General features: G+C 55.6%; 2 protein-coding genes across 2 annotated transcripts in view; both read right to left on the bottom strand.

The window, feature by feature from the left end:
- Window positions 1–13319: 13319 nt before the first annotated feature.
- MICALL2 (MICAL like 2) lies at window positions 13320–41451 on the bottom strand. Its single transcript, XM_044433852.1, has 17 exons — window positions 41309–41451; window positions 33872–33920; window positions 30520–30661; window positions 26530–26699; window positions 25331–25452; window positions 23777–24475; window positions 23282–23535; window positions 22699–22777; window positions 21814–21953; window positions 21096–21248; window positions 20109–20173; window positions 19607–19730; window positions 18946–19036; window positions 18145–18218; window positions 16760–16874; window positions 15525–15571; window positions 13320–15054 (listed from the first exon to the last, which is right to left on the bottom strand). Exons 1-17 carry the CDS (start codon window positions 41449–41451, stop codon window positions 14975–14977), a joined length of 2547 nt encoding a protein of 848 aa, XP_044289787.1. The 3' UTR covers window positions 13320–14974.
- Window positions 41452–54413: 12962 nt separating this feature from the next.
- Window positions 54414–68709, bottom strand: part of INTS1 (integrator complex subunit 1) — a 35652-nt gene continuing 21356 nt past the window's right edge. The window contains exons 31-47 of the mRNA XM_044433762.1: window positions 67649–67808; window positions 67260–67406; window positions 66308–66488; window positions 66089–66212; window positions 65754–65884; window positions 64718–64805; window positions 63998–64224; window positions 63757–63880; window positions 62641–62774; window positions 61303–61495; window positions 60463–60590; window positions 60242–60354; window positions 59776–59889; window positions 59513–59583; window positions 58396–58487; window positions 57605–57714; window positions 54414–55087 (exon numbers count right to left, since the gene is read on the bottom strand). Of these exons, the coding sequence (XP_044289697.1) occupies window positions 54972–55087; window positions 57605–57714; window positions 58396–58487; window positions 59513–59583; window positions 59776–59889; window positions 60242–60354; window positions 60463–60590; window positions 61303–61495; window positions 62641–62774; window positions 63757–63880; window positions 63998–64224; window positions 64718–64805; window positions 65754–65884; window positions 66089–66212; window positions 66308–66488; window positions 67260–67406; window positions 67649–67808 (2253 nt within the window). The 3' untranslated portion in view covers window positions 54414–54971. The remainder of the gene's footprint in view (window positions 55088–57604; window positions 57715–58395; window positions 58488–59512; window positions 59584–59775; window positions 59890–60241; window positions 60355–60462; window positions 60591–61302; window positions 61496–62640; window positions 62775–63756; window positions 63881–63997; window positions 64225–64717; window positions 64806–65753; window positions 65885–66088; window positions 66213–66307; window positions 66489–67259; window positions 67407–67648; window positions 67809–68709) is intronic.

A 68709-nucleotide genomic window follows, 5' to 3' on the forward strand; every position in this document is an offset into this window, starting at 1 on the left:
CCTGGGACCCACCGCCTATTTTCCACCTTGCCACCTTGAGAGCATCAACCCACTTTACAGATAGTTCCGGGGATAACTGAGACTCGGGGCCGTGTGACATCCATCTTCGTTACCGGCCTGCCTTGTCACCAGGCTATGCAGCCTTTGATGAAAGATGGTTCTCCGCCGTGCATTCCTCTATTTTACTGCAGGACTATCCTGCTCAATCGCTGAAACTCTCACGACAATAAAAACCATGCAACACAACTAAACACACAATAAATGTTTTAAAGCACAGTATAACACAGAGATAACAGCTGAAGCAAGGGCTGGCAGATGCAAAGCTAAGCAGCAGAGAGAGCGCCCGATTTCGTGCAAGGAATTTGGAGGACGATCTTGCCCACATGTGACTAGTGCTAAACCTCTGGGCGTCAGGCAAGGGTTGTGTGTAGTCCACAACCCCTTCCAGGATGAAGGGGGCAAGTGCGTCATCCCAGCCAGCCACCTGGGCCAGCCAACACCTGAGTCCTTCCAAGGAAGCCTTACTGGCCGTCCCACAGCCAGCAAATTGCTACCAGGTAACGATGCCTCGATGGCCTTTTGAGTGGTGGCACCTCCCTGTGCAACCTGCTCTTGTGTGATGTGAGAGGCAGAAACCTTTACGGACTATTTCTGGGACCTGTGAAGGATGTGGTTACATCCCTGTTCTCGACATTATAGTAACACGGCATTTTTATCGTTTTTATGATGGTCTTTGGGCTGTGCTGCATGGTACAGTGAACCGCTTCGGGATTGCAAAGTCCTAAGCAGCATGGAAGCATTTTTAAAGAGATCGGCGACCCGTGAGCAGAGCCATGGTCAGTCATGACCTGCCGTCCTAGCTGGGCAGCCGCAGCGTCACGGCGCCCCAAACACCGAGCAGCTGCATGATACGGATCGGATCGACAACAAACCGGTTCCAGCAGTTTCCATCTCGAGCAGGAGCTGAGTCCTTTGTGAAGCTGAGAAAGGATCTTTGCTGCCTATTCAAGACAGACCAGCCCCAAATGCACGGCATTCAGACAGGGAACAATACACCGTTGCTGGGAAAACTCATTTCCCTCTGGTTATTTCTGCCTTTTTGTTTTGGTTGGGGGGGTTTTGGTTACTATGAGCATTGCAAATAATTGCAGAAAGAACAAGGGAGTCGGGGGGGGGGGTGAAGCGGCAGATGATGTCACTTTCCCTGCTAATAATAATGATGCTAATAATACAAAATATGCATACTTTGCTCCCTGTAACATTTGTCGTGGCTTCACTAGAACACTATTCGCATCATGGACGACCCTTCCCGTCTCCATGTCTGCTGCCCTCGTGGGCTTGTGTCACTGTCTGGATCGACATCAAGGCTATGAGCTCAGGGTCGACACAGGAAGTCCATGGAAGAGCTGCAGAAGGACCCGCAGGGATAGAGCCAACCGACATGCAGTTTGCCTGGTGGCCAAGCAAAAGGGAACCCAGAGGCAGCCCATGAAAATGTTTTAGCAGCCTCTTGCTAGCGCTCCGCGCACAACGCTGAGGACTAGCAGCCCTTGAGCAGCCTTCTCTTCCTTGGATGCGTCCACTGCCTTTTCAAAGCCGGCCACGTCAGGCGTCATCGCTACATCCTGTGAGGGCAAATTCTGCCTCGCTGGAAGAAGGGCTTCCTTGGGTCTTTTCCCGAATCTTCCACCACTTGGCTTCATAGGGTAATCTGGAATCTCCATACCGAAATAGAGAGTGGAATATATATTTTCTGAGGAGGAAGAAACTCCGACACTTTGAACTGGGACCAGAAGCGACTCAGAATCTGGTGCCGTGGACATGAGAGGCTGCAGAAGTGAAGCGATCCGCTGCTTTTTAACTGTGATCCACCCTGAAGGCGTGAGTTATCGGGCGGGTAGAAAGGTATCAAACAAATAAGGTGACCCCCCCCCAAGTCGTATTCCTGCTGGCTGAGATTGATGGGAGTTGTAGGACTATTTTCGCTCTATTGGGCAGGGCAACTGGGGCTGATGGGTGCTGAAGGCCAGCTCATCTGGGGGGCACTGGGCCAGCTGAGACCACTGAAAGGGCAAAGTGGATTGTGAGAAGTAATGTCTTCCGTGAATTGTTGCTGGACAGGTGGACTTGAGCAAAGCCTCCAACTGTCCGGCACCCTTCTGCGCTCTCCCGACAGAAAGTGGCAGGGAAGTTTTGCCTCAGTTCACCGTTGGCCACCTGGGCTGATGGCAGTCGCGGGCCAGAGCCATCGGAGAGCCTGCATTGCTCACCCGACGTTAATTCATAATTTTGAGGTTGCAGGCCGACGGCTCGGTTTGCACGAAGCTTGAGCCATTTCAGGCCTCCGGCCACGTTCGCTGAAACCTCCTTTGTGGCGATCTGGTTCCGGTGTGGTTTGGCCTTGGTGCTTTGCTCTTTGCGGCTCTGCTCTTCTAGCAAGAAGGAAAGCTTGAAATACTCTGAATGAAGCATGTAAGCAGAAGTTTTCCAGCACGCAGTTTTGCAGTGGCTCCGTTTGCAGCGGTCCACCCACCTTTCACGGTGGCTACGAGGACCTCTCAAGTGCCATTCCGGAGATGCCATGTTCGATCCTGATGCCTGGCAGAGTACAATGCCCACCATCCCATCCCGGAGGAACCGAGAAGAGGGAGGGGACCCCGAGCACAGCTGAACGGGAGAGTGCCGTGTCCCGGCCACGTTCCCAATTTGGAAGACGGCACTGGGACCTGACCGGCCCGGTGGGCTGCAGGGCTGCTTCACGGGCTTCAAACAGTCTCTGTTGTGCGGCGAAGATCAGGTGGCGGAGGAGGACGGATGCGAAGCCACATGCCTGGGCGGCGCTGCCAATGATGTTGAAACAAGGGGAACCCCACTGAGGAATAATTAAGGCACTCCGGTTCCCCAGCTGGGCTCTGCCAGGGCTTGTCCTGTTCGTGCACCTCCAGAGCAACCTGCGACGGGCGAGCGGCAGGGAAGGGTTGGTGCGCCACTGGCAGGTTCCAGGCACGGAGAGGAGAGGCGGGAGCGGCCTTGTGTCCCCAGCCTGCTTCGAAAGGGGCGTGATGCACGAGGAAGGGTAGCTTTAGAGCCAGTGTCATTTAACCCCAGAAAGGAAACTCAGAACGGCAGCACCCCGTAATATTCCTCGAGGATGTTTTCCCAGAGGCCGTGCCAACGCTTCCAGAGTGGTCTTCAGCCAAAGGATGCGTGTGACTTCTACCAGATCCCTGCCTGAACAGATCGATCCGGCCTGTGTAAGCTGGTCCGGGTGGCCGTGTGGGTCAAAGCTGGACACAATCACTGGGAAGGATCTCACAACTGGACCAGCGCAACATGTGCGGCTTGGGCTGCCTGTGTGCCTGGCTCGGAAGGGGCGGCTGGCGCGACGGCCAGGATGGGCAAGGAGGCACCGAGCTGTGCCCGTGTCCAAAGACAGCCCCGGCTGCTGTTCCTTACTGCGCTGGGCTAAGGGAATTGTTGTTGGGGCACAAAGCCCTAGGGCAGTGTGGTATAGTGGTGAGAGTGCTGATGGGCCTTGGAAATCCAGGTCCTGGGCCCCCCTCAGCCAGGAAGTCACCCAGACTTTGGGTCAGTCGCTGCCTCTCAGCCTCCCCAACTTCGCAGGGCGGTTGCGAGAATAAAAGAGGGAGGACACGACCCTTGTGAGATGCCTTCGGGTCCCTTGCCACACGAAGAAGTTGTCATTATTTTATTCTAGAGGAAATGTTCTACAAACCAACAGCTGCTTGAGACCAGAGCACCGAGCAGTCCAGCGTCACCCTGTGGACTCCGGATGTGTTCCAAAGAGCCCTACGTTTATAGCGGACAGTCCTCCATTTGCCAGCATCTTGGCTTTGCCCAGGCCACAACTGGCTGGCTCAGACGGAGGACACACAGGGGCCTCGAAGTCGCTGCGCAAGCACCGGCGGCAGGCCGTGTGGTCACCCAGGCGCCCGGCTGGCCTCTCCCCAGCTGTGGGGCGAAGCACAGTGCTCCTGCTTAAGCGCTGGTCCTCAGCACACGCCTTCCAAGTTCACCCAGCGATGGTGAGGATTACGGCTGCACCCACCAGAGAGGGCAGGGACTTCCCGGGCAGGGAGGTGGCAGGTGAGGCCGAGGCCCCCTGCTGCTCCTGTGCCCTGTGCCCGCCAGCCATGGGGCTGCTACAGACCCCACAGACGGAAGGGACCGTGCAGGTTTCCTTGCACATGGAAACCTGACCTGCGCTGCCCGGGGACGAGAGGGCTGCCCCACCTTCAGCCCCGATCCGTCCTTGGCAGCTCCGTGGCAAGTTGTCCAACCTCTGTTTCTGAGCTTCCCCGTCCCTCAGTAACGGTATAATTACTTCTCAACATGCGTCAGGAATAGTTAGGGATATGGCTAAGGTGGGTACAACAAAACTGACATGGAAAACATTAATTTCTGGAGTTCTTTTAATTAATTCATCAGGAATCACGCTGTGTGGGATGATTACGTTAAAGTGTTTAATTACAAATTTATATGTAATGATGCACTTTAATTACTTTGGACTGGTACAGTATTATTGGGCCCCTTTCCCAAGAATTCTGGCACTGGAGCCGCACGCAAGCAAGAGGCGACCACATCGGTGCCTGCGTCTCTGAATTATTCACGTGGCACTGGGACTGATCCAGAGGTGAGTGATGAGCGGAAGCGTGTTTTTCCGAAGTCAGTGGCGCTCGTGCCTTGGGAAGCACAACGGAAAGAGAAGCCGAAATCAAACGTTACTGGGCAGAGAGAAGGTCATCTTCTTTGGGAGAATTAAAATGCTAGGGACAATTAAAAACACATTAGAGGAACTGATCTGGGAATTCCAATTGCCCAGCAAAGCAAGGCTTACTTAGCAGTGGCAGAAAACGCTGCCGATGTCTGTCCATCCGAGGGAACAAGCATTGTCTTTCTTCTTGCAGACAATACTTTTAATTAATCCATTTCTCCCTGGCCCCAGATATAGGGAAGACAAGAACAATGCCGCTAACAGACTGAAAGGATCGCATGACAATTCTCCTGCGTATCATATCCAGTGTCATGAGCGTCAGCATCTGGGTAAGTCTTTTTGCTCTGGGCAGAGGTGTGAATGACAGAGCGCCAAGCGGAGGGACGTGTAACACACAGAAGGTGCCTTCAAGAAAACCTAACATAATCCAGCATTTGGCAAAAGAATCGTAAAATGGTACACCGATTCATATTCCAGTCCCCGTTAGTTGGTCATCTTTAATTTGGTCTTGTGAAGTGGGTCATCTGTTCTCAGTGGGTCTCTGATCTCAAGGGATAAGGCCAGAAAGAGGCAGGTGGAAATGTTCATTTGAAGGGTTAAGTGGACATGAGCAAAACATTTCACGCGGAAAGGGTTCGGTGTGGCTCAGAAAGTTGGGGTTCATCTGAGTTGGGGCTAGGAAGCTGCACAGGATGGAATCTCAGTTTTGCTCCAGACATCTGCTCACCAACAGAGCAAGAAAGCGTAGGAGGGGGCGTCTTCCCCCTTCCCCAAGATAATGGGGAAGCATAAAGAATTGCAAGCACTGCACCGGAAACAGACGGGGGGAGAGAGTATTGGCCATCTCTTAACAGGAGACCTAACTAAATGCATCTAATTAATAAATAAATGAGGCGACCTCAGACCTGTCATGATCTCTCAGTTTAGCCTACCATGCAAGCTTTTTTTTTTTTTTAAGGACAGACGATGTAGGAGGGGCACCAAACTAGATTCCCAACCCTTGGAGGAAAGCTGGGTTAAGAAACAGATTAAACAATGGAGTGCACAACAACCCTGCGAGGTAGGGTAGACCAAGCAACAGCAAAGTGTTCAACTCGCGCCTGTGAATGTTACAACCAAGCAGGGGGGCAAACTCGGCCCCTTCCACTGGACCACACGGTCTCCATTATACCCACCCCCACCCCTCCTATAGGCCTAAATCATCTTTTCTTCCCCCCGCCCAAAAAACCCCTTCGGATGATCAGAAGGGCCTTCTTGAAACTTGGGAGCCAGGCAGGGGCTGCCTGCGCCTCCGTTGTAGCAGCCACGAGGCATCTGTCTGCCTGCCGGATAGATCGGGGTAATAGCGAAACTGGAGCCAGGCGTTCCAATGCCAGATGGTGTCCGTGAAATCTGCCAGTTCCCAGCTGAACGCTTCCCTGGGAGACCCTTGGAGAAGTTGCCTCTACGTTGAGCCTTGCCAATTGCAACGGCATATGTCAGTTTTGCCCCTGTACCTATCAGAGGGTAGAATTCACACATGACTCTGGCAGCCCCAGAGGAGAGGAGACGGAGCACCGTCCCCATCTGGAAACGGCTGAAAAAGCAGCAGAGAAAAGGAGGGTGTTCAAATGGCAGCGATTCGAGGGAGAAGGACATCGCATGCTTGAGAGCGAAGCAGCACAGAGGCTGGGTGTCCACATTCCCGGGGGTCTCACTGCGGTTCTCCTGGTGCCCTCCGATGCGGCACCAACCTGCACACGAGAAGTGGATCGCTCTCCCCGTGATCGCTCTCCGGCACACACAGAGTTTCCCATGTTTGTTCCTGGTGCCCCTCTTTGTCCCAAAACAATGGCCCAGTCTTGATGGTGCTCCGGCGGAAGGATGAAACTATGGATGCCAGTGGGTCTGGCAATTAAGCGGCTTGTGGGCTGGAACACGCCCTTCACGCAGCACATGGGGAGCGAGCGAAGTGGCCACCCTGGGCTCCCCCGGAGGGCTTTGAAGGGGGGCTGCTAAGGCCGTCGGTGGCCACTCATCTTGGTGGGTTGTGCTTCCTCCCATATCAGAGGCCTGGACACACCAGTAACTGGGAGGCGTGGATGGGAGGGCGCCGGCCCCCGTGTGCACAAGCCTTCGGTCCCGTCCAGCACTGCCTGATCTATCCTCACATGTTCATAATGCTCACCTTTGGGGCGTGCCGTGCCGGGATTAATGCCTTACGAACCCGTTGTGATGTTCGCAATTGATCGCAAGCTTCGAGCCATGCATGGGACAGCAGTGCATGGTGCTTCCCCAGTGGCCCTTCCTCCGAGATTCCCAGAAACTGCACTTCCCCCGATCAGGAGGGGGCCGAAGGCCATGCCCGCGGGCCTCTGTTTGGCACTGCGAAGGGGGTGGCGCCAGACCATCCACTGTGGCTTGGAAGGTCGCTCCTTCTCTCAGTCCGCTGCACCTGAGCCGCTGCATCCCAGCCAAGCTCAGCCGTTATCCATTTCCCTGCTCACTGACAGTGGAATGGGACAGCAATGGGGCCCATTACCTGGAGAAGTTGCAGAGTCTTTCAGACATTCAGAAAGTGTCTGGGCAGCTGTCTGAATGGGATTTAAAGCCCTGAATGGCTTGGGTCCCGGATACCTGAAGGATCTCCTTCTCCCCGATGTGCCCTCCCAGCCCTCGAGATCTGAGGCAAAAGTCCTCCTCCAGGAGCCGTCCTTGAAAGAGATCAGGAGGGTGGCTACCCAGAGGAGGGCCTTCTCTGTGGTGGCACCCCCACTGTGGCATACGCCCCCAAAGAGGTTCGCCTGGCAGTTACATTATAGTCTTTTCAGCGTCAAGCAAAACCCTTTTTATTTTCCCGCTATTTTAATGTTCCATTGTTTTTTAACTGGGATCTTAGTATATCAATTGCCGGATGCTGTGGGGATTGTTTTCTACCCATCCCGAGATGTTTGTAGTGGACAGTTAGAAAAGCTTTTAATAAACAAATAGATAGTTGCTCATTCCCAACATAGATCATGACTTGCTGACAAAACCAGAGAAGAGCTGCTGGCACCCCAAACGGCGACCTAACCAGAAGAAGCGGAGGCAGAGAAAACACCCTTTCGCACTCCCCAGCAAGATGTGCGTGCAAGAGAAATGCAGCCGTGTGCCGGCACACGACGCGTCGAAATGCACCTTCAGCCAAACGGGAATGTTTGCGCATTTAATTTATGGAAATGAAATAGCCTGGAAAACGGATCCATCTTATGACTAATTTCCCCCCATCATGCCGTAATCTGCCAGTGAAAGACAAGTGCTGCTTTTTCTGAAAAATTATTACTGTGTCCAGCTTGCTCACCTGAACTTGCTAGTGACATGCATGCTTTGCATATAGAAGGCCCCGAGTTCAATAATAATAACAATAATAATAATAAATATGATGATGATGAAGCATAGCTGGCTGGAGCATGCTGGGAGTTGTGGGCCTCTCTTCCGCATAGGATTGCAGCCCCTGCAACAATGCTCTATGCACTTTCTCAGGGGAAAGAAAGAACTGTGTGGAACTTACTTGTTCAAGAAAAATAAAATCCCCCCCTTACCTTGCAGAAAAATAGAGTTGCAAACAAACAGACAAAGAGTTTGTTTCTTGTTTGAAAACTGCCAGAGTAATGCCTCTGCCAGACTGAGGCCCCTGATGCAATGGACCACCACTCCCATCATCCCAGCCATTTTCCTGGGGAAGATAGATGTGCTAGTCCAGCAGATCTGGAGGGTGCCCGAATGGGAAAAGCCCACATCACGGTAGAGGGCCTGGGTTATGGAATGGGGCTTGTGAACCGAGGCTCGCTGTCATTCCGGACTTCAACAACCAGTTTCCAGCGGCGGAACACTAAATTTAGCTGGCACCTTTCCTCCCCCGCCCCATTGTCTCCCCTCCTCCTATACAGCATTCAATTAATTTTAATTCACCGAGTGCAGCTACTCTAGGGGGTAATTGCTTCTATCCTTGGAAATTGCATAAACTTCATAAGCATACACCACTTTTCCGTTAACACGCTTTCAAGAGAGAGTCCCTCATTTGAACTCTAGTCCTGCCTCATTTCATTTCTTTCTTTGTTGTTAATAATAATATTTAGTGTTTAAAGGAGCCCTTTGTGTCTTCAAAGAGCATTTGCAGACATTAAATAATGGAACGGCACAACCCGTTTTTGTGTATGCCTTCGGTGAGGAGGCTCAAGCCGAGGCCCGTGTGCAGGTGGTTCTAGGAGAAGCTAATCCGCATCGGAGCCGCATTCCCCCTGTGAATTTCGAACTGGATCAAGTCCGTTGTCCTCACTGCTGAGCAGAACTGTCAAGATCTCACATGGAAACGGAACTGCGGGCCTTGGGGAGATGTGCACCGCGGGTGCAGGAGCCACCAGAGATGAACAGAACACCTTCCGAATCGGGGAGAAAGCCTTTTTTTGAAGAACGCACCTAGGACAATGAGGACACCCAGCTTGGATTGGGCCAAAGAGGCATCTAGTCCAGGTGGGAGCAAGCTTCTTGCAACTCAAGAGCCAAAGCCAGCTTCAGAGAGTTTCAGGGCTGTGGGGGCCCTTCCCCCCCCCACTAATGATTGGCAGTGGCGGCCTCTTAACCAAGCAGGGCAGCAAAAGAGCAACTCTTCGACCCTTTCCGCAAAACACAAACCCTCGCCTTGCCAAGGCTGAGCACCACTAGGAAAAATTATCGGAGGACTTCTCCTGCCCTGGAGTAACCCCCCCTCCCATTTCTCTGCTCACCACTAGGCAGCAGAATGTCCCGATGCGGCTGAACACGGGGGACAAACGCACAAACATGCAGAGGCATCGCACACACACCAAAAATCACTCCGTGCTGACTTCCGCGGCCCTTGCCGTTCCGTACCTGTGCAGTCTCTCTTCCAGATCGCCAGCTTCTGAGGTTAGCAGCTTGGGTGCTTGCTGGATCCCAAGGCACAGCAGCCTGAGCGGACGGCCAGCGTCTGAAGGTTTATCCCAGGCCCGGACAGCTCTGCCCGCCAGCTGCAGAGCCCCTGGTGCAGGTCTCCCCGTCTTTCTGAGCCTCAAGAGAGCCAGCGCTCAGGCTGGGCCCGGCCTGGCCTTCTGCACCCTGGAGTCCCAAAAAGGCAGCCCGGGGGTTGCGCGTTGGAGCTGGACTCCCATCAGCCCCAGCCAGCACAGTCAAGGATCAGGCATGTTGGAAATTGTCCTGCACAGAACCTGGGCGGCTCCAGCAGCCTCCGTCCCTTTAGCACTGAACCAACCCAAAGCTCAGAGAGGTGCCGGACGTTTTCCACCAGGGGCAAATCCCATTTCAAAGAGGCCCCCGAGGGCCACATTCCAGGCAGGGTCAAAAACCCCAAGCAAACCCAGAATATTCACCTGCTTCAGCAGAATGATTGCCTTGCTCATCAATCACCTGCAGGAAACACCCTGCAGTATTTTGGAACTGGGAGGAACACACACAACTAGGCAGCCCCCAACAGATGGGGGGAGGAAGGGGGGTGTCTGCAAAACCCCAGAGGGCCAGATTGGGCTGGGTGAGGTGTGGAGCCTTAGCCAGGACCAAAGTACCTGGGGAGCTCACAGGTGCCGACGGGGGCCATGTCGCCTTCTCCCGTCGCCTGCATCCCACCCCAGTCCAAGAGCAAGCAGAGTTGCTTGGTGCTGCCGACTTCATCGCTTGCCACGAACTGGGCTTTTTCCACAGTGGCCTTGTGGAAGTCCAACCCCCCCCGCCCCCCTTGCTGCAAAAGTCTACCCAGCAGGGCTGTTGGCCAAGCGGCAATGCACCTTTTATGCAAAGCTCTCCTGCTGCTGCAAGTTATCCCAAGATGCAACGAATGTGGGACACCTGCCTCCACTTTCTCAGCTGCTAACTTTGCCCGGCTGCCTTTGGTACGCTTAATGCAATCCCTTTTCATTGAACAGTTTATGTCCACCTATCCATCATGAAAACAGCAGACCAATGGCTAAGAATTCGCAAGAACTCCAAAAAGCAGGTGGGTAAAAACGTGATGAATACTAAAAGCAATGAATAGCAAAAACACCCGAATGACGGAGTGGCCCTCGTGCAACAGAGCTGCTTTCATGCCGAAGGTCGGCTTGTGCGAAGTCTCTTTGCCCGCTAGCGGAAAGTCAGCGATCAAGCGTCCCTTGGTGGGGAGCCGCGACTAAGAAGACCCTCTTTGGTGGCGCCATCAAATTCACCTTTGGATGCGTCAGGACGAAAAGAAGCGCCCCCTCAAACCTGAATCCCTGGGCAGGCTTTTCCGGGAACAGAGGTCCCGCCCATTAAAGGGAAAGTTGCCTTGTTTTATTACAGCTTTACTGAATGGCTTTCTTGCATTGCATATCGGTTTTACTTGGCCAACCAGTTTGGGCTACACAATAAACACAAACAAATGGAACCCTGACAAAATCACAAATAGCCGAACGGGAAGTGGAAGAAAAAGTGGAAGAACCCATGGCCCCCAGGAGCCAGCGCAGCTTTAAAAAGTTTTCCCCTCTTCTGTTTAAAAGTTGTGTTGTTTGCAACAGTTGTGCCTCGCCTGAATGGCTCATAGCCGATCAATAAATGTCATTTGAGGGAGAGTCACCGAGAGAAAGGTCACCGATACCAAAGGGGAGCTCTGGTGACGAGCAGGAAGTGTGAGCACCTGCTCTTGTGAACCAGCAGTAATTTCCCCTGCACATGAGAAAAGGAGGTCCAGGGGGCGATCATGGGTCTCTTACCTTTTCTGCCCTTGCAAGCCACATCACGGGCGCCGCCTCCTCTCCTTTCGCTCCATTTTATCCTGACAACAGCCCTGCCAGGGGTCAGGCTGGGAGCCAGCAACCGGTCCAGAGTCCCCCTGTGAGCTTCCAAGTGGGGGCTAGAACCCGGAGCTGCGAAGTCCCAGACCGACGAAGCACCGACTGCACCGCTCCAACGCCAAGCCTCCCTTCTGCCGCCCCAGCGCTCTGCTTCCATTCCAAGCCGGCCAGGCAGCAACGTCTCTTCGAAGCGCACCATGGCGCCTGCAGAACCGAGCTGGGCATGGCCGGCTGAGGCACGCGGACCAATCCCGTTGCCCCAGCCCGCTTAAAGCCCTAGCGCTGCACGGAGTCCTGGGCTTCTTCTGAAGGCCCTCGCCTCCGGCCCAAGGAGGGCCCCCGGGGTTCAGCTCCCCGTCTCGAGTGCTGCCAGGGCACGTGGCCCCCTCTGCTTCTGGACCACCTGCTCCTTGGTCACCAGCCTGGCCCACCTCTCTCTGGGGAGGGGGAAACTGGACCCAGTTCCATCTTCCAGCATATACGGAAACCCTCCAGTCTGTATCTAGACTCTTTCTCCAGCGCCAGCTCCAAGGGAGGCCCAGAAAAAGGGAGCGGCGGTGGCCCCCCATTTTGGAACAACCCCCCCACTGAGGCCTACCTGGCACCAACGTTGTGGTCTCTCTTGCATCTCGTGAAAACCTCCTCCTGTTCGCAGGCATGAATGGCACACGAGGGGTTAACATTAGCTGTTTGAATTAGGTTTCATTTCCTTGACCTTATTGTAGATTTTTTCTTTCAGACTTTTTCGGATTAAAAATTGTTTCAGACTTTTGTATATTGGACGTTTAAACTGTTCTAAATGCACATACTGGAATGTTATATTGTTTTCACTCCAGTTGTATTTTCATCGTCTCTCAGCTGTATTTGGAGAACCTGCCGTGAACTGTGCAGGGAGCTTCAGCAATTGAGTGGTACAAACAGCAAATCCAGTATATTATTACATAAAGTTAAGATGCACCCCAGTCCCAGACCCCACCTGCCTGATTCTCCCTGTTCTAACGCAGGAATGTCACTGCTGAGCCTGGATCACATACCACCAGGGCTGAGAGGCAGAGGCAAAGCCAGACTTCAGTCTCTGCAGGATGGGAAAATTCCTGCAAAAACCCAGGAGAACCGTGGCTGCCGAAGTCGACGGTGCGGGGCTGGAAGGGCCACGGTCTGATCCACCTTCCTGTGCTCCTAAGAACCAGTTGGGGTCTGGCTAAGGGCTTCTCTTAGGCTGGAACCGGGGGTCAGACTAGATGGCCCGGGACCCCCTTCTGACCTGCTCTGTTTCTATGTTTCTCCCATCCCGATGCAGGTCCCATCCTGGCCAGGTGCGCAGCTGTCACTACAAGGGCTTTGCACAATTCCCACACCAGAGGCCACCAGTTTGATTTACTAAATTCAGACCATACTCTGCCTGGCATCAGCAGCTAGACCAAGCTGTCCACCACTGTGCCGAACCCCTGAGTAGACCTATTTGGAGAAACGACACTCCAGTGCTCCACGAAATAGCTTGCACCAGGGTCCCCACCTGGACAGCACCCTACCTCTCCGAACATGCGACAGTGTTGTTTAAATCAGAGCACACTGAAAGATCATCTGCACATCACACATCTTCTCCAAAGGCTCCCCTCCCTCCCCCGCTGCCCCACTGACCCTGCCAGGACAAGCCCTGGAGTTGGAGGGGGGGGGAAGGCCACCTTTCTCTGCTCGCCCCACTGCCCTCCAACCCGCAGCCACCCGATTCACAAGCAGGCCGCCGGTTAAATCATTCTCGATTTAATACAAACAAGTGCAAAACGAAGAGCCAGTCGCAATATCCAACCGGCTCACTGCAGAGCCGCACATTTGGATGCTGCTGCTTAAAAAACCCAGTAAAAACACACGTTTCCCCCATTATTATTTTTTCTGGTTTCACGACACGTCCTGAGGTTTCAAAAAAGAGAGAAGCCAGCTATTCCGGCACGGCGGGCCAGAAGTATCGAGAGCGATGCTCGCCATCTAGCGGACTGAAACGTCACACAGTGACTCATCTCCAAAGAGCGAGACCCACAGCTCATGGTGTGTGGGATTCCTCTGGGCCTCCGGTGTTTCCTGAGGGCAGCCCAGGGTCCCGGGTCAGACGCGGGGCAGCGTAGGACTGATCCCCAGGCTAAAAGGTGGCACCCCAAGGCTGGAGTTTCTCTCTCTCTCTCTCGGTGGAAAGGACTTGATGCGACTCTGTAGCCGGGCATTCTGACACCTTCCCACACCACGGTTGCCCGCATCTGTTCGTGTGGTGAATGCCTAAAAGCGACAGGTAGCCTCTGAGGTGCTGCAGGAGCCTTGGCAGAAAAGGGAAGCGGGGCGCTCTTCACCCCGAGCTCTCCTGCGGCTGTCGGAGGAGCGCTCGGCAACAGGAGAGCATCTTCCAAAACTGTTTGCCCGCCACACGGAATCAAGAAGTGCTGGCCGAATTTGAACAGTCCGTGTTCACACACACACACGACTCTCCCCATCAGGGAGAAGGCTTCCGATCCCGCTTGCTCCTTGGCCTGCTATTTTCTACTTGCAGGTCAGCGATTTTGAGGCAGGTGGGAGGGAAGACGCTGAAGAAAGATGGCTCTCCGGCTGCAGTGCAGATGGTCTGCCCTCTCCTTCCAGCTTGGCCTGGCCTGGCTGGCTGCTGAGGGGAGGGAAAAGGCCATGCCGACTTCGGGTTACGAGGAGGAGGTACCGTCTTCTGAATGCCGCTGCACGTGGGAAATGCCCTGCCAGCAGACACCTAACACACCAAGGAGAACAGACTCACTCCCTCTTTGCCGGCGTTCTCCTTTCGTGGGGTGTTGCAAAGAGGAGCACCATCTTCTCCAACCGGCGCTTTCCACTCTGCAGCATGTGGTGACCGGGCTGAGCTTCTTGCTATGGAAAGCGCTTCTCTTTGTTTTCTCCTGGTTTCCCTGTCCTCCTGCAAGTAGCTTCCATGAAACAGAACGGGGAGCTGGAGGAGTTCTGTCGTACTTGGACGGGACTCGCAGGAAGGGAGTACCCAGCCGCCATTTTGGGAGGCAACCGGGGCGCCTCCGTTCTCAGATCTATGATCCCAGTGATTCGTGGAGCAGCTGCCGGTGGATGGAGGAGGGAGGAGTCCCTAGCCGGGCTTGGGAGCTGCTGGACTCAAGTCGGACCGAGATTCCATGGAAAGACAAGCTCGCATCCAGCAATTCCAAGAGGATGGCTTTTGAGGAGTTTAATCTCCACCTTAAGATTCAGGAAGCTCCAGTTTTCCAAGTAGGCCATTTAACTTCAGACTCCTGGGCCAATGCTCTTCCTTCTCCTTTCCTTTCCTTTCCTTCTCTTTTGCCTGAGATTTTGACTCTCCAAAAGACAAAAATGGTCTCCCAACTGCAAAAGCTGTGTGAGCCTCTGGCAAAGTCACTGCTGCGTGAGGTCCATCCAAATGTCCCTCTTGAGTCTAGTTCTTTGCTTTCATAAGTCCGAATAAGTTGAACCTGATTTTCTTTTTTTCACTTTCCAGAGTGTTACGAGGCACGTCTACAGAAGGAGGCAGACATAAGTTTAAGGAACCACAGATTACACTTTAAAATTAAAATTCACAACTGGCATGGAGGGAATGATGCGCGAGGGACAGATTATCATTCCACGTTCTCAAGTCAGGCAGACAGCAAAACTGTGGAAAGGGGCTTCTATTTGGTAATGATTTGCCCTGGAATTGGGTCTGTGCTTTTGTTGCTCAGGCAAAGGGTGGGTAAGTCATGGCACCATTTCTGGTCTCCTCTTTTTAATGTTTGCATTAACTTGGATTGCTGTGAATTGAGCCTCCATACTCTAAGGCAGTCTACCTGTGTCTGGCAACGCCTGGGCAGGCAGTGGGAAGGAGGGACTGCTGTTGCATCGGAGCCCTATTCATGGGCTTCCTAGAGGTGAGAGCAGATGGGCTGTGGGTGTCATCTGGCAGTGTGTTCAGTGCTGTTCAGCCCCCACTCTTTGGTTGCAGGACTTACCAAGTCTCTGGATCATAGCAGCTAGCATCTCATCTTCCTCCATTTCCCTAAGGGGGGAAGGAAAGAGTGTTAGAGGGGAAGGATTTTTATTTTTTCCTTATTTTTATTTAAAATGTTTGTAGGCCGTCCCATTATCCAAGTCTTGGAACGGTTTAACAAGACAAAATGTAAAAAAAAAAAAAAAAAAAAGGATTATTAAAGCACAGCATTCCTTGCAGATGTGCTGCCAACTGGAATCTGACTGGCAGACGGAACCTACCCAGACAGGGCGGATCGTTCGGGATCCTTTGGGATTCATGGCAGGGGGGCCGATCGCTCCGGCTTTCAGTTGACCAGAGCTGCGGGCGAGCGAGTCTGCCACATGCCTGCGGCATAGGGCACTCTGCACATGCAGAAGCACAGAGGAGGCTGTCCGTTGTGCCCCTGCATGTGTTCCTGCTCTGCCGCTTTCCCCTTCTGATCTGGGCGCGTCAGTCGCTCACACAGAGACAAAGGGGGCCCTCTCACACAAAGAACCTCCCTGGAAGCGGCCCGCGTTTGCGGGCCGGTAGGGGAAGAGGCACCAGACAAGCGACGGGGCTTGCTTTCCCACCTGCTTCCTCAGCGCAAAGCTCGGAGCTAAAACGCCTGGACCGACCAGGAAGCAGTAGCCAGAAACGAAGGTGGTTCCTAATTACTCCGACATGCTTGCCAAGGAGCCGAACCCTATGAACCTCGTTTGGCAGAGGAAGCTGACAAATCTCCACCAAGGGGGCTATTTTCTGGAAATGCAAAGGCTGCGAAGGGCTCCAGACTGGCTGGCCCTGAATGAGGAAGCCTGGCCCTTATTTTTAAAGGCGCAGTCCTTGGAAAAACATGAAAGCCAGAACTGGGTGGTAAGAGACGAGGCCGCCAAGTTAGCTTCCCACCGAGTTCCCCTGCAGGGAGAAACAACCGGCCAAGGGCTCGACAGGGGAGTAGAGAAAGCCACCTGCTCGTTGGACAAACACCTGCTCAGGATGCTGCGTGTCCCAGGTGTGAGTCTCCAAACACTGGTACCCATTTTTCATTGTGTATTATTATTTATGAGTCGATCCCTTTCAGGTGCTTTGGGCTCCAACTCGCATCAGCCTCGGCCGGCAGGCGCCGGTCAAGAAGCCTAGGATGCCCAAAACATCTGGAAGGCATCAGGCGGGCGGTTGCGTCCAGCCAGGAACGCTCTCGTGCATCGTCTCCTCCACGAAGGCCCTGCTCACCGGATTCTGTCCTCATCCAAGTCTTCCACGATTTTATTGCGATCGTTGACGGTGGCCAGGTAGGACTTCAGCAGCTCATCCTCCCGGGCCTTCTCCCTTGGGCTCTTCAGGGTTTCTGTACAAGAGGAGAAGGGACCCGATGACATGGATTGCCTCCGTAAAGGACACTGGGGGAAGCAGTGTGGTACAGTGGCTAGAGCATCGGGCTACAAGCAGGAAGTACAAGCACAAAGTCACTCTCTGGGCTGAGAGGTGAGGCTGGACAAAGCTACCTGTGTCACAGGCCTGGTATTTGTTTTTAGCCCTTTCAACAGTCTTACGTTTTGTAGACTGAAATGTTAGCTGATATTTTATTATCTGCATTTGTGCTTGGCAATTTTGTGGATTATTATGGACCATCAGCTCTCGGGCTGTACAGAAAGACAACAAGAGAGAGCAACAAAACCGTAAAAACTAAAGACCACAGTTCTTCTTCCCACGCAGCCCCGGGTGATTCTCACCAACTCGTGGCCTGGCCTACTTCACAGGGTTGTTGTTAGGTTACAAAAAGGAAGAGAGAAAGATGTGTAAATGAACTTGGGTTTCTTGGAAGAACAAGTAACAGTGGCATATAAGTCTAGTAAATACCCTGATAAACAAGAAATGGACCTGCTACTGGAGGGGAAGCCACTGCAAGGCATTTCAAATGTCATCAGGAGTTAAATGTCAATTTAACATCCCCCTCTCCCATTTCAGTTTTGGTGGGGAAGGTGGGGGAAGAACCGTCACAGAGACAGGAAGACCTGGGGAGAAACGGAAAATATATTTTCCCTCCGTACGGTCCAAGCATCCCAAGCATAAAAGACTAAAATGCTCCCCCCGAGGCTCAGCGGCTGGCGGGGAGCATTTAAACATACTGGCATTCAGTCCCCAAATACTTCCCTTCATCTCTGCCCCCCCCATCACATGGCCCAAAGCGGTTCCACAGCCAAATCGAGGCTTCCCTGCGGGCGGATAGCGTGCTCTTTCTCCCAGCCGCCTTGAGAAAGCGCCAAGATTTGCAGAGTGTAATGACGACGACGACAACTGTTTCAAAACAAGATCTAACAGGGTACCTCCCCCCCCTACAAAGGTAGCCCAGTGAGGGTGGGGTATCCTAACTGGGCCCATAATGCTGGATAAGGGGAGGATAATGGAATGAAGACTGGGATAGCCTAGATGCTGGATCAGCAATGCCGTGTCCTGCAACATTTTGTTGCGGTGGTCATAGGTTCTGCCTTAAACCCGTTTCCATTAGGCTCCAGCAAAATTGCACAAAACCTGACTGGTCTGGGTAACGCCAGAGAGGCGTCTTTTCCTTGTGGTATTAAGTGAAGAGCACGCAGCCTGAAAAGCAGGCGACTCACCGGATTTGTTCATGAGGCTCCGTAGTTCACTTTCGATGCCCCACTGCTTCTCCTCCAGCTTCTGCTGATTCAACCTGCCAGTGACGGAAACGGGAAACAGCAGTAACTGTACATTCGCACCCGGGCCGCTTCAGGTCTGTGCCATTCAACGACTGGCCACTAGAGGGAGACCCTACTTCATCATACTGCCCCCAAATGGGCAAAGTTGGGACTGTGCCCAGGCTGGGTGGGTAGCTCTCCAGATGCCTGGAACTTCAGTTCCCAGAAGCCCCTGCAAGCACGGCCAGCAGTCAGGAGGGCCGGTGGGAAGAAGCAGCCCTTTGCTGCGTCCCCCAACACCGTGCCGGCAGCCCCCACCTCACTGACTCGTCCTGGCCTGGCCTTATTATCAGTCCTTTCTGGCTCGGCCTGCTCAGCCCCAAGCTCTGGTTTGGCCTGCACGATCCTCTAATCGAAACCAGCCAGCCTGTTTTCTCTCTGGTTCCGTCTCCCCAGCTGCCAAACCCCCCCTCCCTGCTTGATGCCTTTCTTCGTTCCAGCACCCCAGCTTGAGACTTCTCAGCTCCTGGGCAGCCCCAGACTCAGCGCCCCCCAGACACGAGAAAGATGCTCAGCGAGCACAAAAGAGCCAGCCAGATTCGGGCCCGATCCCCCGCCCCTGCTGGGGAATCAGACCCGGCCAAGGGCCAAAGCGACCCCGGCCTTCCAGGTTTAAAGGAGAGGCAACATTCTCACGCCGCAGGACCGCAAACCCCATCCCAGCCGAAACGTGACGGGCAAGACGCTTCTGCCTTTGCTCACTTGTGCATCAGCTCCGACTCCCTCCTCAAGAGGAGCTGCTTCTCATGGATCAGCTTGAACCATTCCACCATGAGGGCGTCCTCGGTGTCGTCTGCGGACAAGAGAAAGGAACGGGAAGGGCCACACTGGGCCTTGTCCCCCAGGGGCCCAACAGAGCAGGGGCCACGGCTTCAGCCACGCTCGCTTGGGTGTTTTGCAAAGATTCCCAGGGATCCATCGTGGCCAGAAAAGGCGCAGGGACGGGGCATGAGGCTAGTATTTACAGCTGCCGTGTCCCATGAGGACTAGAAAAGTGTGTTCTCTCTCAAAACAAGTGCATGGAAGGTCAAAGGATGGGTGGGGAGAGCTCCTCGGAGGCCCTGTTTACTCTTGGATATGCAAAACAATTTGAGGAACATTTGGGGCTGCAAGAGGCAAACTTGAGCCTGAGGGTGAGAAATTTTGCAAGCCATCTTTTAGCATTGGGATGGCATAAAAACACTATAAATGAATGAATGAATGGGAAGCATTTCTGAACAGAATCTGATGGTGCTGAAACCGAGAAGACCAAGCATGGGAGACGCCCCAAGGAAGCCACCCGAAGGTGCGTGACACACACAACAGCGAGTCCAGAGAATCCACACTCGCAATTCGGGTTCTGCGGACACGTGGGCCTCCTTACCTCCCTCGCAGTTCCTTAGATGCTTCTCCATATCCACCCCCTTCAGCTCGAGCTTGTCCAAGTCTCTCTCGATCTGCCGGAACTCCTTCTGGATTTCTTCCTCGGGGATGTAATCTGGGTGCAGCTGGGAGGAATGAAGCAAGAGAAACTGAGGACAGACCAGTCGTGCCCCCACCACTGCTAATGCCAGGACACTTCTGGGGGTTGATGGCTCTTCCGCTAGCCTCAGAGGAACCCTGCGAGGTAGGCCATGTTGCAGGAGCATGGCTGGCCCAATCCATGCTCCAGCAAGGCACACTGGCCCTGCGCAGCGCCGCCTGATGCTCTCTCCAGCAGCGACCAAAGAAAAACCCTACATCTCCTGGCGGCCAGCAGGAGAAGAGAAAGGTGCCTGTTCGGGCAATGCAGGAGCATCGATCGATAGCCAGCTGCTGCCTTTCAAGCCAGCTCAGGCGGCTCCCTCACTCCAGCTGGGCCCACCGTGGCCTTTCCGTGGCCTTACCCTTGACGGAGACACCACTTGACCACTCGGGTGCTTCGGGAAGGCTCTAGGCGATGCTGGTCTAACTAGAAAGGAAAGGAAAGGAAAGGAAAGAGAAACCTCTTACAGGGGGTCTGGTGGTGCTCCATTCAGACCTGCCCAAGGCTCAAGAACGGCCCGGCTTTTGGCCCACTGCCCCATTCTATAGGATCCAAGAGCACAAGAGGCATGGACTTTTCGGTCGTGGCCTCCCACAGGACCTCGCTCCCCTGGGACTTTCACTTTACATAATGGATCGGGAAGGCCTGCATTTTGAACGGGGTGACTGGTTTTAATCGCTGCGCTTTTGCCGGCAGGCTGTTTCGGTTGCATCTTGTCATTTCACAGATCCTGCGAAAGGTGGCATTAAAATGTTTGCGATGCAGGCAGGAATGCGCGGCAGACCTCGGATGTTCGGGAGGCAATCTTAAGGAGGGTCAGGCAGAGAAAGTAGGCGAACGTCCTGGCGGAAGAATGCCGCAGAACGCGAGAGTTTTCTGCCCAGGCTCGCTCAGGACTGCTCCTTTAGGGTCAGAGTAGCTGAACAGGATCACACAGGTTCACACAGAGTCTGACTGCATGTCATGCAAAGCAGCTTTCCAAGTGGGAGCCCCTGAGACGTGCAGGACTACAACTCCCATTGGCCACGATGGCTGTGGATGATGGGGGCTCTGGTCCCACACCTTTGCGGGGCACCCGTCTTGCGAAGGCTACAGAAGTAAATTTTACTCACAGATGCCTATACCAGGACAAGCGTTAGCTTTTCTTCCATGCTGCAGATACACAGATAAGAATGTAGGGGACTTTTACGTATTCCCAGCTGCTGGTTGAGATGGCTAATTTGTCCCCACGCTCCTTTTATTTGAACAGAGGTAACTTTACGTTTCTTTGTGTTTTATCTGTGTGGTTGCTCGCCCTCTGACTTTTGCTGCACGCGTCTTGCGGTAGGGAAATTCCTAAGAAGCTTACCGGGTGCCACGGCCCGTTTTGGTGGTCCCGGCACATCCAGCTTCTGGGTTGCGGAATGATCTTCCCATTGCTGCCGCGTCTTCTGCCAGCCGCCAGAAATATCCAGAGGGGGCACCAATAATTTCTTCTTTTTGGGCTGCTCAGACGACGGTGCTATGGGGAAAAAACCCCAGCCATCAGTGCAATGACTTCCCTGCCAGCAAAGCCCACGAACAACACCCACCTCTTTGAGGAGCAAATGAAACATTCTAGATTTTTCTTCCACAACCCAACCAGCATAGCAGGTGGAAAGCTGCCCTGAAAATGGGAAGGAGGTGGAAAAGAGCTGTGTCCCTCCCGCCTCCGCATCCATAAGGACCAGTGACTTGAAAATTAAAATTAAGAATCGACCCTGGTCTGTCATTTGTGAATCCATTTGTGTTTTCCTCACCCACTCACATGCCGGCACCGAGGCAGATATCTTTCTGTGTGCACCCCCCCGCCACCAAATATCCCCAAGGATTTCGCCTAACGTAACGCATTTGTGAGCTCTTCGCCTGTCAAATGTACATTTGCCTACACTTTTCCTTATCCGACACATTTTTCTGTGCATGGTTTCATTTGCAATCCAGAGCGTCGCCGCGCCTCTGTGTTACCGTGCGAATCTGGGGAAGGGCAAACTTTGGAAATAAGATTCAAATGCAAACCCAACAAAGTCTCCCGCTGTCCAAAGCCATACCGACATCCTGGATGGCTGGGGAGGTCACCGGACGCGTCGGCTTCTTGTCATCCTTGGCAGGGCTCAGATCGATGTTGACAGCCACCTTGTGGGCTTCCGCGGGCTTCTGAGAGGCTCCGGCATCCCCCTGGGTGGCGACTCTGCAAAGGGACGGGAGCGAGCAGTTCATCAACATTTTGTGCCGATAAAAGCAGAATTACGCAGGCTGTGCCGATTATGCAAACGGAACCGGGCAAATTAAGCCATGCATAATGCGCATCATTTATTCCGCAGAGCCCTGACTGCCGAAATCCTACCCAGTCGCCCCTCCGGCTGACGCAGGTTTGCCACGCATTCCTGACTACGTATATCTGAGACTTAACCCTTCAGGACTGGGAGCTTCCTTTTTTCTTCAGAAAAGGCAGATAGGGCCAGGATGCAAAAGTTGCCACTAAGTGCCAAATTCTATGCATGCCAGGGGAACTGAGGCCTTTCGGAGGACTACGACACCCATCGCCCCCCACATGAACCTTGTTTGCTGGGACTGATCACCTCTGGCGATCTCCTGCTCCGAGCCTGTATTGATGAGGTAGCACAGCCTTCCCAAATGCGTTGGGACTACAGCGCCCATATCATCCCCAGCCAGCGTGCCACCTTCTGGTGGGGCTTGTCAAACCATAGATCCCCTCCCCCCCAGCCAGCACAGCCCCTCTGGGAGCACGCCTGCTGGGCTACAATTCCCATCACCGCAAGGACGATGGCATTGTTGCGCGACATATCCAGGGAGGACCGCAAGGCCGGTGGAGGAGCTTCGGCTAGGAGAACGGCTCCAGTTGCCAGAGCAAACATCCCATCCGGGAGCAAAATGTTTGTGTGCCCCCAGGCCTGGCCCTGGCGGGGACTCACCTGTTGGCCACGGGCTTCAGCCTCGCCCTCCAGTCCGACGGGGCCTCCGGCTTCTCTTCCGTGGCCCTCGCGCCCCCTGCTAAACGAGAAACACTCGCGTGAACACGGAGCAAGCCGAGGAGGCGTTTCCACGCTCCACGCGGTTCATCGCTCCGCCGTTCAAGCCGCACGGAGCAGGACCGAGTGTGCAAACCCTGGGCGAAGATGCAGGTGGGCCCGCCAGGTCCCAGGGTTTACGGAATGGAGATCTTTGACCCAGAACCTGGGGTGTTGAGCGCGTTCCTCCTTGCCCTGAACAGTATGTCTAACGGGGAATTCTGGGAAAACCAGAACGAGAGTCACTGCGCGTGGCTGCCAGCATCCCCTCGGCAGCCGCTACCACCCAAGAAAGGGGAACACAGAGGAGGAAAACGGGGGCATTCCTCCCTCGAAGCGTTTCTCTGCAAAGAGGCGGGAAGGGAAGCCACCCAGGCCTGCCTTGGCTCCTGCGTCACGTGTTCCAGGAGGAATCCTCCCGGCTGCTCCTGGATGGCCTTTGCCTGCGGACCTTCCAGTGGAGTCCGAAAGCAAGGCCACGCCGTACCTTTGCCGGCCTTGGCGTCCTGTTTCTGTCCGGAATCCACAGCTCGGACAAAGGGCTGGTCCCTGGCTCGGTTCTGGGCAGGCGTCCCTGTTCCTGGCTCCTGGGCTGCCTGTTTGGCCCCCGGCAGCGTCCCCGGCGAGCCCCTCACTGGTTTCTCCACGGCGGGCAATGCCTGGGCGGGCCTGGGGATGGGGTTGGCAGAGGCCTTCTCTGGCTTGAGATGCTGTGAGCCGGAGGGCGCTGCGCAGGGTTTGCTGCGGCAGATGAGAAAGAGCGTCTACACGGCCCCTTACCTGGAGGAGTCCTGCAGGATGAGGCCCGAGGGCCATCTGGGGCCAGCCGGCTGCCCACGGAAACCCACAACAGAGCCCTCTCGCCCATGCTCCCCAGCGGCTTCCTCGCACGCAGCCAATCCAGGTGACTGCAGGATGTGCGATTTTTAGCTGGCCACTGGAGCAGGTTCCCGCCAGAGCTCCACCCGGGCAAGCAGCTTACCTGCTGGAGGACAGGAACCTGTGTGATGCTCCGGGCGAAGCCCCGCCAGACACGGGTATCGATCGCGGGAGCGCGTGCAGAAGGATGTTCCGTGCCCGGTCCTTCTCGCTGTTGACCGGAGGCGTGCTTTGCACGGGTGTCTCAAGAGCGGATGCCTTCCCAGTCCCCGGAGAGGGCTTGTAAGCCACGCCGTGATGCTTAACGGGGTCGGCTCTGTCTGCGGGAAGGCCCAACGTCCCTAAACCCACCTGGAAAAATTTCTCTCGCGCCTGCTGTGTCTTTGCCGCGGACGCTGTCCAGGGTGCGGGAGGAGGAGAGGCCGAGGTTTCGCGGGGAACGGATTTATTCCCAGCAGGGTCCGATCGGCGCAAGTTCGGGCTCGCAGCAGAAAAGTGGGGCTTGTTATTCCCAGAGTCTGACGGTTCCTTCACGGCTCTTTGGGTAAAGTCCGTGCTCTTGAACGCTTGGCTCGTTTTTATGGATTCGGGGGCTGGCTTTCTGGATTCCAGTCCCTTTGAGCAAAGCCCTGAAGTGGGTACGGTAGTGGCAGGTTTATTCTCCCGAGCGACATCCTTCGGAGTGACAGGCAAGGAATTTGGAGGTTGTGCCGGGTGTTCATGCTGGGTGCAGATAAATGTGCCGGGGTCGTTCCCAGCCTTGTAGTTCCCAGGCTTCAGGGTATTGGAGCACTGCTTGCACCTAAAGCAAAATTGCACCGAAGAACAAACGCTTCACACTGGGTCCGGTACTTGCTTACTCCACCATCCTGAGATTCTATGCTTTCCCAAAATTAGAAGGCAAAGTTTCTAGCCCTTATTGAGTTTGTGTGCTCAGGGAAGATTACTTCATTTGATATAATTGCAACCTGCAGTTAGATGGTGGATGCTCCCTCGATGGCATTCGAGACATTTCATTCCTTCCCTGTTCATTCATTTTCAGCCCAATTCCCAGCAGTCCAAGAAAAGCACCATGAGGGGTGAAAAGCCCTTAAAAGTGCAGGATCCCCAGTGAGAACCAAGCGAGATGAATGATGCCAGAATTCTGGCCTCCTGTCAAGGAAAGGGGGCAGTAAAAAACCGACAGGGCAGGGAGAGGGTGAAACGAACTTCTGTCATCTCACACACGGAGCACTCCATCCTGTGGCAGGTTCCCTTTCTATGGATGCAAACTCAATGAGGACTAGAAATTTTTTGTTTTAACATGCCGGCACTGCACACGAAGACAGCTGGCACACACCAGGTGGGGGAGATGGCTCCTGCTGGGGCAAGCAACCCGGTTCCCCCCAGATGGTCGGGCTGCAATTCCCACCGGCATGGCTGACAGTCGGGAATGCTGGGACCTGTTGGCTGGAGGGTGCCAGCTGCCCGCCTCTGCTCTTACCCCATCGCCAAACGGGACACGCACGACACACCTGGGCCCGTTCCAGGGTGATGTGCGGCTTGTTCATCACCCTGATATAAACTCCAGCCCCGCACCCCATGGGCAGGGGGTGAGAGCAGTGGGCCCGGGCACCGAGACCCATGGGGACCCCCGCCCTCGTCCGGAGCCCCATGCCTGAAGCAGCTGCGGTGGTACAGCTTCCCGTCCAGCAGCAGCCGCTGCACCAGGTGAACATGGCCTCCACACACAGAGCAGTTGCTGTTCCGCGTGCTGCCGTTCTCCGCCAGGATCCGTCTCTGCGGGAGAGAAAAGCCAGAGGAGCGCGGCCCTCGTCAAGGGGCGAGTGGGACCACGGAGCCGCCAGGGGCCGTTTCCCCCGCTGCCCGTCGGCTGCCACTGGCAGCAAAACTCGACGCGCCGATCCGAGGGTTTTGCCGTGAACCGAAAGAGTGTGGGGCGAGACGTGGGGCACCGTCGGAGCAGAGGACGCGGACGGCTCGATTTGCACCCGGCCTTTCAGCCAAAAATGGCACGTGGGGCAGTTTAGGCTCGCAGGCTCGGCAATGCCTTGAGACGCAGCGAAAGGTGTGACGCCACGCAGCTCGAGACGAAGAAGCCGCCGGCGAATGCCAGCCGGCGTGGCGGGAGGGCCTGCCACGGCCCCCGAAGCTGAGCCGGCGGGACGCTGCGGCTTCCCATCCGCCCGAGCGGCACAGGGTCCCCCATGAATGAAGGAGCCTTTGTTGCCCGGCTGAGCCCAAGCACCAGCGTCCTGGGAGAGAGAAGCAGAGCCCCTTCCTCGGGACAATAGCTGTGCGTTGTGCGACACAACTGTGCCACAACTAAGCCGTTATGACAAAGCATTTGGTCCGCCCGGGCATATCGCTGGATCAGCCTCCAGGCATCCATCAGCCTTTCTTCACCTCGCTTTTTTCTTTAAATAAAGGCTGGGGAACCTGGAGCCCTCCCGGGGACTGCAGCCCCCATCGCCCCTACCTCTGTTGGCTGGGGTTGATGGGAACCAGAATCCAACCGCCTCAGTAGGACCGAGACTATTCAAATTTTGCTTAAGCAGAGAGATGCCCAGGGCTCCGCCGCTCGTCTCCCTTGCTGAAGTGGGCGACAGCGGCAAGGCCCAGAGATCTGCCTCCGACAGAGGTCAGCAAGCTGAGAGCATCACCAAGGCGGAAGCAGCCGTACCCCACTGCCGTCTGCTTCGAGCCTCTGCTATTCAGATAGCCTGCCCCTGGCCAGGGAGGCTCTGATCTCAGATACCCAGCCTATCATCTCTTCATAGGGCCCCCCGCCCCCCCGGCCTGCATCCATCGCAGGCAGCTCCACCCCCAGGGCCAAAGAGAACGGCTGGTGCGTACCGCTGCCACGGGGGCATTCTGCTTCACGGGGCTGCGTCCCTGCGAGGTGGGCTCCGCCGTGGGCTCAGGCTTGCGGGGAGCTGGAGTCACCGGCCTGGGAACAGCCTTTTTCCCGGCTGGCTCCTCGCTGGCTTCCGAAGGAGGGCGCTTGATCCCGGCCATGCCTCCGACTGTCGAGAGGGGAACGCGCCAAGTTAGGAAGCAGCCAGGAAAGGGTTACATTCAGGTGCGGTCTGCCTTAAGGTGACAGGAGTGCCCATGCAGAGTCTGGAATACCTGCAGGAGCCTTTCACGTGAGAGAGAGCAAGAGTGAATGGGGGCGGGGGGGCGGGGGGGCATAAATAATTTTTCAGGCACCTGCACCATCTACTGGGTTGCTAATTGCATCACAAAACCAATACGGAATACAAGCTATTTTAACCTTAATTAATACTGCTCATTTTCGATCCTGGCCCTATAATCCGAGACATTATCGATTTTTAAATTGGCTCGGTGACATTGTATTTGTTCACGGTTTAAGTGCGTCGATTCATTTTTGCACTGTCCTTCCATGCTCACACATGGCAGTTTATAGATATTTCCTCTTGCAGCTATCCAGGCGGGATAGAAATGCAATCGACAGTCATTATATTCGTCACATTTAAATATACATCCAATATACATATATTTTTATCTAGACCCCGAATATGAATCTCCTGTTCAGTTTTCCAGCCAGGCTGTTTTTTTTCCCAGTTTTGCAGCAGGAGTAGGGAACCCTCTTAGTGCTTTAGACTATAGCTCCCGTCATCCCCAGCTAGCCACAGCCGAATATCAGGACAGAGCAGGTCAAGGAGGGCCGGCCTACCTCACAGGGTGGGCGCATGGACAAACAGAGGGGAGGGGCCTGCGGGGGCTCCTCGGAAGGTTTGGCTGTGCGTGGCCAAACCCCAGGGCAAGCAGCAGCTGCGATTTCACCGGACATCATAAATAAAGAAATAAGCGCCCGCTGTTTCTTAGTCGGCAGCTCCAGACACACACACGGAGGCAACGATTCATGGGCTACCAAGAGCCCCAGAGCCGAGAGGTCACTGCCAGCAAGAAATCTGGGGGCGCGCTCTTTGCCGGCCACAGATCCGGAAGTACATGCCCACCCCACAGTTCCCGACATGACACGAACTGGAGCGGGGCTGTCGCTGTCGCTGTGATGTAGTGGTTAAGAGCATGGGACTGGGACTCAGGCGATCCAGGTTCGAGTCCCCGCTCAGCCATGGAGCCAACCGGGTGACTCTGGGCCAGTCACAGACTCTCAGCCCAACCTACCTCACAGGGTTGTTGCTGTGGGGATAAAATGGAGGAGGAGAGATGATGTAAGCTGCCTTGAGCCCTTTGTAGGAAAAAGGCAGGATATAAATTGCAATATAAATAAATAAATAAATATAAATGACGTGCTGGGAATCTTCCCTTGGGAGCTGGAGGAATAAGCGCTCCGGCTGGCACAGGTCCCACCGTCGGTGGAGACGCCGGTCAGCCGTCTCTGTCCCGGCGTCTGAAGACAGGGCAAGAATGCAGGGAGGAAGGGCAAAGGGAAGAGAGCACCTTGGGTTTTCCGCTGCTCGGGGATGGGTTCCAGAAGCGGGGAGGAATCGCGGGAATGTCAGTCTCCTGTTCCCAAGGACGGCTTAAAGGCTCCACGAGCAAACCAGCCTTAGACGTACAGGTGCAACTTCTGCATCGACTGTGCAGTTCGTAAGCTCCTGCTACTGACGGAGCTCCTAACGACCCTTGCGCCGGCTCACGGCATCCTGCTTTTCATTAAAGCTTTTGCAAGACCGGCAATGCTCAATAAGCAGCAGCGAGCGATGTGGGGGCCTTAAAACCATCCCGAAGGCAGCGGGTGCGGTTTTCCCTAATTGCGTCCTAACAGCAACCCTGCGAGGTAGGCTAGGCTGAGGAAACAGAGGTCCCCAAGGTTGTCAAGGAGCTGAGGGGGAGTTAAAACTGTGCTTCTCCTCCTCTAACTACCAAACTCCATTTGGCACCCCCAGGCACTGGCGTAACCGTTTGATCTTGGCATCTGATATGCCCCCTCACCGCTTGAGATCAGCAGCAGATGCCCTTCTCTGGGAACCCTCTGTGAATGGTATTAGGAGGGTGAGTACCCGGAGGAGGGCTTTCTCTGCGGTGGCACCCCGCCTATGGAATGCACTCCCCAGAGAGGTCCGCCTGGCGCCGTCGTTATTTGTTTTTCAGCGCCAGGCTAAGTCCTTTTCATTTAAGACTTATTTTAATTGCTAAATTATTGTATTTATTAGGATTTTAAATTAGCCGAGAATGCACCGGGGGGTTTTAAATGTTTGGGGTTTTTTGTATTTTTTGTGAGCCACCCCGAGGCTTTGTTGCGATGAGGGCGGCACAGAAATGTTTTAAATAAATAAATCCAATTAAATATATTTTAGCTGCTGAACTGGAGAAACCATGCGACATAACCCTCTGCTTGGTTTTCTCGGAAGGAATGCAGCTTTAAGCACCGTAAGTAAAACCACAAAAGATAAGTTCTCTGCCCCAGACTGCTTGCAATTTTGACAACTTGGTTGAGCTGGCAGGGAAAGGCAGGCATAACGATATGATTAAGAGGAGAATCGGGATGGTTAGGGAAGGATGGGAACTAATATTTTGTATCTAATGGCGAGTTTAACACACACAGGCCAAATGCATGGCCTTATTTCACGTGCCATCCGATCTCGATGTGGAAATGTGGTGTCTGGTGCAGAACTCCGCCTCTAAAGAGTTTGAGGTATCAAGTTTCTAGTCCTCCTGGTTATGGAGATAAGCAGGAAACTAGTGACACCTGAGAAAGCAGAGGAGTTTCGGTTTGGCTTGCGTGAACTTTGTCTTGAATAATCTCGAGAATGCCTGCTGATAGCGCAACGAGTACGACGCACCAGACCAGAGCACGAAACTTAACGAGGAGAAATTATCTAAGGTGCTCCTGCTCAGGAACTCTGATCCCTGGATTGCAGGAGCTGGGCTCTTTAATACTGACTTATTAGCCACATGCCTACATGGGTGGATGATGCAAGGGTGTGCCTGCTTACCACAACACACAACACAAGTCACAAATGTGCACCTGCGGGAAGGCGTCTTTGACGGCAGCTCCTGAAACTGCGAGAGGCGATGGATCCGCTCGGCAACACCGTCTGCCTCCCCATTTCCCACGCAAGAAAAGATCAGCACAGAGGCCGACCGAGTTCGATCTAGGTCTGGCATCATTTCTGTGTGTGGTAGGAACCAGTCCGATGCAGCGTGTGGCAATCAGGGGTCCACTGCCCCTTGCTATGGAGGCTCCATTTCAAATTGACAAGGCTTTTCCTTGAAAATACCTGTTGCCCACCATTCAGGCAGGTGCCAGGCAAGAACGATGCACCCCTGACAAACACTCACGCAGCAATAAAAAGAGCGTAAAAGCGGCAACCGCAGCAAACATTCGTAAAAGCAACTAACTCCTACACCAAATCAATGTTGCAACAGTTGAGCCAGTGCAGTGTCGTGGTGAAGAGCGTGGGACTGGGACTCGGGCGATCCGGGTTCGAGTCCCTGCTCGGCCATGGAGCCCACTGGGGGACTTTGGGCCAGTCATAGACTCTCAGCCCGGCCTACCTCACAGAGTTGTTGTTGTGGGGATAAGATGGAGTAGGAGATGGACGCTGCCTTAAGCCCTTTGTAGGAAAAAGGCAGGATATAAACCGAAAAATAAATACACGAATAAATAACCGCAGCCACTGCCAGCTCCACTAAAACAGAGAACGGCAGCAAGCTGGCAGCGCTTTCCCAAAAGGCGGCAAAACCTGGCAGGTTCTCTGGCGCATCCCCAGCTCTGTGGCTAATAGGACAAGTCAAAGAAGCAGCTTCTATCCACTCGTCCAAAGAGCTAAACTTTGGGCGCATTTACACTACCGGAAAAAAGTAAACTAGAGCTCAGCAAAGCAGAGAAGCAGGGAGAACTCAACTCACTTGGCGACTTTCCGTGGAAGTAATTGTAATACTGGGAGACATAGGTCAGGATGCTGAGCCTGTCCGGCACCTTCAGCGCCACCATGTCCTCGGCGTCCAGGAGAGCAGGGATCCCCAGCTCCGACTCAGCCACTCGGAAAGCCTAGCCGAAGGAACGGGAGAGACAAGATCCGCTCTTTCTTCACGGGGCAGAGACGGTCACCGCGGAAGGCCGCGTCGGGGTTCGGGGTCTGCGGCCTTCCGTCATGGTGAGCCCAGGAGCGGCATGATCTTTTGGCCCTCGGGGGACACGGGGAGACTTCACGGACTCGCACGGGAGATATGGGAAGGGCCTCTCTTGCGGGCGCTCCTCCGTCTCCAGCTGTGTGAGGCAGCGCTGAGATCAGAAAGGGGTTTTCAGCTTGCTGCACCAGCTAGAAAAACTCTAGGCAGATTTCGTATTTCCAGCTGCACCAAAGCAGAGGGCTGGTGAGCAGCCAGGAATGGCTTGGAGAATGGTTTTGGTAGCCCCAAGATTTCTGGGGTGGGAGAATTCTCCTGGGCTGGGGTTTCTCAGTTGCCCCAGATTTCCAATTTCTACCCCCAGGCCCTGAAATGATCACATGCAAATAGTTGGAAGCCTACAGACCGTCCAGAGCCTTCCAGCTACTTTAAACACCACCCATCTTGAATGCATTACATGTTTACAAAACCAAGGAAAGGGGATCTGTGCATATGCATGAAACTTCTGGGTTGCAGATTCTTTTCTTCTCCTCCCAATTTTTATTAGCACTTGGCCCAGGATGGCTTTTTCTGTTGTGTTGTTTTGGCTTTGTGTCAGCAAACACATTCCCCCACAAACACATTTTTTTAAACCCCATATAAGGCAAACTGCAGACGAGGACAGCTTTTTCCTTCCCCAGAAAGAATTAAACAACAACAAAAAGAATAATTTCAAAAATAGAGAGAGAAAGAGGACTTCCATCCCAGAGATGAGTGTAGGTTGAAACAGGAGTGGAAGGAAGCAACTTTGGACAACGGAGACTCCACCCACGGCTTCAGGCCTCACCTCACAGCAACCCAGGTCTTGTGAACGGATGCGGGTTCGGTTGACTAAGATGGGAGCAAGGATGCAGAGCAGCAAGAAAAGAATCTTGCATAATAGAAGACTAATTGGATTGCAGCAGGTCATAGAGAAAGCCATGGAGCAGACAAGCGAGCGAGATGGGTTGGCCCCACCAAGAAGCCCCGGGGATGGAGGTTTCCCTGGTTTCAAATCCCCCAGTACCAGAACATGGGGGATGTACAGCCAGAAGGGCGGCTTTCAGATCGAGGGAGGTGTTGATGCACAACTCTGGTGTGCCGACAACCGGAATCCTGTGTCCAGTTCTGGACTCCAGATTATAGGAGAGACATGGCTAGGTTAGAATCGGTTCAGTCCAGGATCGCAAGGACGGGAGGGATGGCGAATGAGGAGAGACGGAGGGAACGGGGTCTTTTCAGCCTGGAGAAGAGGAGACTCCAAGCCACCTTTTAGCGACTTCTAGGTACGTGAGCGGATGTCATGTGGAGGAGGGCTGTTGAGGGCAGGACCCGTTCCAGTGGGGCAAAGCTCAAGGAACCAGACTTTGGGTTGGATGTCAGGAAGCACTTCCTGGTGGTTAGGACCCCTAGGATATGGAATGGGCTTCCAAGGGAGGAGGTAGAGGGCCCATCAGTGAGGGTGTTCAAGGAAAGATTGGACAACCAGAAGTTGGGGATTACATGAGTGAAGCCGGCTGGAGCCGGGGGTCAGACTAGATGACCCAGGAGACCCCTTCTGATTTATTCTATTTCTGTGCTTCCATGTAACATGAAGTCCTCCAGTGAACACCAATGGGCAGGAGAGTCAAGAAACCCAGCATCACACAATGCCGGCTCCCTCGAGGGTAAAAGCAGAGGGCTCGGGCCCTTGCTGGGCGACCTGCATCTCTCAACTGCAGGGTTATAAGCCTGGACTTGAAAAGAGGTGCTGGGGCCGCCAAAGTGAAAAGGCCGATTTTCCTGGCGCATCCTACAAACTTTTAGGAAAGCTGCACGGGGCAGAGCTTTGAGGACGGCATGTGAGTGGTGCCGTCTTCCCATGCCGGTTCGAGGGGCCGACGCAGCCAGGACACCACCCCCAGGGTTGTGCCGAACAGCCGGGAAATGCAGGCCGGCCACCCGCGCCCGGAGCGGAAGAATGCGAAGCTGCAGCTCATCTCTTCTCAATGGAAAGCAGCCACATTCCATTCTGGAAGCCTCCGTCCCACGCTCGGATTTCTGGAGCCGGCCCAGAGCTGATGGGTGGCCCATTCCCCTTTGGAAAGCGTCTGCAGCCCACCCGCTTCCACACACACCTCCCCTCCCCTCCCCTCCCCGAAATGGCTCAAACAGCCAGACGTTCGGATGCAGCAAAGCCAGCAAGGCTGCAGTGAGTCACCGGCGAGGCTAGACTCTTGGACGAGGGTTCGAGGTGCCTGGATTCAAATCTCACCCCACCCAGCAGGGCGACTCTCAGCCTAACACACTGCCTTACGTCACAGGGTAGTTTGCAGAGATAAATCGGGGAGGAGGGCCACCTCTGATGCTCCCAAGTCCTTGGAGGAAGGTGGGCTACGTTGCCCCAAAGGGACCTTCACAGCCGGCATCAGAGAAGTTCCCTCCCAAAAATGTTTGCATAGGTTCAGTCAACCTTCCTTCACCGCTAAACAGCCCCAGCCCTAAAAGTGGAGAGCTGCAAAGCCATCTCTGTGAGAAGTGTGTGAACATTAAACTGACCATGTGGAGAATCTTGCAAAGCCAGTTTTTCTAGAGCTCAGCGTGGGGCCGAAAAGGTACATATTTTTTCCTGAAAACAGCTAGGACGCTTTTAGTATTCACCCATGACCCAGTTCTTAATTTCACTTGATCATAAGGCAAACAAGCAATCTAGCCGCAAACTTTCTATTCAAGGCGTATCAACGGCCAGTGCAGACAGAGGGACGAGACACATCTCCTGGCTGTTAAAGGAGTCCAGCTGGAAGAATATGCAAGACTCAAGCACAGCCTGTGCACCCAATCAATCCGATGCGTGCAGAATGCATTTTAAAAACCTGCTTTGTGTACATAAACTTCACAGTCGTTTGCTATCATATTTATGGCCTGCTGGTTTTGCTCTAATCTAATGCAGGGTCAAGGTGTGTGTAGAAGGGATGGGCGCGCGCGCGCACACACACACACACAGAGAGAGAGAGAGAGAGAGAGAGAGAGAGAGAGAGAGACCGACCGACCGACCGACCGACCGACCGACCCCCTCGGGGAATGCTGAGTCCCACATCAGCCCAGGAAGTGAAAGCGGGGTGAGGGCACTTACCAGCTGGTTATTTTCAAAGACGTTTTCTTTGCTAAGAGAGCTGAAGTTTCTGAAACAGAAAGCAAACAACAGGCCGCAGGTTTGTTGCCACACAGGTCAGAATCGTGTACATTTGTCCAGTTTAAATGCTTCCGTGCCCACTTTCAGCACCTCCCTTCCACAGACACCCCTTAACTTCCTCCCGGTGACAGGGCTGGGACCCCAGGGCTGGCCACCCCCAGCTTCCACACAATGCATCTCCCCAGCGCACAAGCACAGGTACTGGTCCAAACTGGGGCCATCTGGGTTCGTGGGGGAGACATTTCCGGTTTCAGAGGCAGGTTTCAAGCTCCTTTGGGGTTTCACTCCCTTTTAAAATCCTTGGAATATCCCGGCCTCCAGAATGAAACCACGTCTGTCTAAGGGCATTCGGGGGGATGGAGACCCCATTGGAAGCGACAGAACAAGGACATGGGAAAGCCCCAGTGAACCGTGGGCCGCTGCCCCTGAAATATGGAATGGGGAGGGGGTTTGCCCTTTCCCTTTCTCACTGCAGCCCTCCAAATCTGGGCCAAGCCTAGCAGATTCCGACACCTCCATTCAGCTCTGGCCTAGACTCATCCAGTATCTGAAGAGGGCAATGAATGCACTCAACACAGTGGCAAGGACAGGAGAGAGGGCAGAGAAAATAGGGGCAAGTCGAAGACCTCCAGAAACCTGGTTTCGCAACATCCAGACAAACAAAAGCAGAGAGCAATCTTACAACAGGGGAATGTTTGCAACAATTTCAGGAAAGCAGCAACTTTCAGGAAGAGGTAACCTGAAGACCAGCACTTTTTTTCTCGGCATGTGGGTTTTTGGGATGGACTCCATTCACCAGATGCTGAGAGCACTGCAGCCCGTTTTAGGCTTATGTGAGGAAAAAGGTGGCGGGGGTGAGGGAAAGGATCCCAGGCAAGTTGGAAGAAGAAACCGACAACCCTATTATTAGTGGTCCTGCGCTGTGCAGCTGTTGCTGGCAACGCAAACATCTTAAGCCAATTAACACATGAGTTGCAATAAAAATTCTTGATCTTGATTCGTGCCCCTGGCAGTACAATTAATTCACCCACCCCCACCATCATCAGGACTGTATAGAAGTGTGAAATTCCCAGTAACACTTAGGAAGCTGATGAAATGGACTTTAGTCCAAAGGTTTATGCCAGGATAAGTTGGTTACCCTTTGAAGTGGGGGCCGCATCCTGTTTTGGAGAAGCTTCTGCGGGAAGGACAAAACCGGAATCAAAAACGCAGGGCGAAAGATACCAGCAAGACCTTCCTGTTCGCACTTAAACTCTGCAGAGGCTTTTTGACTTTTGGAACAGGAAAAGACGCCGCAAAAGCCTGGAAGAAACCCAGTGGCTGGTGGTCTGGGGAAGGGGCTGGGGGAAGGGGCTGCAACCGTCTGGAGGATGCCTCGAGCTCCAAACTGAGACTTCAGGGGGGCCGGATTTGGGCCCACCAGTGCGGCCATCAACTCCACGGGGCGACTGCCCAATTCGGCACCCAAAGTTCTGCATTCGACTGCAGAGCTGCTTGCGGCCAAGGCGGGGGGGGGGGGGGGGGGGGGGGGGGGGGGGGGGGGAAGGGGGCGTCCAGCCATCAAAGCAATCTCAGTGTTCCCTGCAGCCTCGGCAACGGGGGGGCTGCTCCAGGACCCTCAGCGGTTCTCGACCTGGCAGGGACAGCACCCGGCACGGGTGCCTCTTCCCTCCATTCTTGGGGGCCCAGTGCAACGGAAGCAGCGAAATCAAAAGCCCCTCCCCAACACAGTTCATCTTCAGCCTTCCCTCCCCTCTTCCTGGCACCCTGCTTTTCGAGATGCATCGGAGACACTTGCGCATTTCGGTTGGCCTGCCGAAGGAGGGTGACTGGGAAGCTGCCTCCCAGCTGGACGGCGAGGGGGAGATCAACCGGTCCCATACACTGTAAGAACTCCAAAGCAAGGAACCGGTGCCTGAGCGTTGCTTTTTTCATCCTCCCTCCCAACTCCCTTTCCTTTTGTGTTGTGTCTTTGAGACGAGAGCAGGGTGAAAGTTCAGTGAGTAAGTGCAAACAAAGACCTTTAGGAACACGGCTGCCTTGCTTTTCTGGGCTTCCTTGTTTGTTTGCTTAAGAGCTGAACGAAAAAGGCCTCCGTCAGGAAGGCAAGAAGAAGCGGGGCTGGAGCCGTCTGTCATCCGGGGAACGTGAGCTTGTGCGGTTGTGCCAAAGGCGTCACAAGCAGCCAAACCTCTCATTGTCCCAAGCCGGTTCCTGTTTCACGCCCAGACCCAGAGAGCACAGAGGAGATAAAACTTGCGGAGGCACTCGGGAGAGGAAAGCAGCGGGAGAGGGAAGCGGCGGCAGGGCAAAGCAGCCTCCTCCCACGGGGCGTTGGCACCTGGTCATTTAATCCCAGGCGAAACAAGGGAGCCGATTGTCCGCGGCGTGGAGGCTGACTCCATGCTGGGGCTCGCAGCCGCAGTTCAGGTCGGGTTTGGGGAAGCGTGACTCATGCGAGGCGCTCGGCAGAAGTGGCAGGGAACTGGTTCTCTCCCACGGCGGCCCGTTGGGCAACAGGGAGAGGCCGCGGAGCCAGAAGAGGGCCGACCCTTGCTTGCGGCTTGGCCCGTGCCAGACTGGGGAAGAACGCTCTCGGAGCCGGATTGAAAATAATCGCTTCGCAAGCGGTGCAGAAAGGCGCCGCTCTCGCTTTCTCTTTCATGTTCTTCGTGCGCAGTGTCACCACCTTTCACCTGGCCCTGCCCTGAACATCAACAGCAATCCAAGGCATGCAGCGTTAAGTACCTGAAGCAGTTCGGTTGCCCTTGCTGTAGCCTGCTGCTTAACAGCGCGAGAGCCACACGGGGGAGGCAAAGGCGGCAGCCCCCTCCTCAGCCAGCAGTCAGCAGAGTGGCTCTCTCTACTGGGATGCGCAAGCTTAGAAAAACTCTAAAGACAGACAGACGGACAAGACTTGCAAACATTTTTGCTGGCTTCTGCCCCCGCATCTTTAACAAGGCCATGGTTTTTAAGCATTTAGCAAGCAAGGATGCCACTTGAAGTTTAGCATGCTAACGGCCACAGTTTAAGTGGCTGTAAAAGGCACAGGAGCAAGGGAGGAACCCCTTTGTTAGTGACTTGGCAACTTGCTGAGCTGATTTCTAGGTGGGGAGAACTGAAGAAAGGGGTCAGCTAAGCAGCCGTCTTCAGAGCGGGAGATGGAAGGTGGATCCAGCTGGCTGGGCATGCTGAGAGCTGCAGGCCCTTTTTCCCTGCCTAAACATGCATCGGACACATCCTCAGTCTGAGCAGGGCCGACTTTGCTCCTTTGTAACTATGCACACAGATGTGTTGTTTGCGGTAGGCTCCCCACGAGAAGCAAACAGCCAGGGCTCGGTCGAGGTTTGCCGCTCCCGGATGTGGGGAAAGTTTCGGCCTCCCTGCAGAGATACCGAGCTGCGATGCAGGAGTTCAGAGCTTCTCTCTGCTGTAACCTCATCAGCAGGCCAACGGTGTTACTCAGTCTGTAATATGGGATGACCGAAGCAGAACTACCTCACAGGGCTGTTGTTCAATTACAGAGAAGATGCAACCTGACAGCTCTGGATGAGGTCCCTGCTGCACAACACAGGCCCATCCGACTTGACCTCCGAACCACGTGCTGCAAATGTCAGGGCATCACGCTGGATGGCGCTGAGTGGGACAGACGGGCCGAGGGCCCCTGCTGCTTCCAGCCCCGGCGGCCACGGAAATGGCAGCCCATAATGAAAGAAGGGAACCCCGGAGCAAACAGGGCCGCTCTTTCTGTGAGCCCCACGCCCCAGCCCGCTGCAACCGATCGCTCCCATCTCAGCTGGCGTGTAAACAGGCCCTGTGTGTCAGGCCTGTTAGCGAAACAAGTCCAAACATCAGTGGCGGCAGCCGGGGGGGGGGGGGGGCGTGTTTCCGACTCTGCAAGCAACTGTTTGCATTAACTCCGCTTTCCAAATCATCTCTTCATCGGTCGCTTGAGAAGAAATGCAGGCTTTTGAACAGCCACCCACGCATGAGCAAGACCGGGGCAGGGCTCCAGGGTATTTCCAGAGAGGGCAGAAGGAAGGGCTGAACGGAGGAGGCCTCTGGAGAGAAAACGGCTGCAATCCTATGGGACGGTCCTGCTGGACGGGCTGGGAAGCAGTTTGCACGGACAGAGGACTGCACTGAGGGCAGCCCCACAGAGCGCCCTTGCCACGAGCGAAGCCGCGAGGAACACGGGGGCCGAAGGAACTGGCTGCAAAGGAATGGCTCTCGCGGGCAGCAGGAACCCGTTTCTCCCCTTCCCCACATTTCTGGGACTCAGAGCTGCCGACTGACCAGAAACGGGCAGCGATCTCCACGCGATGTTTTGCAGCTCAGAGTGGGCACCACCGGGCCCACGACTCCCAGCAGGCCCAAAGCGCTTGCAGCGATGGGAACTGCAATCCAGTCCACCTGAAGGCACTCGTTGGTCTGTTCCCGAAGAAGCCTTGATTGGATCGTGTGCAGAGCAGGAGAATGAAGAGACGCAAGGCAAATCCTGTGGGGAACGGAAGGAGGATCTGGGAATATTTGACTCGGAGGAGAGGAGACCAAGGAGTGGGTAGCCTAGGAAAGCACGCTTTTGATCCGTGAAGAGGGAAAAGATTTGTTCTCCCGGATTTAGATCTAAGGGCCACAAGAAGGGCAGGCTTTGCTTGACCATTCGGAGAAGTGTCTTGACGGGAAAAGCAAGTTTGGAATTGCTGGTCCAGAGCCGAGGGCCTCGGGCCTGACATCTTTGTGGGCCGCATAAGTCCTCGGCATCAGCCACGCCAACCGGCTACTGGGAACTGCGATCAAGCACTTCTGGGGGCCGCAATTCCCACCGCTGACCCAGAGGGAGGGGGTGGGGGGCTCTTCCTGGCTGCAGGGAAGGCTGGACAGCTGTCCTGCAAGGATGGCCCAGCACTCTCGCAGCAAGCGGGGGCCCGGTCAAGCGATTCCCCAGCGGCCCTGCTCCAGTCGTGTCTCACACGGAAGAAAAGCCTGCGTGGAACAACCGGGTGTCATCCCACCTTAACATGCACAGGGCTGCGCCTGAAGGGTGGGGGGCAGCTCAGTCCCACGCTCTGCCTTCTCGGCTTCCGTTCCACGGTCGCAAAGAGAGCGCCTCCTTCCTCACATTCCCAAGTCCCCCCAAAAGGGGCTGCTTCCTTCCGCAACCGTCTGCTCTGGCTGGTCGCAGATGCCCGGGTGGAGACGCGTCTTTCCCATTCCCTGCTGGCCGAGAGGCTTTTCCACCAGAGATTCCGGGGCGGAACGGTGGGCGTCGTGGAGGCGGGGCTCACAGGGCCCGGGCACCGGGACCGTGGAGCAGCAGGGACGGAGGCATCCCGTGACTCCTCGCTCGCCTGTCTCCTGCGGGGCTTCAGTGCAGTAGCTGGGAGCTGAGCTGATGCAAACCGGCCCTCTTGTTGGGCAAAGCGCTTTTGGGTGACTTCATCACGAACGAGTACTTGAGTCATGCCGACTTTTCAAAAGACCAACAGAGGACGGATGTCATGCCCAGACAGAGCATGGCTCAGCACGGCAGCCTGCAACTCTGGATTCTCCTCGGGAGCGTAGCTACGGGATGCTGCCAAGATCGCCTGCATTTCGAAATTTACCTCTGCTGTTCTTCTTCGGTTGCATTTATTTCCCACCTTGTTTCTGCTTGCAAGGAACCCAAGGGCGGCCACGTAGGTGTCCTCCACTCCAGTTTTATCCTCAAAACAACAGCCCTGTGAGGTAGGCCAGGCTGAGAGGGAATGACTGGCCAGTGTCACCCGACTGAGTGGGGAACAGACCCCGGATCCTCAGGCCCTCAGTCCAACACCCTCCCACGCCACTGACCTTCACCCCTCCGGAACAGAACTCTGTGCATGCAAGGGCAGCGCTCTGTGGCGGAGCAACCCCTCTGCTGCCACGGATTTCTGTGCTACCGCGCGTTTTCATATCCTCCGCCCTCATTTCCACTCTCACAGCTTAGTTGATCCTGTTTTGCTCACACTCGCACCTTGGAAAGCCGTTTGGGCGCCTGAGCCAAGCTGGGGGCTGCCGCTCAATTTATTTCTTCATTTAAAACATTTCTATACTATGCCTGTAGCCAGTTGGCTCCCTGGATGGTTTGCAGACATCAAAAAAGCAGGCTGACCGCTCAAAAAGAGTTATATGACCCTAGAGGAGAGCAGTGAAAAATAGTGGTTAGAGCACCGGAAGGGAATGCAGGAGATCTGGGTTCTAGTCCCTGGATCACTTGGGCCAGCTGCAGCCTTTCAGCCTGGCCTACCTCACAGGGTTACTGAGAGGATAAAATGCCCTGGAAAAGAACCTTGGGTGTCTTGGGTTCCCTGCAAGAGGAAGAAAGGCGGGCATAACCACACTGGAGCAGTAACAATTTAAAAAAGGGTCTCTGCCCCACAGTGCATCCACCGCTGCAGCTGAAAGCGGGCTAAACGAGGCACTCGCCAGCTGCCTTCGCCCACCGCTTCTCCCTGGCATGATGCGCAGCTGTTGCAGCCACAAAGCCACACACCGCACGGCCTCAGAGGGGACGTGCAACGTCTGGATGCCGCGAGGCCCAGTCACGCACCCTTGTGACTTCCTTCCTCGCGTGTGACCGACCCGGCGGAAGGAACCCGCAGGGAGCGGAAGGACGACGGTGAGACAGGCCAGCCTGTGTGAGCGGGTGCGGTTTTATCCGGCCCCTTCGTCCCCCTTGCCGTTCCCAAGTCTTTGGCTTCCGCTGTGCGCATCTGGATTCGAAGAGGGAAGGCACTTGGGTGGCGTTACGGAAAGACAAGGCCGCCCTTCAGGCACCCGGGCGCCGCAGTGTTCATAACGGAGGGACGCAGGGGTGCAGAACCTGGAGCCCGTGGGCCAAACCTGGCTCTCTGCAGAACCTCCCCTGCCCACCCCCTTTGCCCAGACCACCGGTCCTTTAGGGAGACTCGTTCCCATTCCCAAGGGTGGAACTGCCTCTCCCAGGATGTCACACTGGCACCAAGCGCTTTGAACACATGGGGGTGCGGGCTGGCATGATGGCATCGTTGTTCTTTCCAGGCACATATTTGCAACCAAACCCAGAATGTTTCCTCCTGCGCCGAACGATTCAGAACCACCGATCTGCCCTTGCTCTGGGAGCCTTCGACCTCCTCCCCACCTCCAGACCAGCGTGGCTTTCCTTGGTCGCCTGTTCCCAGCATCTAGCAGTCCCAGATACACTGCCCCTCACCCTGGAGGCTCCACCTGCCCTCAGGCAGTCACCTGTTCGCAGCAGTGATGGTGACGCTCTCCCCCCTCCCCTTATGTCCTGCGCGATTTGTAGAGGAAAAGGAGCGATTCCGCACGCGTCCCGCAAAAGCTCAGCCTCTCCCCGCGGAGTCCAGCGGCACTCACATGAGCTCCGGCCTGTGGCGGTGCAGGATGGCGCAGAAGGCGAGGCCGTCCCGGAACGAGGTGGTCATGTTCGTGATGCTGACGTCCTTGTACCCCTCGCACTGCTGCTTGCACCACTTCTGGAGGGCTTGGATGGCTGCCATCTTGGGGCGGGCGAAGAGAGCGGGGACCCGGGTGAGGGGGCGTGGGAAGCGGGAGCGCGGCGCCTCCGGGCGGCTCAGGGAGAGGCGCGCCGCGCGGGGGCCGCGGGCGACCCCGCGCCCTGGCAATCCTCCCCTCCGCGCCCGAAGCCCCCCGCCCGGCCCAGCCCAGCCCCGCTCCCCACGCCTGCTGCATACCGCGGGACGAGGAAGGGGCTCCGGGAAGAGCACTCGGTCCCAGCGCACGTGGCTCGGCTCGGCGAGGGCTGGCAGCCGCGTCTCCCTCCCGGGGCAGCCGGGGGCTGCTCAAGGCGGGGGGGCGCGCGGGTCTCCGGAAGCGCGGGGGGGGCCCCCACATCCCAGGTCCGCAGGAGCGGCGCGGCTGCTCCGATCGCGCCCGGGGCGGCGCGCGTAAAGACGCGCTGGCAGGAGGCGGCGGCAGGCAGGCGCTCCCCCGGCGAGCCAGCCGCGCTCGTCCCCCGCCGCCAGCCCGCGGAGACGCCGACGGCCGGATCTCTGGGAAGCGGCGGGAGGAGGAAGCGGGCAGGAGCTCCGGGGGAGGGCGGCGGGAGCCAATGGCCGCGGCGGGGAGCGAGCCGAGCGGCGCCGGGCTCCGCCTCTGCTGCGAGCGGGCGAGGCGGCGGCGGGCCGCGCTCCCCACGCCCCTTCCCCGCCGCGGCGCGGCGCGGTCAGCCCGGCCCGTGGGAGTGCGCGGCCGGAGCGTCGTGGGAACGCGCCTTGCCTTGCCTTGCGCGCCGGCGCGGAGGTCACCTGAGACGCGCCTGGGGCGGCTGCAGCTTTCCCGGTTCTGGTGTGCGGGCGAGCGGACGCAGAGGCGTGGGAGCCCGTGTGTGTGTGTGTGTGTAGGGGGGTTAAGATCCACGTGAGCAGCTCCCCCTCTAGAGTAAAAATTGGGTTGCTGGAAGGCGGTGTAGCTGGCAGTGCTTCCCGTGTGGGAAGCTCATTCGCCCGGTAACTAAAGCTACTCTGGGCGCTTCGCTGCAGGGAAAAATCTCGTGAAGTCTTCAGCCCCATTCATGGCAATGGATCTGCTCGAAGTAGCATTGTCCGTGGCTCCAACCAGCCGAGCCCGTGAAAACATAGCAAGAATCCTGCGAGGGTGGCATGGATTCTTAGCCTAACCTACCCTGCAGGGTTGTTATGAGGATAAAATGGGAGAAGCACCTTGAGGGCCACTGAAGGTCCCTTGCAAGAAGATGAAAATATTAAGAGGAGATGACAGCGATCCCTGCGGGATTAGGCCAAGATCCGCCTAGAGCAGCACTGCATCCACATGGGGCCCTGCAGGCAGATGATCTGTTCCAATATTGTGGGAGGGAAGGACAGACAGACAGACAGACAGACAGACAGGAGAAGCACCCTGCTTGCTTTCTCCATGCTTGGTCCATCTCCGTCCTGACCTTCCTCACTCACCTTTTCCCTACATCAAACAGTGGTGGGGATTGTAACCTTCCCTCCAGGGGAGAGGCCCAGGGCCCTTCCCGGTTGCCCTTTCTTGCGGGTGGACAATAGCCAGCATTACTGCTGTGTAGAGCATGTCCATTGAGATGAATGGGGCTTCCCTTGGTCCTGCCTTCGAGTCCTGCTGTGCCTGTATGCTCTTCCTCGTTCCCCATCAACAGAGGTTTCCCATGTGTTCCCTTTGGAACGCCAGAGCGAGGGGGTCCCAAGAGCCTGGTCTCTGGCCAAGGATTGGTCTCCATCCCTGAGGCCTCGTAGGAGTGTTGCAAGGCTCCCCCGCTCCCCGGCCATCTGTCAGGAGAGCTCTTTCCATTCATGTTCTGTCTTACTTTCCTTTGAACTCTGGGCGGGACAGAGACTTCCTTGCTCCACCTTTCGGTCAATGTAAGTTGCACCATTGCGGGGCCATGTTCGGAGCGACAGGAATAAAATTTCCGGCGCTGCCGGCAGCAGCTCTTTTTGGCTCTTTCTCCCTTGAAGCTCTGCCAGAATAGCCAATGTGTTCTGTCGGCACACCTGAGCTGTACTCTGCTCAGTGCAGCTGCTGCAAAGCCTTCCAAGGGCCCCTCGGCAGGTACATCTCACACGGGCTTGCTCCCTTATTCTGTGCTCTCTCAGACTCTGACAATAAGCCTTTCACAGCTTTAAGGGGGTCGTTGGATTCCAGTCTTACAAAGAAAAAAGTATGATTCAGTGCAAAAAATGTTGGGGGAAGCGTGTTTTTGATTATTCTCTGCTGGGTGCCGTTTATTCCTGGATACAATAAAAAAAGTTCCCAGTTAGCTGCACCCTGAACAAGTCAGCAGTGATGCATCAACTTTTTGGCAAGAAGAATTCTCCTAATCTTTTCTTGCCAACCCGTTCCAGGTTTTGGCAATTCCTCTCCTCAGCCCCACGACTGTGAGCTGTACCACTTCTGTGAATCAAGCTATAAACAACAAAATGTGAAAAATGGTGAGAAAGAACAATTGTTGAAAGCAAACATACAAAATGTGTATTGCATGTTTGTTTTCAACAATATTTTTCATGCAGATGTGCTCTTTTTCTGTATGAACTTCTGCGTTTCGGTGGCAGAGACGGGTCACACCTCAAGTCAGGGTGCCTGGAAGGTTGAACCCACAATGCAAGAGTCTGGATGAAGTTTCTCTGTTGCCGTTGGAGATGAATGGCTGCCATCTTGGTGAGGAAAGGGTTTTCAGGTCCTAATTTGCAGCGGGGGGACTGGTGGCAAATGTGATCCAGGTTTTAGGAATTAAACTAGACCTACTCCCACGGACGGGAAGCTGCATACCTCCCTTTTACAACTTCTGCCATTCCCTTCATCTTCCTCTGTTGATTCTCTGTGCTGAATTTGAGATAAGTTCTCCACTTACACATCTGTGTAGCTCATATTCCAAAGGCATCCTTCTAAACACAAGCCTTCCTCAAACCTGCTGCCCTGTGGGGGTTGGACTACAACACCCATCGTTCTCAACAAGCACGACCCACAGACCTGCAGTCCAGCACACCAGGTTAAAGAGGGCTGATGTACACATGCAGTTTCTCCCTCCCGACACTCCACTTGTGAATCTAGTCATTTCTTCGCAGATTCATCTGGTTGCATTGGCCAGATTGCTTCATAGAATTGGTAAAAAACCTCAGCCGTTCCGCTGATCCCCAGCCCATTCAAACCGTGATGCCGCCTCCCAGGAATCAGAACCATTCCGGGCCAGAGTGGCTCCTAAAATGTTGATGCTGGCTATTTAAACGCAAAGGCTGGCTCCAGGAAATTTGGAGTGGCTCCCCAGCTCTGCCTTGCCAATGACCTCTGACGGACGGCACCGTGATGTGAAAAGAAGATACCAGAGATTTTTATCTAGAGTGGCAGGTGCGAGACTTGAGCCCCTTTGCCTATCGCGAACCGTGGCCCTGCTCTTCTGAAAATGAACCCTGGACATTCGGCCTCCGCAGGTTCTGCGCTAAATCGTACGATTCTTGACGCAGGGATCTCTCATCTTACTCCACACGATGTCAGGCGTGTGATGGCTCCGTGTAAATTATGGACGCCACTATGCCGATGGCCTGTTCCAGTTGCTCCGTCGCTCTGTGCCAAAGTGGCATTTGGTGTCCTGGCAGGAGCCGGACGCCAGCATAAGCCCCAGCGGGGGGAAGAGTGGCCCACGCTGTGGATTCCAGAGGAAATGTCAGGGAAGCCCGGCAGGCCCGTGAGGGGCATACGCGGGCAGGCATCAGTGCGGCGAAGGAGGGGACGTCGCGCTGTTCCTCGCAAAAGAGCTGCTGCTCATAAATTGGGTGGAAAAGATTAATAATATATGCCATATGATATGCTGATGGAGGTTCTATGGGCATGCTATGGATAATATACATTAATTTATAACTACCCTTACAAATAATTCACCACTTTCTCTCTGGTTTCATCAATGGCCACTGGACAATGTATTTACTTTATGGTAAGGATTATGGATGGTATTAGAAATGGCTCAACGGCTCTGTCCAGAACTTTTCCCTTCTTTTTACAACCCCATTCGCTTGATTATTAATGGGCTCCGAACAATAACGGCGCAACGGCGCAAACAATGCACCATTAATATTTGATGCGGCATCTATAGCCTCCCCATTCATCATTTATAACAGGCTACAAAAACATTATAAAACATTTATTACACATTTATAGATCCTTTCATACTGAAGCAAAGTTGTGTTATAAATGCATTATTAATCCTAGGCACTGTTTATAGGAATCTCTTGTAATAAGAAGGGTTTAGCATATGTTGCTCTACAACCAGTATAATAAATAGGATGTCGCCCGCTGATGGAAAATATATTACACTGCAGAACGTTGGTTTTTCCAATCATGCCTGGGCTCCGCAGAGAAAAGGAGCAGGTCCGACATCTGTTGGTATGCAGACTGCCTTCAAATTAATCAGTGCTCCAAAGGACACGGAGCAGAAGGCCCAGATGGGCTTTAACAAAGGGCCATTCGGCAGCAAAAGACACCGGCTGCGGTCCAAAGAACCCGAGTAGCTAATTCTTGGTGCCCAAAGGTCCTTCAGGAAACCTGTCTGTCGTTACCATATTCCGCTTTCTAGGGAGGAATATGGGAGACAGGTGGAGGAAGGCCCGGGGTCAAGTGTGACCAGGCGCAGCTTGGAGCAAACCGTCCGGAGACGGCAGTAGATGGACGGTCTAAAAGCCATAAACAAGCAAATAAATAATAAATTACCGCACCGATTCTGTGGCCGCTGCAGCGGCGGAGCGGGGGTCTTTTCCCCACCGTTGCATCCTCTCAGCAGAGCTTCCCTAAATAATTCACAGCCTGCTTCCCCGCGGGCCAGGGGGAGAGTGCGTGGAACCCCTGTGGGGCCTGCAGGGAGCTGGCGCAACGCTTCAAGGCCCACATCTCTCCGGGCCGTCACAGGTTAGGCAGGGCCGTGAGCGAGGTCCGCGGAGAGCCGTGTCCAGCGCGCAGGTGGGCCTCGCCTGAATGGGTGCGTTCCCGTCACTGGGGCTGGGCGATGTGGACAAAGGACTTGGCCGCAGCTGGTGTGCCTACCCCCTGCCCTTCACGGTGCCGGCCTTTTTAACGGAGGCGGTAATTAGGCCTTGCCCGGGCGAAGCTGCAACTGGGCCCTGAAGATGCGACCAATCGCAGCTCGGTTGCCAACACATCCCTTCCAGTTGCCGTGCTTCGCCTGCTTTCATCCTCCAAGCCCACTTCTCTTGAGGGCCCGGTGCTCTCCTTGCCAGCCCTGGGGACCCTGCAGGATCTTGTTGCCTGAAGATGTCACAGTGCTCAATCGAGCAAGGTGGATGGATGGATGGACGAAGAGGAGGAGTGTGGGAGCAAACCGGGCTTGCGAGACGGAGAGGAGCAGGTTGACTCGCTCGGGGAGAACATCCCTTGAGGAATCCTGTCGGGGGGCCTCCAAAACCGCGAATTGGTGCTGAGCAGGGGTCCTGTTAGTGTGTGGGTGGTTGGCCAGCAACCCCAGCTGAGCCCCAGAGAAAAAAGTCCAAACTCCATCCTCCCTCCGTGCTCCAAAGTTTGCCCCATCTCCAAAATCAGAGTGGTTCCCTGCCAAATTCTTCTGCCTGTTGCGAAGGAAGCGGCGATGAAAGACGAGAGGATAGTGCAGGCTCACGATAAACAACAATAGGTCTTTAGGAGCTGTGTGGGTTTCGAGTCATCCTGCAAATATTAACCAATTAACCTCTCCTGCCCTGATGGGGCTGGTAAATTAATATGACGCTCACAAGCTCTGCCAGCGTATACAGACTTGGCCAAGGGGAGCCCTGGGGGCTGGAAAAAGAACCCACAGAAGCGCTAAATCCAGGAAGGACGTGGTCCTAAGAAGAATTTTGAGGCATGGAGCGCATTTGCTGCTGTGTGTTCCCCTAGGACCTCCGACTGTTTACTAGCTACTGTTCCAGTTTTCTGGTATCCCTCTCTGGGAAATCGCAAGACCTTTTCTTGTCCCTTGAGGAGATGCCTTTTAACGAACGGCCAGCAGAATGGCTGGAATTTCTGTGGGGTCCGGTCCTGGTTCAGGCACTGGTACTTTAGATGGTCAAGTAGGAGGCAACTGACACTTCCACAAAAGGATTTCGCGTCCCTAGCTTCTTAGTCTTGCCCTCACTCGGATTAGGCTTCGTGGCATAAATTCAGCTTGGAGGGAGGGCGAGAGCTGAAATCAGTGAAAACGAAGAGATGCCCAGGAGTTACGGGGAAGCCCGTCATTCCTACTAGGACGAGAAGGAGGCACTTTCCAACAGAAACACTAAGCCAGTGCCGTTCCGTGAAACCTCTCTCATCACTTATCCAAACTCAGCATTTTGAGCGGAAAAGATGTGACAACATGCTTTAGGGTTTGTCTGAAACGGTACCCACAGCTGCCTGCCTCTTGAAAGGGCCCTTATCTTAGTACTGCTGTCTTGGAAGCTGTGCTTGGTGGCAGGATGAGAGAGGGGCTTCTTGGTGGTAGCTCCCAGGCTGTGGAATTGCCCCGTGGGCTCACTCCCTGCTGCTCTCGCTGCTCAAACAGGCTCTCAACTTGTAAAATGGTCTGCTGGGTTGGGTTGTTTGTATTCTGTAATGTTTGCCGGGTTTTGTGTGTTTTCAGTACATTTGCTTTCTTACTGTATTTAAATATGATTCTTCTTTTCAAACGCATGCTTTTGTGATCGCCAGCCACCTTGAGTGCCCCTTTTCAGCTTGAAACAAGGGACATCAATTCAAGAAAATCGGTCCACGCTGAAAATGGACTCGTCTGTTTAGGGGTGCCTCTAGCAATTTGCTGAATTATTTGTGCCACGGAAGCATCGAAGCCGTCAGAAGATGCATGTTGGAATGACCAGCCAGCACAGGAATTATTCTAAGCATCTTCACCTCTCATTTTTCACTGGCCCTCAATTTGGCCAAAATCCCGTGAGAATCAACCTGTTGCGTTTGCCATTAGGAGCAAATCTAAACATTAATGATTATTGTTGCTGAGATGCGCAAAGCCGTGCTTTTTTACACACATTCATGTAAGTCTAAACTAGGATTTCCCTCCCTTTAAAATAAGCTCACTAACAAAAATCTAGATACTTTTTGTTCTAGGATGTGGTCTTTCCTTTTTTCTCCCTCCCTCCCTGCCTATTCCTCCTTTACAGGGACCAGAGATTGAATGAAAAACCCGTAGCAACAATTAAGAATTTCATTATGATACAATTGGACAGTTATTGCTGCAGCATAATTATTAAGCTATAATTGCTAATTGTCTTATTAGCATTTAACAATTATGCAAATAATGGCAAACAGGCTGTAATAGCAATAAAATTACTCTTTTTATTTTTCCACTAATAAAGAGATTGCAGATCATGACAACGGCCATTTTACTCTTACTGGAGATTACTCATGAGCCAAATTAAGCGCTACTTGATGGTGTGTGTGTGTGTGTGTGTGTGTGTGTGTGTGTGTGGTGGGGGGGAGAGTAGCCCTGTAAAACTTCAATTAATGCCCTTGGGTTTAAGCCTTCCTGGGCTCAGGTTATCTGGATTCTCGGTTGTTCGTGTGGGATCATTGTCTAGACTGCATTGGAGCCTAATTGCAAGAAAATTTCCAGGACACAGAAGCATCCAGGGATACAGCGAGTGTCCTCATGCCGGGCCTTTGAGGACCTCTCTCGAACTACAGTATGAATTCGTGCAGTTCCGCTCCGGAATTATGACCAGATGCACCAAGGGCGGCCTCTGAGCGCTTTAGGAAGGCTTTCAATGTTAGCATGTTTATCCAGCCTCCATTGCTGATGTTGAGGAAACCTCGGGGCATTAATGACACACTGCAAAACCGGGATCCTAGACAGGTAAGTCTGACTGTCCAGAGATTTTTTTCAGCATTTTACTGATGCACGTGGACATCTGTCAGCAAAAGGATTTGCGGTATGGATGCAAATTTAATTCTTCTTGAGGGGATGGGGTTCTACCTGTGCCCAGGAGTGCAAGCTCATTCAAGCTTTGCCTCTCTGCCCCCAGAAAAGGAGTCCTGATTCGATGTTATGGTCCTATCGGTACGGCTTTTTGGCGGTCTTTTGACCCATGCCTGGGGGGCAGACAAACGCCAGAGTGGGCCCACTTCTAATTCTGGAACTGGCCTGAGAAGGCTTCTTGTTGTGCAGGATTTGGGGGAATCGGCCTTTTCCAACCTGGTGGCCCCCACACAAGTATCGGACTGGTGATTCCGCTTTGTCTGGGTCTTGTTTCAAGTACGTTTTCCCATGATGTTGTCATTTTTTCATTCTTTCAATAGATTCCCGTATCTTTCAGCTGCCTCGAGCACCATCTTCTCAGTGGAATGGAAGGGCGCACATCCAATCAAAACAAGAAATGAGGTGGAGGAAGGAAAGGTGTTCCTGCTTCACAGGAGTTTGCGCAGAGCATTGCTGGTCCTTTGAAGCATCTCTGGTTGGAGAAACTCACGTCCTTGGGCAGCTGATGGATGATTTTCATGATTTTGATACTTGCAAGCTGCTGCAGAAGCGTTTTTATTCTGAAGGGGAACATCTGAGTAACTTCCATGAACGCAGGACTAGTACGCATCATCCAGAATTACTTTTTAGATCCCGGTTGGTTCTTTTGGAATAACAAAGGGTCAGATCAGCACAATCATACTGCGTTGTCGCAACTGTTGTATTGTCATCATCACTGTTGATATATATTATTATAATACTGCCTTTTCACCGCAGACTCGTTATTATTCAGTACTATTTGTGGTCTGAGTGACTGGAAGGAACACCAAATTCTGGAAATAACTGAGCCATTGTGAAAACGCCTGTATTCCAGACACCTTTTGCACAGTTCCTCTGCTTCTTTGACCCAGTGGGAGATTCCTGGGCCCCACGAATGCGGCACACGGTGGGAAGACAGAAGGGAATTCTGGGGGATTCGAGCTGCCAAAGGGCTGCAGCAGTGGCCTAATGCGTGCAGCCGATCGCCGGTTGAGTCAGAAGTGAACGCCGTGGAGTGGCAGGCAAGCCAGATCCATCATCCTTAAGCTGCCCAGGGAAACACCTCCGTGATTAGCCTTGGATTTCATTTCAGGCCCTCTGTGGGCACTAAAGCCGTATGCCGAGGCTGCCGCGGCCGAATATAAACAGTGGGGTTTTTTCTCCAGAGGTTGGAGCAATTGCTGTTAAGCAAAGCTGGTTGCTTAATCTTTGGTGGAAGGAAGCCTGGAGATCAGCCACCTTGTCCTGTGGGTTCCCCTTTAAATGAAGATGGATTCAGGTCTTCAAGGGTGTCTTGGATCCAAGTCATGGCTGTCCCAAGCCTCCCAGTATAAAATACAGCATTTTCCCCTTCTAAATACTTGCCCTGTCTGTTGGGTTTTGCACTGTTCTGTGGCGTTCTTGTTTTTAACTCTTTGCTCCTGCCCAGATTAGTTATGACTTTGGTTATGCGGCGCATTAGAAATTCGATAATGAAGAAATAAAGTATCTACCGTCCAATTAGCAAGGTGCCTTCAAGAGGCTTTGCAATGATTCTAGAAAGCAGAAGCACCACACCAGACTATTGTGGCGGGGATAAAAACGGAGCGGAGCAATGCAGAAGCCTCCTCAGGTCCCTTGCAAGAGGAAGCAGGCAAGGTAGAAATGTCAAGCCATCGTAATCCAGCCAAGCAAAGCCCCCACGGAGCTTCTGCTTCCTGCCAACATGAATACTCAGGGCCAAGGGTTCCTCCGAGCTTTTCCTCTGTTCCTCTGGAGCACGCGCGTTTGCCCTGCACTCATCTTTGCAAGCCAGCTCTCGGTGGCCGCGGGTTGCCGGAGGGAATGGTGGGGCGGAAGCACCCCTTCCCCCGCCCCAACCAGAGCCGTATTTCTTAGGCCCGTGAACAGAGAAAGCTGTCAGCTTAGCTCGGCTGGGGCTGATCAAAAAGGACTGAACAGGCTCAGTTGCACGGAGATGAGATGCCGCTACAAGCAGGCGGCGATTACAGGGCGGGCGCTGTCAGCGCTTAAAGTAACTGCGCCAGCCCTAAACACTTTAGAAGAACATGTCACACTCGGCTTCTCGCCCGCCGCTTCACCACCGACGACGTCTGCGCAACACTGCCAGTACTCTCGGCCTTTGCTGCCGGTTGCTGTCGACAGCACTGACAAAGGTCCGTCCCATGGCGATCACCGCCATGTGGTTGTGCTAAGGCATCCTGTCGGGGTGGCTGCAAACTACAAACAGGCCCGTTGGGGGCAGAACTGGCGAAGGGCATCCGGAAGCCGACAGCGGATACCTCCGTCCCGAGCTGAGCCGAGCCGTGTGTCCTCCAGGGGCAAGGCAAAGCCAGCCAGCTTCAGATGCAGGGCCTCCTTAGCAGTGGCTTCCTAGATGGCGGCACTCTCTCCAAAACATTAGATTGCCTGGCTCTTCCTCTCTCACCTTCTGGAGGGGCAAAACCAGACCTCTCTTGAAGTGCTACTGGGCGGTAGGGAATGAAGGCCGGGGAGACGTTTTCAAAGGAAAAGCAAGACGGCCTTTATTGTAACTTGCTCAGACTGCAGCTTTATTTATTGTACTGGATGCAAGTTCCTTTGAGGCGGATGTGGTTGCGTTGGCACTGCTGCAGCATCTCCTGTGACTGAGGGGGGTTAACCCCTCGCCACATGTTTCCTTAGCACCCCCCTACAAGGAAATCCACTCGTCTTGCAGAGGGGAAGGCTCTAGATTGAGGGACTGGTTGTGTGGGCCCCCCGGGGAGTTGGTGAGATGCCCAGGTGAGGCAAGGTGTGAACCACCCATTTCCTGACGCACAACTCATCCTCTGGACCTCTGCCCACAACATCTACTCTCAGCAGTGCCTGAGACTGATCCGGAAAATGCAGGAGCCCTGTGGGCTGCACAGACAGCCCGATTCCCTGCGGCAAAGCAACTGAGAGAGCGAGCATCAGACGGCGACTGCTTGTGTCTCGTCCTCCATCACTCTTCAGGAGGCCCGTCAATCTCTTAGTCACGAGATGCCTCAAGACCTCTAATGCATCGATTCCCGACGCCTTTCTCTACCAGCTCTTTTCTTCAGCCGCAGCTGCTTCTTTGCTACATAACTTAAAGTCTTCTCGCAAAGCGGATAGAACTCGCGTTTCTGACAGTTCTGAAAGGGATGGGCCGCGGCGCCAACGAACCATCTGCTTGCGGTGCCGCGGCTCAGACATTTAGCATCTTTCCTCCAGGGGTGGGTCTCCCTGCTCTTAACGGCTCTGAAGAATAAGACGACAAGCAAAGTACCTCCCCAGCCGATGACAAGCGAAGAAACATTGCATTAGCAGAAAGGGGAAGCAACTGTCTACTTATCGACACTGAAAGAACAGCAAGCAGAATTCATTGGCATAGAAAGCCAGGCAAGGATGGAAGGCCAGCTCGGAATCAGCAAGGGATGAAAGGTGAGCAAATTAGCATACAATCCTGCTTTTCTAGTAATTCAATTAATACTTTTCTAGGAATAGTAGAAGTAACAACAACGATGTTCTTGCTTTTCAAAACATTTGAGGACCAGCGTGTGGAGAAACATTAAAAACATGGCTCAGAATGGGGGACATCCGTGGTCATCCAAGTGACAGGTGATGCCGGGCCTGCTGGGGACTGTAGGCTGGATCGCACAAAACCTGCTTTCCAGCAAGGGGCGGTGCATGCCCACAAGAGCGCTGGAGCAAGGTTATGGAGTGACACACGAAATAAACATTAAGCAGCAGGGCCCTTCCTGCAGCTGGGCTTCACCTGGAAAGAGCAAGGGCCATTTGGGCAAACGTCACGTGGGGCAGAAATCCACGGCCAGAGTACGAGGCATGTCGCGCCGCGTCTGACCTGCAGTGGCTGTTTGCTTGCAAGCCCAACTTGAGGGGCTGGCGCTGCCCCTTTATATCCAAATATTTGAACGCTCTCCTGCATCTCTTCTGGTGCTGGCTTATCTGCACATTAAGGTCAATCGAGCGCTTTCTCAGAATCCTGCCACGAGCAGAGGTGCTGGACACGTCCACGAACGCCTTCCTCGCGCCGGCTCCGTGCACCGGCACTGAGCTTCCACTTGGTTTGGCAACAGGTCGTTTTTTAACGAAATCGCCTAGGCTCAGTTGATGGTATTGTCTTCAGCTGGTTGGATCGATCTGTTTAAACGTTCCCTCCCTCAGTTTTATTGCTGCAATGTTTAATCTTTGCCTCTTTTGTCCTGTCAGTGACCAGACATTTATGTCTACCATCGCTAAAATCTATTATTATTAATTTTGCATAAAGGTGCAGTTTATGCACACATATTAGTTCGAAGAGCACGGCTGTGGAGCCTTCTGTTGAATGTATCTTTATTGCTGTGATTAGTGGAGCCTTGCTTAAACAAGAATTAATTTAGACACGGGGATTCGTAGCTGTCTGCGGGGTCGGCCACGGCGACTGGCGTGGCAGCACTGCTCGGGGCCACGGAGCGGTGCTGATGCTCCTCCCTGGTCTGCACAGCACCACTGAGATCCAGCTCCGGCAGCTGAAGCGCAGTCCCAGGACACCGGAGAGGAGGCCTGCGCTCCAGCTTGGGGGCCAAGGCCAGCAAAGCGCCAGTTCCTGCCTACCCGTGTGGCGCCACGGGACATCTCAGGATTTTCTCCTGTGAACAGAAACTGTCGAGGTGCTGCAAGAGGACCAGGGAGAGGGCACACGTCCCCCACGAGCGCCCCATGTGTTGATCAGCACGGAGAAAGGCGGCTGCCAGGTGCTGGGAGGTACAGCTGCTCCTCTCAGGGCTGGCCCTGCAGTTCCGGCCTCTCCGGCACCTGCTAGATCAAGAGGCCCGCAAGGTCTGGCAGGTCTGCATTCAGATCCGGGGTATTTGAGCTTTGCCGATCTTGCTTTCCTTAAGAACATTTGCAGACATATTTATTTTCAAGTGAGGGGGAGCCCAAAGGACGCCTGAGACACATGATTTCCAGGGCCCGTAGCCCTAATGTTTTAAAAAGGCCAAGCCGGGAAAGTACAATGGAAGTAACATTACGTTTAATTTTAAATGAGTAACGAACATGATTAGATCACCCCTGCAGAGACAACAGCACCCCTTTTGACGTCCTGGGCTGGGGGGAGCCACGCCCCAAGGAAGAACCCAGTGGGTGACTTTTCTCTGTTGGTATCCCAGGTACGAGGGGTTGCCTGCCATCCTCATCCGCGGCTGACTGAAGGTACACAACGCTGACCAGGACTTCGAGGCATGTTGCTTCCCACCTAAATGGACACCCGGACTGGCATCCCCTACTCTCCCCTGACTTGGTGCCCTCCAGATACGTTGGAAGACAGCTCTGCCCTTGGCCACGCTGGCTGGGAAGTGTGGGAGTTGTAGTCCAACACATCTGAAGGATGCTAGGGCTGGCGAAGCCTGCCTTGGGCCTTTCCTTCCTTTTCCAGAAGACGCCTCCCGAGAGCGCCACGGGCTTCTCTTCCTCGGGCCACCGTGCAGGAGTTTTCCCCTCACATTCCACTGCTCACGGGGTCTGGGCCACCGCAGCCTGTCCACCCCACTGGCGTCCCGGGCCCTGTGTTCACAGCATGGCTTCCATGTGCAAAATCTTCAAGGCTTCGGAGATCTGGGAGCTGGTGTCTACTTGTCCGTACATCCCGACCAGGAAGGCCCGCTGCAGCAGGACTGCGGCATGTTCTGCCACGGGGAGGAAGAAGACGTCGCAAAATCATTCTCTGACGACTCTTGCAACAGCCACCCCGTAACCTGACGCAGTGAAGAACGCGGTGACAGAACAAGTAAGGGGAACTGTGGGGGCTGCCTGGGGATGATGGGAGCCATAGCCCAGGATGTCTGAAAGAGGCCATAAAGAAGGCTGCTTTGGAGGAGGGGGTCAGCCATTAAAAGGAGGGCAAGAAAGAGACTAAATCCAGCATTTGCCCCAGACGATGGTTACTTACATTTACCGTGTTTGCATCCCTGTTTAGCTCGCAAAAGCCTCATGGCAGAACCCACAGGTGCCAGAGTTCACCTTAACCGTAGTTTTTTGCCTTACCGTCTTGCAAACGAGCAAACAAATTGGCTTTGTTCTGGACCGTTTGCCCCTGGATGGCTTCTCTCCCCGCTCAACTGCTCCCTCCCTCGTCTCCCAAATACCTTTGTGGTAGGGGACTGAAGAGCAGCTGGGCAACGCACCCATGAGCCACCCTGCTCAGGGTTCGCATGTAATGCCAACCCGCCATTTAGTCCCGCGAGAGCTAAATCTCACCACGTGGAACTGGCTTTCTGAAGCAGCCCAACTACAAAGCAGGGCTTAAAACCGGTGTTTGTCCATCCTAAAAAAAGGCCAAGTCCCGGCTGGGCATCGGTTGTTTCAGCAAGCAGCAGTCAACACGAGGCCGGAAGCCCCCCGCTTGCAAACAGCCCGTGGGTTGCTGATCATGGGCTGTCTGGTCCTGCCACCCAGGTGTTTCTGGGTTGCTCGTGTTTACAAAACAGGGCCTGTTAATGAGCTTGCATTTGCGGGTCGCATCAATCCAGAACGCAGAAAACCCGAGCAGTGGCTCGCGTTCTGTGAGCAGCAGGTCTCCGCCCCTCTTCAGACAGCACTCCGAGCACAACAGTGGAGCACCTCCACCCTCTGCCAAATTCAGGCTAGCTCCAGGATGCTGGGCCTGCACATGTCTTGGAAACCCCAACCCTCACCGGAAGCTGAGCTCTGACCCCCACATGCAGGTAAAATCTCTCTCCATCCAGGAGCATTCTTGCTGGCTGCCAAATCAAGTTTGGTTGCAGGGGCCTGGCCCTGCACATGGGCACGTTTTACTAACCCTAATCCTAACCCAAAGCTTCACACTCAGGAAGGGCCCCTCTTCATCCAACCTGCAGGCTGAAAGGCATTGCTCGCCGGGATGTGCTCAGTCTGGGCTGCTTCCAAGCTCTCAGCCTACATATGGACCCAGGTTTTTCTTACCCGCAACCTGAACCTTAAAATCCTTACAAGTTTGCCCAAAGGCAGGACTCCCGGCGTGCCCGATTAACGAAGCCTAGCATGGAAGCGTATCCCTACCAATCCAACGGATTCTGTTCCGCCTTGCTCGTGGCAGGGGTACGTGCCTTGGGCTTTTCTGCACCGGCAAAACCAAAAGCGAAGCACGGAGAGTGTGTGGAACTGCCTCCAGCTCTCCCCTGGCCCGCTCTGGAAGCCAGAGACGGCTCGGCAACACGCTGCGAGAAAGACCGCCTCGCCTCACCACCTCCGCTGCCTGTGTCAGACACTCCTTCGCCTGATGGGAGTTTCTGCCAATATTTGCCCGGGATCATGGAAAAGGTTGCCTGCTGACATTTGGCCGAGCGTGTGTGCGTGTGGCGTGCACCCGGGGCCCTCGCGCCAGCCCGTGTTTGCCAAATGGGCCGCAAAGGCTCTTCGAATCCTAAACCTGGCCCGCACACTTCCCAGGGAGCCGGAGAAGCAGCCTCTGGGGATCCGGCAGAAAATGCCAGGCGTGTTTTCAGAGCGGAAGGGGCGCAAGCAGCAGGGGGAGAACTGGGGGAGGACCGGTTTCCGAGGAGGGCTGTGGAGGGCGAGGACAAAGGCCGAGGGGAGGAGTGGACAGCCACCGAGAAGGGCATTCCGGGTGCGGGGTGGGGGCGGGAAGCCAGCTCAGTGGCAGGCCAACCTGGAACAACTCGCAAGCGCGCTGCGGGAGAGCCGAAGCACATGGCGTCTTGTCTCGCGCTGGACCTTAAGCACCGCGCCCGGGTTGGTTCTGCTCCCGAGCAGCACAGGCAATTCCCCTCGCCAGTCTCTCTCTCACAACAACGCTGCGAGGTAAGCCAGGACCAGCGGAGCAGGGCACGAGGCGCTTGCGGTGGGCCCGCAGCCGGCCGCTTCTCTGAGGGTCTGCAGGCCTCACAGCAGGGGTGGGGAGCCCCCGCCAGTCCCCGGGCCACGTTCAGTTTTGCAGCAGCTCTCGGGGGCTTGTTCCACTGGGGGTTGGGGCGAAGAGGGCAGGGCCACAGGCCACAAGGAGCGGCCTTTCAGAGTGGGGAGCGGGAAACAACCCAAAAATGGGAAGACCGCCGACCTGCAAGGGGAACGGCCAGGGGGCAGCACCCCAGAGAGCCAGACTAGGCCCCAGGCCTGAGCGCCGGCCTGTCCGCTTTACAGCATCCCTCCCTTCGCTCGAGACCTTGGGAAGGGCGCGCTCTCACCTTGGCAAAGCAGGGTGTACTCCGGCAGGCTCCGCAGGGCCGTCTGGACAACCTCGAAGTCGCAGCTGCCGAGGCAGTACATGAACGTGGGGAGGAAGTCGACTGCGATGCTGGGGTTTCGAGAGGAGAGAGTGGAGGGCGTCAGGCCGGAAGGTCCGTCAGCATCCCGTGCCGTGGAGTCCTCCTCCTGCCATGACGGCTCCCAGACCCCCTCCACAAATTTGTCTCCTGTGTCCTTTCAGGCCATCTCAGCCTGGGGGCCTTTGCCACCCTCTGTGCAAGTGAATCCCGTCTCACTTTCCAGATCCAATTCTATTCAGAGCCTACACCCCCCCCCCCGCAATATAAACAATAAATGACAAATCCAAAATCGTGCCAATAAATTACAGATTCAGCTCCGGCAACCTCAGCCTCGGTCTTGCACAAGCAGCACTGGGGCTAGGGCTGCTGTTCAGTTTTCTTCCTCACGGGGAAGGGGGCACGGGGAGCTTGGAGCCCCGGGCACTGCCAACAGTCCTGCTGCCAGCCGAACCGAGACGAGGCTGCAAAAGCAGGAGGCAGGAGGGGCCTTCCGGGGTTTGTGGTTTAGAAAGTCAGAGCAGGGCAGCCATTTGGACACGTCACTCCCAAGCGGGGAAAAATATACTGACACGGGAATGGGGGCGAGCATGTACAGGTGCGGGGGGGGGGGGGGCATTTCCTGGCGTTCCCCGGTGGTTGTGAGGATTCCGGTTCAAGCGGCTGAGCCCCCGAGAGCAATTCCTCCACCCCACCAGTCGCGTCCCCATTACCTGGGATTGTTCTGTATCGAGCGCAGAGCGAGGCTGAAGGCAAGGTTGCGGCAGGTTTCCTCAGGAGAGCTCATCAGCCGCTGCAGGTGAGTCTGCAAGGGGAAGAAGGAGAACTTGCTGCGGCCACCGGTTGCTCCTGCACTTCTCGCTTGCCAGCTGGCCGCCGCTGGGGCCACGCCACCTTCCTCCTCGCGGGTCGGTCTGGCTGGACGACACCCTGGCTCGCTGGAACGGCAGGGAATCCAGGCCACGCGGTCCAACCGCTGAGGTCACCCCGACATTCGCAAGTGCCATGTTCGCTTCTGGTTTATACTCTGGGGCATCCCTCGCCTCCCCTGGACGTGCGGGACTGCAAAGGCCATTTTTCAGCTGGCCGACTAAAACACACGGTGAGAGATGTAGTCCAGCGCATCCGAAAGCGCCAATGTAAGGGAAGGCTGCTTCTGGGTGCTGGGGGGACCCTGTTTCGGGAAGGCTGACGAGCATGTGACACCCCTCTCTGCACAGGAGAGGCTGAGCTTGTCAGAGGTAACATGTTGCTCTCTGTACACCGAAAAGTAAAAGTAATGCCATCAAGCGACACAGGAACAATCGCTGGTAAGCAACCCCCGTCTGTGGCCCTTCTACTTATTGAGTGGAGGCTTGAAAATTGTGAAACAAAAAGGGAAGCTGGAGTCTTGGGCCATTATTGTGTTTTTTAACAAAGCTTCTAATCGCTTGCATAGAATTTTAACTCGCCACAGGTGACTAGCTGCATAAAAAGTCTGAATGGAGTTGAGCCAGCATGCTGCCGTGGCTAGATCAGTGGACGGGCCTCAGGAGGCCCAGATTCTGGATCCCACTCAGCGATGAGGCTCACTGTGCGACTTGGGACCAGCTGCTGACTCTGAGTCAGATCTACTTCACCAGGCTGTTGTTGCGAGGATAAGCTGGAAATGAGGGTGACTAGGCAGGCATTTTGGGCTCCTTGCAAAAGAAAACATGACTTCTATATAGGCCACTATAAACAATAAATGACAAATCCATTACTGTGCCAATAAAACATACATTCCACTCAAGTGGTCAGAAACATTCTCTGTCAACCCTCTCACCAAAAACCTGGGGATACCCAACGTACAGAAAAGAAGGAGAGGATTTCTGGCCTCCGTCGGGACATCTCATCGACGTCAGTCAGAGCCTCCAAGATATCTGAGAAATGGGAAAAAGCAAAGACTTTGGAGTGATCAATTCCACCTCTCCCTGAACTGCCGAGGAAAGGGTGCCAGCGGATTCGTAAACTGAAAAGGAGCCCTGCCACGACTCCAGAAGCCCGGTGTGGAAGGTTCCCTGCTTGGAAGCTCCTCCGAGGAAGAGGAGGAGGTGGAGAGTGCCTTCACTTACCCTCTACAGTCTGGCCCCTGGAAAGCCTCTTCATGTAGGGGGACATCTCGGCTGGGGTGAGCGGAGTGAAGAGGGAGACGCTGACAAGGGGCAAAGAACCTGCCACTGCCTCATCTGAAGGGGGTGGGGGAGAGAGGGAGCGGGGGGGAGAGAGACTTCCTTAAGGTTCTGCATGGTACCAAAGCAAACATCCAGCAGCAGACCAGCCAACTCTCTCTGCTACTGTGGTGACTGGACAGAGGGCGGCACTGCAGCCGCCCGGGAATGAAGCAACAGGCAGGTCGCTCTGACGGAGCCGCCAGTCCGGTCTCCTTGCGCTGTCAAGGTGGGCCTCCTGCCCTGCCTTCTCACAGCTCCATGCCTGAGGAAGAGGCCTGGAGATCTTGCATGTGCCGTACTGGGGCTGGCCCGATAAGAACACGGCACCAAGATGGGTCCCGGAGGCGTGCACGGAAAAGGGACTGACCATCCCGCTCGTTGTCGGCCCCGCGGTCGGACGTGCCGTTCTTGCTGGGCGAGCTCAGCCCGGCCAGGAGAGACTTGAGCATGGCGAGGTCGCTGTTGTCCGACGAGAGGTCGCTGTGCAGAGGCAGGAGGGAAGCAGAGGGCGTTCAGAGCCGCTTCCGGCGGCCACTTCTCTCCCGCGACACTCCCAGCTGCACAGCCCGGACCTCCTGGGATACTCACTGGAGCGGATCGGAATGCTTCTGCAGGAAGGAGACGGCGGCCGGAGCATTGATGGTGATGTACTTGTGGATAAACTGCACAAACTTCGTGATGAAGGTGGCCAAGTGGCGGGAAGACTTCCTGTAGCTCTGCAGACAAAGCCAAGGTGAGCAAGGCGGATGCCGGGCAGCAGGCCAGGGGCCAAACCTTGTCCCACCGCCCCGAGGCCTCCTGGGAGCAGTCCACACGAGGGCGTGTGGGGCGGCGAGCCCCCTGTCCTCGGGCTCTGCCGCTGTGGGCTGCAGGCGAAGCCGGGATCGGCCCCGACTGCTCTGCAAGCGCCCCGCAAGTGGGCACAGGGCGGGTTCCGATTCCGAAGGGGGGGGGGGAAGCGCTGGCCAGCAGCCATGGATGTCGGCTGGGGAGACTGGCGGGAATGGCAGGGGCAGAGAGGAGGCAGACCGGCCGGGCCCCTTGAATCCTGGAGAATCCGGGCTGCGTGTGAAGAGAAGCAGGGGGTACTGGGGATGCCAGACCCCAAATTAAGCTGGCTTGCTTACAGGTCATTTGCATAATAAAAATAACTGATTAGAAATACGTTGACAGCCTGACTACAAAGAGAGCCGGGGGCCAGGCACCCCCTGAACAGGAACATGGCTCCTGAGAGTGTTAATTCGGTCCCTCAGGTTATCAGAGGGTTGCCCCGGCCATCAGATTCTCCGAGGGCTTCACTGGGCTTGGGGTCCTGCCCGCACGGAGCGCCCCAGGCGGAGCCTGAGCCTGGCCTAAGAGCGGCACAGCCCCGGAGGCACCCGGGGGCCGGGCTCCCGCCCTCTGGGGCCGCCGACCGGGTTCTCCTACCAGAAGCAGGCGGATGAAGGAGAGGAGACAGTCCCACAGCGCCCCCTGGTGCTCGCTCTGGAAGACCTGCGGCTGCAGCAGCTCCAAGATGCCCAGGACGTGGATGAAGAAGGTGAGGTGGTTCTGCTGGCGGAACTCCTGGAAGTTGAGGTGGACCCGGCCGTGCAGCAAGGCCGCGACCATCGGCAAGTGCCTGGGAGGGAAGGGAGCGCGGAGACGGCCCGCATCAGGGCAGGCTGGAGGTAGGTGCTGTGGCCGCGATTCCTCAGCGGGCGGCACCAGCACCTCTTTGCTCTCGCAAGAAGCCAAAGGAGCCTCGTGTGGCCTCTTCCTCTCACTTTCAGCCTGCGAGTCAGGCTAGGCCTTAGGCCCAGGTAAGCCACCCAGTGACCGTCACTGCCTGCCAAGCGGGGGACTCGAGCGCAGGCCCCCCAGGCGCCCCGCAGCACGCGACCGGCACGCACACGTGCCAAAGGCAGCCCTGCCCGGGCGGGTGCCTCTCCTCCAAACCGCTCCGCTGCTTCACGCACTGGTCCCACACTTCTCCAGTCCCATGTCTGCAGGGCCCCTTTGGAAATCTGCTGCCTGTTCAATCCCACGGAGGGGCCGAAAGACAGGCCCCAGGCCAGATCCCCCGAAGGCCCTGCCCCTGCCCCCAACCGCCAATCGTGCGGCCGTTTCATGGTTTCCGTGCAGCCTTTTCCCTGCATTTTCCATGGCGGAAACGCCTCTCCTGAGGCTCAGCTGCCGAGCGGAGAAGAGTTCAGGGAAGTGTTTCTGGCTTTCACTGTTCTGGCCCCACCCACCACTGGTCCTCGCTTGGGCCCCGGCCTCACCAGGCGGGCCTTGGGCAAGCCACTGGCGCTCAGCTTCGCTTGCCTCCACTTTCCACCCACCCTCCTTACGGGGGGCGTCACGACTGGCAGAAACGCTTGCCCAGGGCCCTCAGCTCTGCAACAAAGCCAAAGCACAGCAAGCATCCCGGGGGAGCACAAAGATCCTTCAAATAAACGAGCCAGAGCTTCTGCAAAGTTTGCAGACGGAGAGGAGAGGCGGGTGCCGGGCTGCTATTTGCTCTGTGTGGAGTTGGGTCTGTCCGTCGCTCCCTCTCAGCTGAACAGCAGCCAAACCCAGACAAAGGCACCATTGTTGGAACATCACTAGGCATGCGAGATCTAGGGCTGGGGGGCAGGGAAGAAGCGGGGCAGGACCGATGCCCGCCCGTCTGCTGGCTGGAGCGGAGCGCTTGGCTTTGCTCCGAGGAGGCCTGCCCTCCGCCTCCCGGGGGAACGAGTCTGCGGCACCCGAGGCTTCCAACCAAGCAACGACGAGCCGAACCTGAGCAGCAGGATAGGATGGGCCACCGCCAGCTTCCGACACGCCATGTTGGCATCCCACAGCCGGTTCTCGCTCATCTTCGAGTCGCCCGAGTCTGCCAGGAGGGTGATGAACCGGTGGATCAGGCCATCCAGCTGCGGGGAGAACGGATGGACGAGCGTGAGCGAGGGGGGGGCCGAAGGACATGGCCTCCGGGCAGTCATGGCAGCAGGAGCCCTGCACGAGAGGGCTCTGGAGGACGGCCGGGGGGAGAGGTGGCCGGCCGGGCAGGAGAGCCACCGGCTAGCTCTCCTCAAGCCGCCCAGAGGAACCGTGCTAACGTGTCTCGAAAAGCGGGGTGGGCGCTGGCGCCCTCTCCCTTGGCCGCTCAGTAGCATCACTGCTGGACAGTCTGGGCCCACCGGCCCTCAAGGACGGGCTGCTCCTGCCTGAACTGACCCACATCTTAGGCTCTTCTTTCAAAGGCCTGGTCCTGCACCGCTACCAGCAGAACAGGGCACTTTGGGGAGGGCCACGAAGGATGTGCGGCTCCCATCCTCAGGACCCGCCCCCCCCCCCCATTCCTCCCTTGCTGCTTTCTGAGCAGGAGGCCTCGGGGTGGGGAGGGGTGCTCTGTCCATCTCTGAGGACCGTGGGTTGTGACGGTCTCCACCCAAGTGGAATTTCAGCTGAGATTTGCACAATTAACTTGAGCTTCGTTTTATATGGGGCTATTTAAAAGAACAGTTGGAAAGCCCCCAGTGATCTTAGCCGGAAGAGGCAGCTGCACACATTTTAGTAAAATAAAGCGATTATAAAATGATGGCAGGAAGCAATTCCAAGGCTCCGCGGGGCGCGGGCAGGGGCAGGCTCCGACGCAAGGAGAGCCGTACTGAGAACCCGGGCGCCTCTGCACTGTGTGCGCCCAGCCAGCCGCTGCGCTTCTGTTCTCCACTCACGAGTCTGCGGCACGCTCGGTCAGAACACGTGACTGCCTCGGCAGTTCGGCTGGCACTGACTGGCAGCAGCTCTTCGAGGAGGCTGTCCCACCCTCCCGGGAAATGCACAGATTGCAGGAAAGAAGAGAACGGGGCTCCGCCGCTTGGCCACAGCCCCTCGCAGGTGCTGGCGCCTTACCTTGCAGGTGCTGCTTTCCGCAGCTCCTTCGCTGGACTGTAGGAGCTCCGGCACAGGGACCAGGAGCTCCGGCAGCTGAAGGTAGATTTGCAGGAGGAGGCCTTGGCAATGCTTTCCCATGGAGCTGAAACAGAAAGGGGGGAGGGGGGGCTCATGATGGCGGCTCCAACACACCCCTGTCTACGTGGAAGACCAGTCTGCTCAGAATCGTGCAACGCCAGGTCGCACCAGGGCGCCTTACCTGCCCCCCAGCTGCTGGATGCAGGACGCCAGGTGCTCGGCTACCTTTTTGATGCTCTCTATGTTTCCGTAGCAGCAGCTGAGCAGAAGCGGCAGCCTGGACTGGATGAGCGAGCAGGAGGCCTCTTTGCAATTCTGGCTCCTGGTCTCTGACTCCGCCAGGATCAGCTCCACGAGGCTGATCAGTTCGGGAGCTGTGAGCCGAAGCACAAACTCTTCCCGCCGTTTCTGCAGTGCGATTTGGAGAGGGCGGGAAAAACCACTGGTACCCCCGACACAAAGACGTCCACGATGACCTCAGAGCCGTCCACCGGGCTGCTGAAGCCCTGGGTGTCCCGCATCTAGCCGGGGTTAAGCCAAGTGGGTGGGCTAAACCCCCGTCACCCCTTGGGCTAAATTCCCTTTTGGAGATGGTCTTGGGGGCTACATCCCACTGGCACATGAGGCCAAAGGCAAAAATCCCCAAATCTCAACCTCAGGAGAAGCATCAAAGCGTCTCAGAAAGCAGGGAGAACGTACAAATGCCATGAAATCGCCAAGCGCTTGGCTTTTGCAGAACCTCAACGTGACAGATGGCAAGTGCCGGCAAGTGGCATCTGCACCTCTGACACGAGCCTGGCTTTGCTGGCCGGGGCTGACGGAAGCGCCCGGTGCAAACACCTGAAGGGCTGCACCCCTCCTTTAGGCTCCTTCTCGCCACCGCGGTGGGATCCACCATTACCTGAGGGATCCTCTGGTCTCGCCCTTGCCAGATCCGAGGGATGTGTATGCAGGCCCACAGGAAATCCAAGGAAGCGGTCGGGTCAAATCTGTAAGGAGGCCGAGAAAGCCAGGCTCTAAAAGGACCCAAGGGGCTGGATGGAGGGCAAGGTGCTCCTGCCCAGCCAAAACAGGCCCGGCAGCCGCATGCCTCCCCCTTCCGTGGAAAAAGCCACGGCGACAAAAGCACCTGCTTCTCCAGACTCTGCACCGTCTCGCACTTCCTGGGATATATAAGTTGCCAGGGCGACTTCTTTTATATTGTTATTAATTTTATATTGTTATTTTTGTATTTTACTTTATGTTGTGAGCCGCACCGAGGCTTCGGCGAATGGGGAGGCATAGAAATGTTTTAATAAATAAATAAATATCCCCAGGCAGAGAAACACTGCAGGCCAGCGGGAGGCGAAACATGAGGTGGTCTGTACTGGCAGGCAGAGTCCCAGCCTGAGAGATCCTCGGGTCTCGTGCCTGCCAGAGAGCCTCTGCCCTGGTGCTCACCCCTGGCGCTCACCCCTGGGGCAGAGGTGGCCTCCATTTCCAGGAGGCAGCAAACGAGCAGGCCAAACGCAAGCGACAGAAACCCGCGCACGTGCGGCTGCAGCACACGGAGGGACAGGTGCCGGGCGAGGGGGCCCAGTGCCATCCTGCGCACGCACAGGCAGGCCAGGCCAACCTGGCGCTCCAGAGCTGCTGCTGCTCGAGGCCAATCGTGCCGGGCAAGGGGACCAGGCCCGGAGGCTTCCGTGGTTCTCAACAACCTGCAGCCCGCTTTAGGCCTGCCAGGAGACCCTCCCTGCTCTTTCTCCCGGAAGGAGCCAGGGCTTCCCTCAAGGAAGGGGGCCTGGTCAGTGCTCCGCAGGCCCCGCCACCGAGCCTCCTGTGAACCAGCCGCTCTGCCGTCACGCCACCCGCGCGCACGGACAGCTCGGGGAGCCGCTCATCCCACGGGCGAGCGGGATGCCCCGACGCGTCCGGAGCGGCCCCGGCGGACTCGCCTGCTCTCGCGGTTCTTGCAGAGCACGGCCTTGATGCAGCGGTGCAGCGTGGCCCAGCTGGACTGGTGCGTCAGGACGGCCAGGAGGTACGGGCGGAAGGAGGGCGGCTCCGGCGTGCGGGGGCCCTTATCCTGGGGAGGGAAAGGAAGAAGGCCTGCTGGCGGCGTGAGTGCGTCGCGGAGGCGCTCGCTGGCCCGTGCCGCAGGAGCGTGCCTCGCCGAGGGAAGGAACGCCTGGGAAGGCCTGGGGACGAGAGGGGACGCTCTTGCGGGGCCCGGACGTTAGCAGGGCCTCCTGCTCACACGGCCGACTCGCCCCACCTGGCGGAGCCTCACCTTATTCCAGGAGAAGAGCAGCCTCTGCTGGAGGTCTGGGCAGCTGCTGATGACTTCCGGGTCCAGCAACTCCAGCCAGTCAATGAACAGGCCTGAGGAAGCCCCCGGCTGAGCCGCTTCGGTGCTGGAAGGCGACAGCGAGGCCGGGTGTAAAAACCGGTGGGGAAGGTTCGGCCCGGAAGAGCCAAATGGGCCCCTCCGCTCCTCCCTCTGGCCCACCTGAGGCTCTCCGGCTCCTCCTTCACAGGGATCTCGTCTTTGTCCTGGAGCAGCAACGAGCTCACCAAGGAAATGGGCCCGGAGGCGGGCAGGCGGGAAGAGGTCTCCATGGTCACCGAGAAGAGCGCTGCCAGGAGCTCCTCCAGGAACGGTGAGTGCGCTTCCGTCAGGCCTCGCAGCACTGGGGCGGCACATGGGGGCAAGAGCAGCTCGGAGGTTATGGGCGGAAGCACAGCAGATCGACGCCAGACCGCTCCCGGTTCATTGGCTGGGTTACCTGCTGCACCGTGTGGGCCGCGGAGCAGGGCCCGTGCGGGACAGAAAGGGGCAGGACGGGAAGCACCGGCCCTGGGAAGTCTGTGCAGCTCAGGAAGCAGGGACTGTTTTCCCCGCACAAACCAGGAGAGTGGCTGAAATTGTGTTTTTATGCACATATGATGCTGTGAGCCACCTAGAGAGCCTATGGCTAATGGGGCAGCATGCAAGGCAAATAAACATATGAATAAATAAATTGGTGGCAAAGGGCGAGAGCCGCTGCTGGAGAGAAGAGGCGGGCCCTGCAGGCTCCAGGGTTCAGCCTCGTCGCTTGCACATGCAGCGAAGGGGAAGAGAAACAGGAATTCGCTGGTTCCCGTTTCCTTCACCCCTTAGAACGGGTGCTGATCCCAAGGGCTGGGTGTTTCCAGAGAGTCCAAGAAGGGTGCGTTCCAGTGACGTGTGGGATCGAAGGAAAAAGCACTGTGGGTCAAAATGCAAAATGTGCTGGCCTAGTTTGGCTGGAAGCGCTTGCTGTCAGAAGCCACGTCTTGGGGATATCAGCCTTTTAGGAGAGGGCAACGAGCCGAGAGACAGGGACGCGGCCTCCTGGAGGACTACGAGGGGCTGGACGGGGCTCCACGGGCCGCCCTCGGGCTCAACCCCTCTGCGTGAGCAGCATCACTGGAAGGCCTACCTTTGCTGACCAGCTCCGGCTCCACGTTGAACTTCTCACCGGACTTCAGTGTGGTGATGATGGCGCAGACGGTGGAGCCGATCACGTCGGCGTTGTGGCGGAAAGCCAGTGCTTCTGCCAGGTGCAGAAACCCGCCCCGGACCGCCACTTGGAAGCGGGAAAGAGAAAAGGAAAAGAGCATCACGGAGAGGCCGTGGCAGGATATGCCGGCTCGGGATGGTGGGGGTTGCAGTTCAACGCCCCTGAAAAATACCAGGCCAAGCAAATCCACCGCCCAGGTTAACATCAGCCAAAAGAACGGTCTCTGTCCCCACAGAGCTTGCATTCTCTTGGGTTCGGATTCCTCATTCCCCGGGTCGTGCAAGGGCCTCGACTGCTCCTTCTCTTACCGTCATTGATCTTGTGCCTGGATGAATACTGGATGGCGAAGGACTTGAGCTGAGCCCGGAGGGGCCCCTCCTCCACGGCCGGGTTCTCCAGCCAGTGCAGTATCTGCATCAGGACTTTGAAGAAGAGCGAGGAGAAGGCCGTGTCGCGGGGCACGCAGCGCTGCAAGAGGCGGCGGAGGGAGGGGAGAGCCGGGATTGTGGGCGCGACACGGAACCAGCACAGGAGCCAGAGAGCGCAACTGGAAGGGCCTACGGCCCCGTCCATGTGGGGCCAGGAGGCCGTGAAGCGGGGCTCCCGGCCCACAGCCGAAGGACCAGCCGTGGCCCAGACGCCCCTCCCAAGGCAGGGCCTGCCACGACTGCTGCTCAGGCGGAGCAGCTCGCCTCCAACGGACGGGCGTGCAAAGCGCCTTCCCGCACGCGAGGGAAAGCGCCTTCGCTGTGGCCCCTTCCTGGCTCGCCCTTGCCGAAACAGTGCCGGCGCCAAGCTGACTGCCTTGCCAGCACCAGGTCCAAGGATTTTCACTGAGGATGTTTTGGTGGCTGGTTAAAAAGTCAAAACTGGCCGTTTCCGGGGCTAGTTTAATGGCTTTTAAAATGCTTCCTGACTGCACTCTCATTTTTACTGCATTATATTTATTTTATTTATTTATTGTTCGGTTTATATCCTGCCTTTTTCCTACAAAGGGCTCAAGGCAGCTTACATCATTCTCCTCCTCCATCTTATCCCCACAACCACCACCCTGTGAGGTAGGTTGGGCTGAGAGTCTGTGACTGGCCCAGAGTCACCCAGTTGGCTCCATGGCTGAGCAGGGACTCGAACCCGGATCGCCTGAGTCCCAGTCCCACGCTCTTGACCACCACACCACAGTAGATGACCACTTGAGGGCTTCCCGTATGCATCGCCCTCTCTCGCTCCTTTCGCCCTGTTGCTGAGAGGCAGGCTCACTTCCGACTCTGCCCCGGGGCCTGCCTCTCCAGGAACGAGGCCCCGCCAGCAACCCCCACCCCCAAGCCGGGCCAGGGTCCACACGCAGCCCCACACGCTGCGGAGGTGCCCC

The sequence above is a fragment of the Varanus komodoensis genome, unplaced genomic scaffold (genome assembly GCF_004798865.1).
Source record: "Varanus komodoensis strain SLA01 unplaced genomic scaffold, ASM479886v1 scaffold26, whole genome shotgun sequence".
NCBI lineage: Eukaryota > Metazoa > Chordata > Lepidosauria > Squamata > Varanidae > Varanus > Varanus komodoensis.

Bases quoted from the DNA above. Each gene is read 5' to 3' on its own strand.
- MICALL2 (XM_044433852.1), bottom strand. From the start codon at position 41,451: ATGGCAGCCATCCAAGCCCTCCAGAAGTGGTGCAAGCAGCAGTGCGAG. The intron at 30,662-33,871 runs GTAAGTGCCCTC...TCCTTCGGCTAG, and splicing joins TCTTTGAAAATAACCAGCTG to GCTTTCCGAGTGGCTGAGTC. The intron at 19,731-20,108 runs GTAAGGCCACGG...CATTCCTCCCAG, and splicing joins AAGTGGTGTCTCCGTCAAGG to CTGCACCCAGATTACATCCC.